This window comes from Danio rerio, chromosome 19 (assembly GCF_049306965.1).
Source record: "Danio rerio strain Tuebingen ecotype United States chromosome 19, GRCz12tu, whole genome shotgun sequence".
Classification (NCBI taxonomy): domain Eukaryota; kingdom Metazoa; phylum Chordata; class Actinopteri; order Cypriniformes; family Danionidae; genus Danio; species Danio rerio.
Window position 1 is genome coordinate 13,337,089 of NC_133194.1, and position 62,503 is coordinate 13,399,591.

Sequence of the window (62,503 nt, forward strand, 5' to 3'; positions counted from 1 at the left end):
CTCTCATTCACAAACACTATGGACAATTTAGCTTAGACCATATGTTTTTGTCCGCATGTCTTTGGACTGTGGAGGAAACCGGAGCATCCGGAGGAAACCCACTCGAACACGGGAAGAACATGCAAACCCCACAAAGAAATGCCAACTGACCCAGCCGAGGCTCGAACCAGCGACCTTCCTGCTGTGAGGTGATCATGCTACCCACTGTGCCACCCTTTATTTTAAGTTTAAAAAGAACTTTCTTTAGAAGTTTCCAGAACGACACAGAAACGATGTTATTTGAGTCTCACTGGTGGCTATATCTAAATTAACTACACATGTTGACTGTTTGTCTGCAACTAGTCATTAATATCTATACCTGTAGTGGACCTCAGCAGATAATTTTACTAAACTAACAAGGTACAAGACAAAATCTTTTTTTTGTGACATATTTTGTGAAATAACATATTGTGTGAAACCCTTGTTATCACATTTCCACATTTCCCGTAAAAATGTAGAACTCACTCCACATGTTAAACTCATGTAAGGTTTGGTTTCAAAACATACCTCAGTATTCTCAGTTTAAGTTATTATTTGTAAAAATGTTCATTCTTTTCCAGTATTTCTTTTTAATAATTTATTATTATTATTATTATTTTTTATAATTTTCCAGGTAAACAATTATGAATCTAAATAGGTAATATCAGGTTTTTCATTTCCAATCTGCACATTTCAATATATTATTCATATCTGTAGCACACATGGGATGAAATTACATTTCTGCTAACATGACCACATACAGTTTTAAACCGGTTGAACTGGTTTATTTGTATTCAGTTATTATTTTGTCTCAGGAACTGCATATACAGTTATAGCTTATATACTAAATAAAAAAATGGGCAGCTTAATTTAACGGTCAGTTCTCATCATTAACTACTGACTTATTACCTGCTTATTTAGATATTAACAGTTTATTTATGAATGTATTATCTTATTCTACATTCCTTACCCTACTTAATATATCTAAAACCAACTACTTCTAACTATTAATAACAATAAGCACCAAATTAATACTTTATTGAACTAAAAGTCTTAAGCAAGAACTATACCTTAAAATAAAATGTGACCAAAAACTGACATATAGTGTGTTCCTACTTATTTTGCATATTGTCGAAGGGCTTCCTAAATTTATGAGTATAAACGTGTACTATGCATCAGCATTAATATAATAATAACTATAAAAAAAAGGTTAATTATAAAGTTTGTCTAATGCAATATTACTCATCACGTCATGTTTGGTATAGTGTTGCCAACTCTCAGGTATTGTTGTGTTTTCAGGTTGTATGAGTAGTTTCTTATTTCTCTTGTTTTGTCATCATGTGATGTCACTGCAGTCTACATGTTCACACCTGACACTTGGAACAAAACAAGATTTTCCAGGCCTATAAAGTGTGGGAAATGTCACTCAGATTTTTTTTAAATTCTCACTCAAAACTGCACTTAACTCTTTAGGGAACCATTGTTGACCGACTACTATTTGACTTTTGGGCATGTCAGGTCTTGATGATTTGAATTCTTAAGAATCAAAATAGGATGTGTGTTATTAATCAGCATGTGTGTTATTATACCCAACAGGAACTGTATAATGTAGTGTATTGTGTTTTCACTTTCATTCACAACAGCAAATTGAACATCTGGAGCATCTCCATCTTTTCCAGGAGAGTCTTTATTGTAGTCTAGCTGAACAATGTTAATGCAGGTATTTATGATTTATAAATAAACTAGACTAAGTAGCCTAATGTCAACATGGTGGCTCAGTGGTTAGCACTGTCACCTCACAGCAAGAAGCTCTCTGGTTTGAGTCCCAGCGGGGTCAGATTGCGTTTCTGTGTGGTTTGCATGTTCTCTCCGTGTTTGCATGGGTTTTCTCTGGGTGCTCCGGTTTCCCCCACAAGTCTAAAGACATGCGGTATAGGTGAATTAAATTAACTAAATGGGATAAGTTGGTGGTTCATTCCACTGTGGTGATCTAAGCCGAAGAAAAATGAATGAATGAATGAATGAAGTAGATTAATCTTAAATAAATGCACCACAGTTTACATTTGTAGTCATGTACAACAAGATTTTAGAAACGGACAAACAAAAACAACGTGTGTTAAGATCACACAAAGGTTTTCTCCAACCTGCCCTTCTCTGCTACAAAACTATGGCCATAGGTGAGGTGGGTCTTCTAACCTGTCTTCTGCCACGCCAGCCAATCAGCGAGCGTCCTTTCCGCAAATCGGCCAATCAGAGAACAGACCCGCCCCTCCTAGAACGCAAATATTTTACAAAGTAAAAAGCGATCAAAGTTTACCTATACGTATAAACGCAAGCAATAAGAACATTATAAGTAGATTTAACTTCTTATAAAGATTTCAAACATATTTTTGAAGCTCAATATAAACTATTAATAACTCCGGGAAGGACGGGACAGGGGTGCTCAGGTGTTTCCTACCTGCTCCTTCCAGCCCTTGAGAAATAATCAGGCAGAGAAAAGTCGATTTACCTGTAGCCCGGGTTCTGGCATCCCTCACTCGCGCTCTGTCTTCTGTTACCTGCACCGACTTGAAAGTCCAGTTTCACAAGGAAGAACCGCGGAGGAAGAGAAATATGTCACAGGAGACAGACAGGTAAGAGTCAGGACTGCGACACAATCTTCCATTACCTCAACACAACTATCGGAACGTCACCGACAGGCATTCTGCATTTTTTACTCGTATAAAAGTTAAAGAGGATCTCTGAACTCTCACTTGTGTGTTTGATAGGCGAACTACGATTACGGCGTGCAACATTGTACAGATTTTGATTGGGATATTGTTAATTTTATTGACAAATCCCACAGCAGACGGAAAGAATATTTTGCGGTCAAAACGCCATTTTTCGCGGAGGAAAAAACTCGATTATAAAGCACCTGGAGTTCAGTCCTGTTTATTTACTGTTTAAAACGGCGATTTATTCACTTCGTGCGATATAAATATTTATATAGGCTATACACATATATAAATAAACATGTTATAGTGTATTGTTCGATTGTTTTGTTTAGTATACTGAAGATGTAGTAGCGTCACAGTATTGCAGTGTTTTTATTAGTTTGTCTTATTTTTTTGTTAAAGTCGTTTGTTTTTTACTGTTCAGATTGTCATTCATAATAACAACCCGTTTATTTGTGTTTGTTGTCACTAACACATTTTTTTGTGTATAAAATAGTAAAAGTATTCAACAGTAAATAGAGTGAATCGAAATGCAGGTCTTGCATCTTCGCTGGATCCAGAGGGATTTTTTATGTCAGGGCGCGACAATTACATTGAAACATTTTTTAGCTGTTCTTATTATTTCAACCAGCTGTAGGTAAAGCTTGAAACTGTTAATTTTGGGCAGAGAGAGTGATTTTGATACATTTAATAATTTCCCTTTTGTCTAAACATAAGAAACTATTTTGCTATTTTAAAGCCTCAACAGGATTTACAAAATGCTGCTTGTTCAAACTACTTTCTTAAAATGAGTTGAAGCAACACAATACTTAATTTAATTTTGAGACAAACATAATTGTTTTATGCTCAATCTAATTAAATTTGTAACAATTAATTTAACTTAATTGATTTGTGTTGGGACAAAATGAAGCAATTGTGTTGAATCCTGCATTTTTACAATGTGTTTATTAAAAACTGTCATACCTAATAAAAATTTTTATGTCATCACTTTTTAATTGAAGAACATATAATAAAGATTCATTTCTCATTTCATTTGTATTCTATGCTACATACCATATTTTCCAGTGAAATACCCTACAGGAGCAGCTGCTCTATATACATAAAGCTAATCTGTGTGTTTACTAATCAATGACTATTGTGCTATAGGACACTACTTGGGCCACTGCTTAGAGTAGACACTTCAATTGTTTTAGAACTTCAGTAAAGTAAAATGAATCCAATGCTAAAAAATAAATTGGGTAGTTGAATTTTGCCTTTAATTGCTTTTGATATACTGTATATGAGCAATTCATGCAAATGTCAACCTTGCCATGAAAAAGTTAAGTATTCACCAAAATATGGAAACCGTTTCTGGGTATTTTGTGCTAGCAAGTGTTTAACAGTACTTTAAAAACACTCATAAATGTATCTGTCAATATTTTCAAACTATTCTATTTTATTTACCAAAGTCAAACAAGTGGCAATTTCACCTCTGTCACATCCATAATAGAAAGATGTCACATCCATAATGACACTTTTTCCTCATAAATGTGAAAATATTAAATAAAATAAAACCAATCTTTTTTGTTTTATAGAGAGCCGACTCTCATCCTTTTGATTATCATTGTTTCTTTTGGGTTGTGCATTTTAATTCACAGAATTTCTACAAAGCATGTTGTACACTGTAAACCTGCAGACTTTTGTCACATCCCTAACGCATGTTTATTTTCCTTATTTTAAGTACAAAACATGTTTACAGATTGATATTTGTCTGATCCCTTAACTCTGTGGTCAGTTGTTCTGGAAAATAAAAACAAATGTTTCAATATAATGTTAACAAATACTTTCTATGCTAATTTATGTTTTGAGTTTTTACTGCAAATGTCACATCCGTAACGCTGGAATTGCTCCTACTTAAATCAAATTATAAATATAAACACAAGTAAACATGCTGTAATTTATGTATTAAATAAACATGATAAATATGACTATTTAGATTTTGAAAATATTAGAAACTAGTGAATAAATAAAGCATGCAAATGCCCTTCTCATTCACTAACCTAGTGGAGAAAGATGAATAATTGAGCAATGACAGACATATAAAAGCAGAATTTCAGTCGAGTTTATATCTGAATGCCATGTATTTTACACAGGTGCTTGGAATGTGTCTTCAACAATGAAAAAAAGATGTAATAATAACAATTGATTATAAATCTGTAGAGCTGGCATAGGTATGGGTAAATAACTTAATAGTTTAAAATGTTGATCATAATAGACTATTAGACTGTTGTTCGAACTTTTGAACGGGACCGTAATAAAATAAAATAAAAATCATCAGCAAGTTTCAATCAGCAACAGAGTATCACTTTTTTAGTTAATATTAAAATCTATTAATTAATACACACATAACCTCTTATGATAAAAATATAACCTTCAAACTCTCAATTTGTAATTTTAGTGCTTTTTTCTTGTAAATAGTTTTTCTCTTTTACATAATCTTTAAGAATGTATGCACACAAATATATACAATAGATATGATATCAAGTTTTAAATGAGACTAAGCCGGGATGCTTCCTGGTTTCATGTGTTTCGCTTCAGCCGTAATGGTCTGACAGGCATTAAAATGCAGAAGGACTTTTTAGTCTCTGCTATCAGTATTTTTATTTGGTTAGATGCGCCTTGCCTTTGGTACACCGTCCATCACAAAAGGCGCAGTGTGCCTGTTTGTTTTCATCAGTATGCAAAATAGAGCTTTTACATGAAGCTTTATCTGCTTGATCATGTCTGAGTTTCTGTGTGCTAATATACTGTTTTATGTCCTTGTGTGCGCGTCCCAGTAAGAGGCTGGTTGTAGTGGTGCCCAATGAGCCGTCTTTCCACCAGCGGCGGCCCTACACGAGCGAGGATGAGGCCTGGAGGTCTTACCTGGAGAATCCACTTACTGCGGCCACAAAGGCTATGATGAGCATCAATGGAGATGAAGACAGTGCTGCCGCCCTGGGGCTCCTTTATGAGTACTACAAGGTCAGCTGAGTTTTTGTTTCACGTGAATATTTATACACACTCATATTCAAAATCCTTACTTTCTTCTGTGGAATGCAAAAGAAGATATTTAGTAGAATGTTCATGCTGTTCTTTTTCATAGAGAGAGAGTCCCGTTTGCAATATCAATATCCCATGTACTCAAAAACACCATTCACTCAAAACAAAGACCTATTTCAATATCACATAAAAATATAAATATAATAATATATGTATATACAGTTGAAGTCAGATATGTTAGCCCCCCTTTTAATTCTTTTTCTTTTTAAAATATTTCCCAAATGATGTTTAACAGAGCAAGATTTTCACAGTATGTCTGATAATATTTTTTCTTCTGGAGAAAGTCTTATTTGTTTTATTTCGGCTAGAATAAAAGCAGTTTAAAATTTTTTAAAAACCATTTTCAGGACAAAATTATTAGCCCCTTTAAGCTCATTTTACAATACCTTGGCTAATTCCCCTAACCTGCCTAGTTAAACAAATTACCCTAGTTGAGCCTTTAAATGTCACTTTAGGCTGTATAGAAGTGTCTTGATATATAAAATATCTAGTCAAATATTATTTACTGTCATCATGGCAAAGATAAAATAAATCAGTTATTAGAGATGAGTTATTAAAACTATCATGTTTAGAAATGTGTCGAAAAAATCTGCTTTACGTTAAACAGAAATTGGGGAAAAATAAACATGGGGGCTAATAATTCAGGGGGGGGCAAATAATTCTGACTTCAACTGTATATATACATTTTGATTACAGAGGATTAAAGTTATTTAGGCTAGCACACTGTCCATTATTTACTCACCCTCATGTTGTTTCAAACCCAAAACAGAAGTCATTCATCGTTGGGACACAAAGAAAGATGTTTTTAATAAAACATGAGAGATTTCCCATGAGCCATAATGAAGAGATAAAAATAAATCCATTGTATTTCCATTAAATTTGTTTATATGATGACGAGATAAGAATTAGCCTCTTATATATACAAGCCACACTGGTCAAGTGAATATACTTGAGTTTCAATTTCAATGTAAACATTGTAAATAATGTTCTTTGATCAATGCTTAAATCTGAATAGAAGCCTAAGTAAACCTGTTCGTCATTTAAAGTGAACATATCTCTTAGAAGGCATGGATAAAGAACTCTTTAGCTCAGGGCTGATCAACCCTGTTCCTGGAGATCTACCTTCCTGTAGAGGTCAGCTCCAACCTTGATCAAACAAACCTGAACCAATTAATTAGGACCTGAACAGAACTTGATATTTACAGGCATCGAGCGAAAAAAAAGAAAAAGACAGCTGGGAAACATGACCTGCTTTGTATTTTTGTAGGAAACACAGTTTAGATCTTTGAATGTCTAAATGTGTCAGAATTATCGAAACAAAACCAACTTAGCTCCACTCCTTTAGCGCCCCTCACAGAGCTTGATCCACACTGGCAATTCTCCCCTTGGGTTTTAGGGTGGTGGAATTTTTTTCCCTTTTCAAAACCTGTCCAAACTTTTAGGATACCGCGTATCAGATTTGCACAATCTATATGGACATTTGCACAACACTTTGGCCTGTTTTCCTCGCTCGAAAGCTTGACAGAGCTCCTGCGCGTAGCTACGGTTGCTAAGCCACCATTGGTGGGTGTCGGTTTTTGGGTATGGCTTAGCGAAGGGTCAATTGTTATATATCTATCATCATTATATCCAATGTACTGTATGTATATCAATCTTACACATTTAAGCAATACAACTTGTATCATTGAATTGTACTTGTACTACAGCCAGCCATATTTGAAGCATTTTCACATTTTTAGCTGACAATATTAGTTACTGATTTCTAGAAACATTTTAAATGCATATGTACCTAAACTATGTAATAATTATTTTAAGATCATTAACTTGAGCAATATTTCAGTTCATTTGACATTTTTTTTGTGTCCAGAAGGTTACTGAATCATCCGGTTCTTTCTTAGAAATATTTTGATTTTAAATGTGAGATTTGAAGGCTAAGCATTTTTTGTGAATTAGTGTCCCAATGTTTTAAGGGGTGGATTTGGGGTCAAATATAAATGAATAAAACTAAGGACATTTAGATCAGCTTACATCTTTAAGAAGTAGCCCATATGTGTTATCTGCATTATACACTATTTAAACTATACACTTAGTGTAACATCAGGTAGGGATGCCTAAATGAAAAAGCATCTGCAGTAAAAAAGAGAAAGAAATATAAACAGAATGATTTGCAATGAATGCAGACAAAATGAAAATACAAGCTTTTGCTTTACACACCAGCTTTAAAGGTGAGCAAAAGTGGTTTCTTAAAGCAATAGTTCACCCAAAAGTTGAATTATTTTAAAGAATGTTAGAAACCAGTAACCATTGACTTCTATAGTAAGAATAACAAGTACTATGGAAGTCAATGGTTATCTTTTTTTCATTTCAAACAAACATTTTTTTAAGTAACTTCTTTTATGTTCGACAGTAAAAGAAACTCAAACAGGTTTTCTGACTAGTAAAAGATTAGTAAATGAATATAATTTTCTGTTTTGGGTGAACTAACCCTTTTTAAGACAAAAAAAAAAGGAGAGCTATCATTCTACATCGCACCATCTCAATGTGATTACTGTTGTTAAACTTGACTTCATTCACCTCCATTGCTTTTTCAATGACATCTGAATTTCTAATCTTACAGATGAGATGTAAGTGCATATATTCAATTCAAATCAGTTTTATTTCCAGATAAAAACGAGACCTGAAACTGATGAGAGAATATCAGAATCCATGTGTTTTTTTTCCGTAAATGTTAGTGGGTCATATAAGATCTGTGCCACATGAAAGATACAAATTGCAATTGGTTTACTTGAACTGTAATGTTATAATGATGCTATAGATGTTCAGCATTCTTTGATTTTTCAGCTTTGAGCTTTTGACCTATGAACAAAAACATAATTAGATCATAATTATGTCACTTTACCTCATTATCCAAAACATACGAGCGCATTAAAAGGACAGTTCACCCAAAAATGAAAATTCCTACTCATCCTCAACTTGGTCTAAACCAGTTTGAGTTGCATTCATTTATTGTACACAAAAGAAGGTATTTTGAAAAATGTTGGAAACCAGTAACCATTGACTTCTATAATATATATTTTTTTCTACTGAATGTCAATGGCTACCAGTTACCAACATTCTTAAGAAAATCTTATTTTTAGTTCAACAGGAAAAAAAATCATAAACCACTTGGATCTGATTAAATATTGAGTACATTTCTATTTTAGGTGAACAATCTCTTTAAAGATATGGTGAAATAATGCTTCATCTTATTATGGAAGTTACAGATTAAAAGTCACTCCGGAAGCAATGAGATTATCACTATGGAGTGATAAACACTGAATAATCAGTGCTTCTGTACATCAATGTTTTATCTTGTACAGGTGCCCAAAGATAAGAGAGTACCTATCAGCAAAGTGGTTGAAATGTCAGACGAACCGGAAAAGAGGTCGGTGATAAATATGTTTAATAAATGCTTTTGTTATTACTAAAAAAATGCACAGAATAACACTTCAATAATTTTTCAGAAGCACACCAGTGGGAAACAGCAGCCAAATGGAGCCGGAGACGGTGGATAATCATGTCCAAGTCCTGAAATCAGTGCCTGTTAATCTGTCACTCAACACGGATCACCAGGACAATAAACGGGAACAGTACAGCGTGCCGGCTGGAGAGAGCGGGACGGCTGCTGTGGTAAAAGCTGAAGCGCACACTGCTGTCTTTATGACTTCAGGGGGACACTACAGGACAGAAGGGGAGGAGCAGATGCGGGTCATCTGTGAACAGACCCACTCATTCGACACCTCCACCATAAATCACAGTGCATATGGAAAAGATGACCATCGCAGTAGTCCAGAAAGCACATATGAAGATGACAGCAATGAAGTGAGAACGAATTCATATCTGAAGTCTATAAAAGTTTGCCATAAAATGTATTTATTTATTTGTTTATTTATTTTTGCAGAAGTACCGCTCGTCTTCGATTGGACCTGATGACTTCATTTTTGACCAGTCACATATGTTGTAAGTGTTATAACTAGTGTATTATATAAAATAATATTCTTTTATTATTATAATGATTTATCTCTCACACACCTAAAAAAAACATGCTCTAATGTTGTTCAACAGAGACACATTTCAATACACACTAGAGGCCAGCAAGTCATTGCGGCAAAAGCAGGGCGAGGGGCCTATGACTTATCTGAACAAGGGCCAGTTCTATGCTATTACACTAAGTGAGACAAGTGCTAATAAACGCCTTCGACATCCCATCAGCAAAGTGAGGGTGAGTGGCTACATACTACTTCTATTTATTTATTTAAGCAACCTGACATGGTAAGTTTTGTTTGTGAGTTTTAATTAACTTTCATATCATTATATTAAGTATACTAATTTATTAAAAGCTCTAAATCGCGTCAAGTTTAATTCAAAATGACCTTTATTGTCATTACGGTACATGTGTGGGCATAAAGTGGAAGGAAATGTTGTGTCTTGCTGGACCACGGTTTTGCATAAATAAACACAATAGTAAATATAAACACAACACTGGATGTAAGCTGTAACTAACATTCTGGAGCGGTAATTATTTTTTACTTTTTTCTTTTTTTTATTAAATGAATACTTCAGTTTACAAGGATAAAATATATTATTTAAAAATAAATGTGTAAATGAGATTAATAATGTTACAAAAGAGTTCTATATGAATTAAATGGAGTTCTTTTGAAATGCATATTTATTAAACAATCCTGAGCAAAATTGGCAAGTTTCTAAAATGCTTTAGCACGTATTATTTTTAGCTGTGATAACTAATGATGACTGTTGTTGAAAATGTAGGTTTGCCTTTAAATATTTTTTTCTATTTTAAAAAATATATATTTTTCTATTTTATAGGAAAATCTAAGGGAAATGAACTTATAAAAACAATTCACAATGTTACTTAATTATATCAAACCCAGTCATGGTTGTTGAGTATGTGCAGGGTTCCCACGGGTCATGGAATTTTTGGAATATCATGGCATTTTAATAGGATTATTTCAGACACTGAAAGTCAAGGAATTTTCTTTTTTATCTTTGTCATGTAATCTATGGTTTTAAAGGGCACCTATGATGAAAATCATCTTTTGTAAGCTGTTTGGGCAGAACTAGGTATAGTGTGTCCAAAGTCATATTGGGGTGATCTAAATACAATAAGTCTCTTTTTTTAAATTTTCTGACGTTAAATTAGGATCCAAATCCCTCCTGTTTTTAGGCCCACCGCATAGGACATAGGAGTGCAGTTTTCCCGCCCACCAATTTGATTGACAGCCACATATTTACATATCTCCATAGTAACGAGTATAATCATATCAACAAGACAGGACGTGTGCAAAACAACTGGGATTAAAAGATCTTTTGAGCTCTCTGTGCTCGTTAATCATCATCAAATGTAATTAAGAATGAGTTTTACAAGTTTAAAACAGTGATTGTTTGTAATAAAGTAAGTTAAAGACGGTAAAATTACTATAATTCATCACCACAGCCGCATGTTAGTACAATTATAAAAGACAACGCTTCAATCCTGGTTTGTGGACGTTAAATCAGGTTTATTTTTGTACATCAACATAACAAATATTCATATTGCAGTGGATATTAACGTGTATCCTGTCACATTTGTTGTGCAATAACAGTGCAAAGTTAAACTCGCTCGCTGTGTGTGTCTGCTATGTGTGTGTGTCTGTATGTGTGTGCGTGAACTTTGTAATGACTTTGTGTGTGACTCATCGTTGCAGAAAGGCTTGAATTAACTCCACAACAAATACATCAAATAATCATTGGGAAAGTTCTTACTGTAGTATTTCTCACAAACATTACAAGAGATCTGCTTCCTTCTTGTCTGTCACTGTGCTTTTTATCTAACGGAGCCAGAGATTGAAAACGCACAAGTTTTGCTACAGTTATGCCATCCGTCCACACTACGCTGGAGTTTTCGAGTGCCAAAAACCGAGCATTTTGGAAACGCTGGAGAGGCCGCTTTCATTCTAAAACGCTGCTGCTCCGTCTCAGTGTGGATGAGGGAAAACGGAGACATCTGAAAACGGCGGGGCTGCCAAGATTCGCTAGCTGATTGGGGCTTTTGTCTCATTGCGTAACCTTCCCTTATTCGTCAAGCCCCTATCACATGACTATAACACATGGCTTCAACTCTACCGGAAGACAACAGACCAGCCTTCACTGTAAACAACAACATGGACACAGAAATGGGAGCACTGTTTGCACTATTGTCTGTTTTAGGCGCCATTGTGCAGTTAAACTCTGCCTTTTTTACTACAGCAGGGGCATATACTCGCTAGAACGGGCATGCCCAGAGTGTGCGAATGGTTGCGTGATATACGTTTTTGGTGGCGTAGTGTGGACAGAGATATGTTCAGAAACGCTAGGTGAAACGCTAGGGTTGACGCAGATCGTTTTTGATCTAAAACGTCGTTTTCAAGCTAAAACGCACTAGTGTAAACGGGGCCTGAGGTGCACTCTGATGGGGCATGTGGGAATGGTGGGCGGGGAGACCTAGCTTTAAAGGCACAGGCAACAAAAACAGCTACAACATGCTTGGAGCTGAAAATTCCAATGTACACAAAGGTATAATAAATAATATGATGGGTGTTTTGAGCTGAAACTTTACAAACACATTCTGGAGACATAAAATACTTATCTTAAATCTTGAAAAAGGGGTAAAATAGGTTCCCTTTAAAATCACCACTTTAAAGACTGGTTGTTAAAAAGAAGATGACAGAAAAGCTGAATGTAAAGTTTGTAATACTACTATTTAGCTATCAAATATGGTAGACGTGCAGTTGCTATTAATATGACTTTAAATACAGACAGAAATGGAATGTAACAACAAAAAAGGAGCTACAAGCACAAACTTTGGCATGGTAGCATATGAATATGTTTTGCATTCTTGTAGTGTATAGTGGTAATAGTTTAACAGCATGCTAGTCTGCTCTTGTCTTGATAACTTGGAACAGGCATGATGTAATAGAGTGGATTGTGATGACATTTGATAACCTTCGTTTCTATAATTTTTTCTATCAGAGTGTCGTCATGGTTGTATTCAGTGAGGATAAGAATCGAGATGAGCAACTTAAATACTGGAAGTATTGGCACTCCCGCCAGCACACGGCGAAGCAGAGGGTTCTGGACATTGGTGAGGCTTTCTCTACATTACTGAGATCAGTGTTTATTCGTAAACTTAGGCCAACCATTCTCTACTAGGCATGGGCCGGTATACGATTCTGACGGTGTGGTAACCTCTGATAAAAATTTTGCAGTATTGGGAATACTGCTATAAAATCTATTCTTTTTAAATGTCTGGAAACTAAATGTAAACTAAAACTTCTCCCCTTTCAAACACAAGATATTTTATTTTAAGAAACAATAAAAATATATTGGTACAGTAAACATGTCAAGCTAAATAATTCAAATGAATCGTTGACTTCTGCTGTCTTCATTTGTTTTAAAAACTGATTTTTTTATTACAATTTAAAACTACATTTTTGGATTTTTTTTTGCTGGAGATACTGTTGTCTAAAAAGCATAAAATGGTAATATCGTACACATACCTTAGGATCGGTGGTCACACTTTACAACAAGGTTCAGTAGTTAATGTTAAGTAATGCATTTTCTAACATGAACAAACAATTAACTAATACATTTACTACAGTATTTATTTATGTTCATAAACGTTAGTTAATGAAAACACAGTAGTTCATTGTTAGTTCATGTTAACTCATGTTGCATTAACTAATGTTAACATGCATGGACTTGAATGTTAATAATACATTAGTAAATGTTCAATTATGATTAATAAATGCTGTACAAGTGTTGTTCATGATTAGTTCATGTTAGTAAATGAATTAACTAATGAACCCTATTGTAAAGTGTTACCGGAAAGGTATTGCAAAACATTTTGCTGGTTTTAAAACTTTGACCTTTTCAAACAGCGGTATACCTTGAAAACGGTTATTATTCCATGCCTATTCTCTACTCACACAAGCTCACACACTTAAACATTTAGTAGAAAACAACAGAGGTGTGTTAGAGTAGGGTTAAAAAATGAAATCTAGAGAAAGGTATCTCTCCAGGAGATGGGTTGGCTACACCTGGTTTAAGCCTCATGCAGTCTAGGACATATATCATTAATGCGAGACATTTTTCAACATTCACTCCCATGCTATTTTTGCACAGAATAAGTTGCCCACCTTGTGATTTTTCATTTTGTATGTGTAGCGTAAGCTTTGCCACTTCTCTTTAACCTCCTCCACTACAGTGCACACACACCTGGTTAAAGGTTTGAGGAAAAATTAGGTCAAATGAAACTCACCATCGATTTCTATTTGATCTGCAATTCCTGTGTGATCAGCTAGAGATTTTGTGCTTCAACTTCAAGGTGTCTTTAACTTTAGCAGCTGAAGACACACGAATTAAGATGCCAGTCACATTGGTCAGCCAGTTTTTAACATAAAAAACCATCAAACCAAAATAAAAAAGCCTCTGGTGTTTTTTAAAAAATCTTTTATTATGTTTTTATGCCTGCTGTTTTGCGGGTCAGTGTGCACACTCATAATGACACCCTTCGATTAGTAATTAGGTGTTAAACATCAGCGATAACTGCATGAAATTGTCTTGGTGTGCACCAGCCTAACAGACGCTAACAGACAGCCTAATAGACACTCTTTTAACTAATTAACAGACAACCTAACTGACTAATAGACACTCTATGCCAGTGGTTTCTAACACTGGTCCTAGAATGTCTCCACATTTGAGTTTGTTGTCCATATTTAAAAAAAAAAAAAACATTTGGAGTTTTTATTAGTGAAGTATTTCTCAATTCTGTTCTTTCAGAATTTCATAAATTTATTTCAAGTCTTGAAGTTTCTACTAATGAGCTGAAAATATAAACAAGTTGTGCTTGATTATGTACCATAAACAGAGGTGTTGAGTTCTTCTGGATGGCCAACAATTGAGTTATGCCCCAGCATACCTAACTGTGGGATCTTGTAGTCTTTGGTCAGCTGGTTCAGTTAATAAGGATTGGTGTAAAACTTTGCAGTACACTAGTAAAACTTCAGAAGGCACTGAATTGAACTGAATAGAAAAGGAAGCTACTGTCACTTATACCTATTTGCAACAATCAGCAAATGACATGAAAGGAGGGCTGCATTATAAGTCGAAATGAAATCACAAAAAAAGCTGCTATTCTCATGCACATCTTGTCAGAGAAACATGGCTCTGCGATCAGTTTAGTAGTGAATCTCTGCCAAAGGACAGAAGGTGTTCTCACCTGGAAACTGCAAATACTCAGCAAAGAACAAATTAAACAGAGAATTTGATAGCCATTATTGATTAAATGTGATTATTAAATACACAACTGCAGAATCATCTTACAGTATTGTTTATTTCAGACACTTGACAAAGGTTATGAAGTAAGTTTTGAGTAAAAACATTGTTAACTGGTATTTCTATGAATTGACTGATGCTGAGTTCACACTATGATTTTAGCGCTGATTTTTTGCTCACTTCTGCATCTAAAGCCAGAGGCAAATCAGTGCTTGTTCACGTTAGCAACAATCATACAGTGTGAATTATCAGAGAGATTATTAGAATTATCCGAGAGAATCGCTGACGTGTCGATTTAAAATCATGCAGTTTGAAATGAGCTCTGCCTTAAAAAACACATCATCGATGACCAACATCAATAAGAGAGCAGAATACAGGTCAGTGCAGAGTTCAGGGAGGTGTTATAAACTTCAATGTCAGAATAAATAACAGTGTGTCTGCACGGTTTAAAAATGTCTTAAAATGCCTTAAATCTCAAAATCTAAATTTTAGGCCTTAAAAAGAGTTAAATTTACTGACATATTCTGCTGTTTAAAGAGAGCTTAATTTTCCTTTGTTTATGTGTAGCTAATCAATCTGGCTAACACCCATATAATCATCAACAATCCATCTCCATAAAACTTTTAACTTTTTATTTAGAGGTAATTTTTTACTCTATTTATCATAATGGTTTAATTATTTTCTTTACAAAAATGTTTGTTTAAAAGTTCTCCATGTATTTACTGCTGAGGACACCGAGCTGGACAGATTGTTGTGCATAGATTATTATTGTAGTTTTTTTAAACTTTTAAAACATTTGTTCTTTTTTTTTTTTTTTTAAAGAAAGTTTGTTGGGAAAAAAAGTGTATGGATTCACGTAGAGTTTGCTTGTTTTTACACAATATTTAAAATATTTTGCTAAGAAACATCTAAAATAGTTTATTTTTATTATTAATTTTTATTAATTGTAATATATTTTTTGACAGGGCAAATCAAATTTTTTCCATTTGGGCCGTTTGAAAAATTCCTCAGCCCTTTATGAGTTTAAAATTTGATTAATAATGCTCTTAAAAATGTTTTGAAAAGTCTTAAATTTAACTTTCATTTGCAGAAACCCTGAAATAAGTTTTACATTGGCATTAAACAGAAACAAAGGAACATTTGCTTGATCAGCTGCAGCAGCAGCAGATTACAAATTATTTATTGACCTTTACCTATTTTTTCTCTTTTTACACTGCTCCTCCAAAAATATTTCCTCCTTCAAAATCTTTTCATTTTTGTCCTTTTGCTTTAAATCATAATGAAACCCCAGACCATTAGAATAGCGAACTATTCATTCATTCATTCTTTTTCTTTTCGGCTTAGTCCCTTTATTAATCTGAGGTCACCACAGCAGAATGAACTCCAACTTTTCAGCACATTTTTACACAGCGGATGCCCTTCCAGCTGCAACCCATCTCTGGGAAGCATCTATACACACTCATTCAAACTGATACACTACGGACAATTTAGCCTACCCAATTTACCAGTACCGCCTGGCTTTGGACTGCGGGGGAAACCGGAGCACTCAGAGGAAACCCACATGAACACAGGGAGAACATGCAAACTCCACACAGAAACGCCAACTGACTCAGATGAGGCTCGAATCAGCGACCTTCTTGCTGTGAGGCGACAGCACTACCTACTGCGCCACTGCGTCACCCAATAGCGAATTATTTAAAATATTACTGCACCATTTCCAGTCTCAAACATGATTTTTTTCACTTCTCTTATTTGTTTGTAAGCCAGTGTTATCAGTGATTGCTTAGTGTAGTTGTGGAGTGTGTATCCTCTTGTCACAGATCCATTGTGCAGTATGAACGCAGCAGCAACTGAACACTACCCAAGATAGTCATGCAGTGTGAAAACAATGGCGATACGACAATGATGAAAATCATGCAGTGTGATCTCGGCCTGAGAAGCAATGCAAACAGCTGTCGAATCCCAGAATGATTATCTTCCATTTTCAAGTCAAGTCATTTCACCAATATACAGTGCAGTGCACGGTGAAAAGAAACCATGATCCTCCAGGACCACGGTGCTACATCAAACAACATGAATTGAAAACATAACACAGGACTACAAACTACTATACAAATGTAGAGGAATGTAATAAAATAAGATAAGATTAAAAAAAATAGGCAGCACGGTGGCGCAGTGGGTAGCACAATCACCTCACAGCAAGAAGGATGCTGTGTTTGTGTGGGTTTCCTCCAGGTGCTTTGGTTTCCCCCACAAGTCTAAAAACATGTGGTATAGGTGAATTGGGTAAGCTAAATTTACCGTAGTGTATGTGTGTTTCCCAGTGATGGGTTGCAGCTGAAAGGGCATCTGCTGCATAAAACATATGCTGGATAAGTTGGCAGTTTGTTCTGCTGTGGCAACCCCAGATTAATAAAAGGACTAAGCCGAAAAGAAAATGAATGAATGAATGAATAAACCAAAATAAAAATTAATAACAATGAGTACAGTTTGTGCAACAGTGAGTACAAATATGACAGGACAGACACGGCAGGACAAGAAACAGTTCCGCCAACCAGTACATTACGGATGTTGTGCAAATATTAGAGCAGATATAAATACTGTACATGTAAACATTTGTCATTGAGGTAGAAAATGTTGTACAGAGCAGTGTAAAAATAGCAGTTGCAAATATTCCTGTTGTTGTCCATTATTTTTTTTTTGTCTGTGTGTGTGTGTGTGTATCTTGATGTTTAGATGTGATTTGAACATTGTGTATCTGCAATGTTTTGTGTAGGTTGTCAGTGAACTATAACTCTGTGTAGTGAACGCCGGTCCATCTAATAATACACTTTATAACAATACATTTTATTTATAATGCGCTACATCAACAGAGAAATCAAACATGCAATAAAATACAAGTATACATTAAAAAAAGTTAAAAACATTATATATATAAAAAGTAAAAAAAAAAAAAATATATATATATATATATATAAACATATATACAATATTCGTGCAAATGTGATATTAGAATCGAGAAGCAGCACGACTGACAAAAATAACCATGTTCGCACGAGCAAAAGAATGGTGAATACAGAATGAGAGCATGATCACTCGCGCTAACAGCTGATGTGATGCGCGCGACTGTTAAAAAGCTCCCGTTTATAACTGTGTCAAGAGGAAGCGCAACGTGTGCGATTGGTTCCCTTTGAAATAGACAGGCCAAAGAGCGAGCGATGGTCGTGCACCCACAGTCCTGCTGCTTTCAAGAGCTCATTATTAAAAAAATACACATATTCCTTTGTAAGCAGCAGCGGTCACTGCTTTCATTTTAATTATTCTTAGATGAGATTGTTAACAGGCCTAACATTAACCGTGTGCATGGAATGTTTCACCTGCTTTCTTTTGCTTACAGTTATTTTTGTTAATATGGTTTAATTATCTTTTCTTTTTTTTTTTTACAATAACATTGCTTTAATGGGAGATTATGTGTAGTTAACTGCCCCCGTTTATGTGTAGTTAACTGCTGATCTGGGACTTTTAGCCAGGACAGATTACTGTGCATCTTTCAGATACTTGACAATAATTATTTTTTTTTAAATTTAATGTTTTTTTTTAGAGAAAAGTTTTGTTAAATTAAAAAGTGCACCTATAAAGCTATATTTTCCTTGTTTTTATACATTATTACACATAAAAATTGTGGCAAAAAATACTAATTTGGTGCGCTCAGAGATAAATTTGGTAAATCCTTAATTTTGAGCCCTGAAAAGTCGGGGAAAAAAAACCGCATTGCATTGTGACACAACCCATTTGCTCATGCACACTGAGCAAGCTAATACACAACACACACAAGATGTTAAATGCATGAGACACAATACATAACACAATATCTAAATCAAGCCATTTAGCATGTCAAAGTCAAATTTAAGCAAAAATATATTTTTCCAACAAGAAAAGTGTGGCTTGTGAAAATGGCGAGTGGCTAGTAATGTTGGAAATCTACTAGCCACAGTGGCTAGTGATCAAAAATGTCAATGTCAAGCCCTGTATATATATATATATATATATATATATATATATATATATATATATATATATATATATATATATATATATATATGTATATACATCTTCTTAAAACTAGCTGGTGTGGAAGCATTTCTTACAGGGTAAGGGAGAGCATTCCATAACCTAGCTGCAGCAACAGAGAAAGCTCTCTCCCCCATTGATTTTAGTCTACAGGGTGGTTGTTGAAGAGTGAGAGTATCGGGAGACCGCAGGGAGCAATAAGGTGTATACTGAGAGACTTTTTTACAGATATAGGAAGGAACGGTACCACGTAGAGCTTTATATGCAAGTGTGTATATCTAAGTGCAGATGCTGGTGATTTAATACTGATTACACATCTGGCTTTACTGACAAAATGTGAATAAAATCACCTTCGAACAATTGTGCAGAGAAAGTACACATTTCTGAATGCAGTGATGTGTAAGATTGAGTTTGCATAGCTGGAAGCATTTATGCGCTTGTGTTTGTGTAGATTATGTATCAAATTTTCCCAAAAATCATTAACTACATTACTACTCAACACTCTTTGGTCTGAAATGGCTCTATGACCAATGTAATTCTTGGCTTCGGAGTTGTTGGTTCTGCATCCATCAGTAGTTTGAAGATTGACAGTGCTTTACAACCCAGAAGCCCTCAGGGCTCTTGGGAGATTGGTTCCTCTTGGTTTCCCTTTGCTTGATTTTAGATGGTTTGTTTAATAAATGGCTATACACAACTTGGGCAACAAAGTCTGCATTGAGATTTTTAACAGACACATACATACACTCACCGGCCACTTTTTTAGGTACACCTTACTAGTAACAAGTTGGACCCCCTTTTACCTTCAGAACTGCCTTAATTCTTTGTGGCATAGATTCAGCAAGGTACTGGAAATATTCCTGAGATTTTGGTCAATATTGACGTGAGAGCATCACACAGTTGCTGCAGATTAGTCAGCTGCACATCCATGATGTGAATCTCCCATTCCACCACATCCCTAAGGTGCTCCATTGGATTAAGGTCTGGTGACTGTGGAGGCCATTTAAGTACAGGGAGGTCATTGTCATGTTTAAGTAGTCATTTTAGTAAATTAAAAATGAGATTGTTCTAAAAAGTAAAAAGAAAACTGCTGTACTTAAATGTAAAGTATTGACATATAGTAGGCTATTCATCGAGGAAATGTTCCTTGGAACTCATAAATATAGGCTATATGTCATCATATTCATATATATACAAAATCTCCCATTCCACCACATTCCTAAGGTGCTCCATTGGATTAAGATCTGGTGACTGTGGAGGCCATTTAAGTACAGTGAGGTCATTGTCATGTTCAAGCAGTCTGAGATGATTCACACTTTATGATATGGCACGTTATCCTGCTAGAAGTAGCCATCAGAAAATAGTTACACTGTGGTCATAAAGAGACGGACATGGTCAGCAACAATACTCAGGTAGGCTGAGTTGACTTGATGCTCAATTGGTACTAATGGGCCCAAAGTGTGCCAAGAAAATTTCCCACACCATTACACTACCACAACCACCAGCTTGAACTAGATACAAGACAGGCTGAATCCATGCTTTCACGATGCTCGGTTGGAACTGCAGCAGATTGTCTTGACCTTGTCTTCATGCCTAAATGCATTGAGTAGCTGCCTTGTGATCGGCTGATTACAAACTTGTATTAACGAGCACCTAATAAAGTAGCCGGTGAGTGTATTTCTTTACTCTTTTGACATTTGGACAGATTGCCTTCAATCTTAAACTATAGAGTTAATTAGTTATTAATTATTTAATAGTCATTTATCAGGCTTTTTTAATCCGCAGCTGCAAACTTTAAGATATTTCAACTGATTTAACCTGGGGTTAAAAAAGGGTGCGATAATGTTTGAAGATCCCAGCTCAGATTTGATCTCATGACCATGACCTGGCGTGGGGCAGCTATGAATACAAACAATTCTCATCTTATTCTCCGTCTTGTCACACCTTAAGAGAACAGTCATCTTGAGCCTGTTGCTTCTTGTCTTCTCCTCATCTCCAGTAATCAGACGCTCTGCAATGTCCTTTGTCAAGCTTTGGCCCCAAGACTTTCAAAGCCCGGGAGCACCCTGAGGGAATACTTCAGTCGTGATGGCAGCCATGTTTGTTTTAAAGGAAGACTCCACTCTTTTGGAAAATGCTTATTTTACAAGTACCCCAGAGATGAAACCATTTTTAAACCATTCAGCCGAACTCCAGGTCTAGCAGGAACACTTTTATCTTAGCTTAGCATAAAACATTGAATTGGATTAGACCAGTGGTTCTCAAACTTTTTTCACCAAGTACCATCTCAGAAAAAAATTGTCTAAATGAAAAATGGTCTAAAAGTTCCACCATAATAATAACCAGTATTAAAATACAGCAGCGTATCATGCCTAATTAAGCAGCTACAGCACTACACAGTTAAAAAACATTATTTAAACATTTAAACATTATAAATAGTTTGATCATTAACACTGTAATGTGTTTACAGGTAAAAAAAATTAAATAATAATAATGTTTGAAATAAAATGTGCTTTTAACAAGTAAATTAAAAATGAGATTGTTCTAAAAAGTAAAAAGGAAATTGCTGTACTTAAATGTAAAGTATTGACATATAGTAGGCTATTCATCGAGGAAATGTTCCTTAGAACTCATAAATATAGGCTATATGTCATCATATTCATAAATTTGAAATACATGTTTTATGTTTTTGTATATCGTTGAAATCTAAACATTAACTTGTAGGGATGTAACGGTATTGTAAATACCGTCATACCGCAATATTAAATTTTTTCGATATTACCGAAGTCGCATGACTCGGTAAAACTATAGGTCTTCTGAGAAAATTTGCTCAGGCGAATGAAGCGAACGGGAGGTAGCTGAAACTTCATTTCCCATCAGCCCCGGCGTGGCCATAATCCTTTGCGGTCTGTTGTCGCTACAGATCCAGTAATGCGGAAATGGAGTGTGCTGCTAGTAGCGGAGATGAAAAAAAGATGGAAATGATCGAACCTAAAGCGGGTGTTGTCGTCGCGCGCGTGCTGAATAGCGGTGCTGTCGCGCGCGTTCTGATCAGCTGTGTTGTGGCGCGCGTATTGTAAAGCGCCGAGGGGGGGTTGAGCGCGCATACTCAAGAGAGGTGTTATCGCGCGCCTACTGAAGGGCTGGACTGGACGGAGGTTGTGTCGCGTCGCGGGGGCACTTTTGATCGTTTTGGAAGGGCATTTTCTATCCAAGACTAAAAAGGGCATGTACACTGCACAGGTTGAGCCCTATGTGTGCACATGCCTGCAAGTTGGGGAATACGACTAATAACAATCATGGGGACTGCAGAAACACAGCACACTGTTCAGATTGATGCAGACATTGACTTGTACCGCAAAGAGATCTCTATCTCACTCATGGTTTGTCCTCTCAAGTGGGGGAAAGACAATGCACAACGTTACCCCACTGCTGTCAACATGGGCCAAGTCATATCTCTCTTGTCCCAGAAACCTCAGTCCCAAATGAGAGGGTTTTTTTCTGTTGCAGGGGACATTGTAAATACCCAGAGATACCAGCTTTTACCAGATTATAGTTATATGATAATTTTCCTTTAAACCCATCTCTATCTAAGTGAGTGATTAAATGTTAAATGTGATGAGTTTTTAACAATACTAAATTGAAACTTTATTTTTTTTACATGGTTTAATAATTTTTTGTTATTAAAATTGAAGTTCCTGTTTCAAAGCTAACAGATAGATGGCTAATTTGTATGTCATTGACACTTTTGGCACTTTTTTGGAGTATTTTCAAAAGTTTTTTTTTTCCTGTAAATGATTCAATAAATACCGTACCGTGACATTTATACCGAGGTATTACCGTACCGTGAAATTCTGATACCGTTACATCCCTATTAACTTGTATTTTAAATACATCAATTGGATTTACATATCTAAATTAGAAATTAGATCTGCTTACTGCTTGTTATAGCCTCTGTGTCAGAAAAGCAAGTCATTAAACCATAGATCAAATGATAGAATACATAACAAACATGAGAAATTAAAAATAAAATAAAAGGTTTAGCCTATTAAAATCGATTTACTGATCACATCGGTGTTATCAAACGTGTCAAAGGGTTAAAAGTATGTTCATTTTTTTACTTCAATTATTCAAGAATTACTCTGTGTACCACTTTAAGGAAGCCTAAAGGGGTGTCCCCCCCAAAATTTCAAAAAAGACATTTAGTAGTTTTTCTATGTAAAACGACTATACTGTAGTTAAATCATGTCCTAAAACCAACAGACAATGAATTTTTTTTTAAAGTGTTTTATGCCAAGCTAGGCTAAAAGTGCTCGCCCCAGACTTGGAGATCGGCTGAATAAATTCAAAAATTGTAAAACTCAACCATGTAACTCTAGGGGAGTTACGAAATAAACCCTTTTCCAAAAAAGCAGGGTGTTTTTTAAACCTAGCAGTCTTAGATGGGGCTAAGTGAAAGAAATTTTGGGGGAGACACGGTGAACTTTACGTTACAAGAGGGAAAGTGGTGGATTGGTAGATGGTATACAGCAGTATGCTGAAGCCAAGTAGGGGAGACAGTGACTGAAACCTGACACCTGCACAGTTGGGATTTGAATAGCAGTTGAGGCGGGATTGTTCCTCAGGCTTGGGGCCATGTTACCAGAGCTGAGATTTGAATGGGGCTATTTAATGGGGGGAAACTCACTTCCAGACATAAACGGGTGTGCATGGAAAACTTTGCAAAGGTGATCCATTGGGAAGGGTTTTGCCCTAATCCTTAAGTTGTCCCCAAGTAAGACAGGTGTTAGGTTTGCCTAACATGAAGATGAACGCCCCAGTAATGAAAGCTTATTAAATTACAAAGATCCTCGTAACTTAAGTAAGGATTTCTAATTAGCAAAGGAAATCAGCACTATTATGACCACTTACACTTAGGGTTATTTATTTATTTATTTATTTTTTACCAGATTTTGAGCACGTCAATCTGTCTTTGGGTAGATATTTCAATTTCTAAAAATTTTTTGTTGAATTGCTGAATGCCTCCTTAATTATAAGTCGCTTTTGACACAAGCGTTTGCCAAATTACTAAATGTAAAAGTAAATAAGAAAGTCCATACTGTGCATACAACAACTTTTCTACGACGAGTACGTGTACATTATTAAACAATGCTTAAGTTTTTAGTGCAAATTAGTGCTATTATTTGTTTTTCATGGAAAATGAAAGAAGTATTTAAAGAGATAATTCACCCCTTTACTTATTAACCGGTTTGAGCTTCTTTCTGTTGCTGTACACAAAACATATTTTGAAGAAAGCTGGAAACCTTTAGCTATTTACTCTCAGAGTGTTTATTTATTGTTTGCTATGAAGATAAAAGATTACAGGTTTTCAGCTTTCTTAAAAATATACACTACCGGTCAAAAGTTTGGGCTTATTTTTTTAAATGTTTTTTTAAGAAAAATATTATGTTCTTCTATGTGGCAATTATTAATTATAAAAAAATGTAGATCTCTTAAAATTATTATAAAAATTTAAATAACTGCTTTCTTATTGTATATGTGGTTGCATTTCGGAAAAGATCATGTGATTCAGAAGACTGGAGTAATAAAGCTGAAAATTCATCTTTAATATCAGTGGATTAATTTGTTAAATAAATGATAAACTTCTTTTGAACAGTAATTTAATAGTGCAATATAACATTTCAAAATTTTACAAGTTGTACTGTATTTTTGATTAAATAAATACAGCCTTCGTGAGCAGGAGAAGTTTATTATAAAACATAAAAAAAATCCTACTGACTCCAAACTTTTGACTGGTAGTGTGTATTTTAAGTGCATACAGTGACAGAATTAAGTTAACCCATAAAAGTTTGTAGGCCCTTTAGAGTGAATAGATAAATTCATACATTTATAATACATTTTTATTTTTGGGTGAACTATCGGTTTAAGGAGTACCAGTCAAGAATGTAAAGTTAACTTCTGTAGCTAAGCTAGCATAGACAGGCTGACTCCAGCCAAATCTATAAAGTAATGACGTGTAGACTAAATCACAGACGTGTTTAAAGCGTGAGTGGTCATAAATAGCCTATCAAGCGGCTACTAAAAAAGCAAATGTTTGTTTGCATAAACAGATAAGAATTATCTAATGTGGACAGGTGCTGTTTTATATACACTTAGCTTATCAAATGCTTGCTGTGCCATTGTTTGAATGTTGCCATTGTCCAACATTTATCAGAGCATTGGTGTACCCAGATTATACACTCGGACCCTGTTTACACCTCATATTAAGATACATTTTTTGTTGATTGAATCACAAGTAGACACATTCCAGTTTACACTTTGCTTTTAGTCTCTTGTGTTCACTTTTACTCATTTCTGAGAGGAGGGTTTAATAGGTGCATGCATGGTCTTTCTGATGCCTTGTGCAAACAAACTCTGGGTTGCAGAGTAAGTTTTGGGTTGACAAAACCAGACAAATCCAACCTAGTTAAGATCAGGATACGTGGTTTTACAGTACTTTATAAAAACATTCCATGTTAACGTGTGGTTTAACTCAGAGCTTGTGATTAACTGTAGACCACATGTTGGAACAAAACACATGAGATTTTGATTGGTCAGTTTGATTAATTTCTAGTGAGAGAGTCAGTGATTCACCTTTCTGTTGATTAAGAGAATTAAAACTTTATCAGAAACATAATGAATTTAAATGCATATACCAGGCAGAAATAAGCACTGCTGATGCAGCAAAAGTTTAAGAGGGCAACTTAAAGAAAACATTGTTATAGGACACCTTTGTCAACTTATTTTAAAAATGTAGGTTCACAAACAGCTCAAAAGGTGTAAATGTTCACAAACAGTTTAAACGATGTAAATATTTAAAAGTACATTTTAATGAAAAGCGTTACTGTCATTAATTGACAGATCAGAACAATTGTAATATGTAATATTTAATATAATATAAATAATTATAACTGACCTAATATAAATATATACAGTTGTAGTCAGAATTATTAGCCCCTTTTGATTTTTTTTCTTTTTTAAATATTTCCCAAATGATGTTTGACAGAGCAAGGAAATTTTCACAGTATGTCTGATAATATTTTTTCTTCTAGGAAAAGTCTTATTTGTTTTATTTCGGCTAGAATAAAATGCAGTTTTGAATTTTTTAAAAACTATTTTTGGGACAAAATTATTAGCCCCTTTAAGCTATTTTTTTTCAATAGTCTACAGAACAAACCATCGTTATAGAACAACTTGCCTAATTACCCTAACTTGCCTAGTTCACCTTATTAACATAGTTAAGCCTTTAAATGTCACTTTAAGCTGTATAGAAGTGTCTTAAAAAATATCAAGTAAAATATTATTTACTGTCATCATGGCAAAGATAAAATAAATCAGGTATTAGAAATAGGTTTTTAAAACTATTATGCTTAGAAATGTGCTGAAACAATCTTCCCTCCATTAAACTGAAATTGGGAAAAACAATATACAGGGGCGCTAATAGTTCAGGGGGGCTAATAATTTTGACTTCAACTGTATTAGAAAATAAATAATTATTACATAAATAAAAGACAATTTTTACACATCATTGCTTTTAGTGTAAATGGCTCTAATCTGTAGCAAAAAAAAAATTGGGGGGAACTGGGAGTGGTATGTATGTTACTTTTATCACAGCTGATTCATCTAGGTTAGTTTTTGGATCTCAAACCAGCAAAAAAATTCTGGGGTGCAATTCTGAAAACCATCATTTCCCAACTAAGGTCAAAAGTTTTGTCGTTACAAACATAGTTTGTTGATTTGGCGTTTCCCAAATCCATTGTTTCAATGAACATTCGCAAACCGCATTGCAAATTTGTATGCTTGCAACTAAACCTCTCAAGCTGTAGTTAGAAGCATATTTCATGACTATTTTCTAGACAGTTATCCTCCCTATCCGTTTGAAAGTTCCAACATTTAAACTTGAAATGATTTTAAAAAGTGTTAAAGCCATCTCTCTTACATGTAATTCGCTTTTAAAGTATATTTACAGTTCAGCTTTAGCGATCTTCATATTGACAACTGCGTTCCCTTTGCAGTGCATTTCGGAAAAATTTATGCCATTTTGAACACAGACGTTGCTCATGACGAAAGCTGTAGGTGACCCATGTTTTAAAAGTGGAACGTTATGTCTCGCAAATTTTACGTTACGCAAACGCTAATGCTTTTAATTTATAATAGCCTATTTACAAGGAAACGTATAACCTGAAATCTGTAGCTTACTGTATATGACATGGGCCTATTGGTTAGAATAGGAAGTTGTAAAATTAGACTTTTCAAAAAGCTACAAAATGAAATAATAATAAAAAATCCTACATAATATTAGTAATAATGAATTAATAATAATAACAACAAATACTACTACTACTACTACTACTAATATTTGTTATTATTAAGTAGGATTTTTTCATTTCTTAATAAATAGCCTACTTTAAATTATAACCATTAATAATTTATATGAATTATATATGAGATTAAAATGTGTGTTGGCTTTCTGTAAATGGTTTCATGTTTTAGAATAGAATCTGGAATATTCTCAATAATATTTGTGAAGAAAACATGTATAGGCCATATGTGCCATTTACATACAGTTGAAGTCAGAATTATTAGCCCCGCTGAATTATTAGCCCCCCTGTTTATTTTTTTCCCCAATTTCTGTTTAACGTAGAGACGATTTTTTCAACACATTTCTAAACACAATAGTTTTAATAGCTCATTTCTAATAACTGATTTATTTTATCTTTGCCATGATGACAGTAAATAATATTTGACTAAATATTTTTCAAGACACTTTAATACAGCTTAAAGTGACATTTAAAGGCTTAACTAGGTTAATTAGGTTAACTAGGCAGGTTAGGGTAATTAGGTAAGTTATTGTATAACAATGGCTTGTTCTGTATACTATGAAATAGAATTATAGCTTAAAGGGGCTAATAATTTTGTCCTTGAAATGATTTATAAAAATTTTAAAACTGCTTTTATTCTAGCCAAAATAAAACAAATAAGACTTTCTCCAGAAGAAAAAATATTATCAGACATTCTGTGTAAATTTACTTGCTCTGTTAAACATAATTTGGGAACTATCTAAAAAAGAAAAAAAAATCAAAGGGGGGCTAATAATTCTGACTTCAACAGTATATTTAAATTAATATGGAAAATGAGTGCATGTTTTTACCAAAACTAGCCTAATATTGTATTTTTTATGTGTGTGCATGAAAAACAATATAATTTGCACAAAAAAGGTTTTTTTATCTACAGAACTTGTTACTCCACCCTGTTTAGAGCGTCATTGTGAACGTTTTATAGCACCACTAACGTGCATCAAACGATAGATCTGCGACTCTGAGAAATTACGGTTTTGGGAAACACTCATCACTACAACGTTCTTTTTCCAAACACTGCAGCGTATTATGGTAGTTCAGTCGCAAGTTACCTTGTTGTTTAGGAAACGCACTTCTGATCTGTATCATTGTGATTCTTCTTAAGCTTGAAAACCCAAGAGTCAAACTTACCTTGTTAAAACTCAAACAAACCTTTTTGCAACAGCATTCTGATATTTTGATCTATTGCGAAATAACCATGCATGATTTACATACGGTAGGAACATAAAAGGAGACAATGGCAAACAACTTTCGTTTCTAATCTGGAGCCACACTGAATACTGTGGGCTTGTGCTAGAATCAGAACTGGCAAGAGAATTTTGTGCTTTTAAAATTTTTTTCATACAATTTTAGATTTCATAATTCAAATTCCCACTGAATAACATGTTTTATTAACAATCTGTCATGTTAAAGAATTTGGTCAGTAGGTGGAGAGTATAGGGGGCTTTTATTAGCTGTCAAGTGCAACGCTGTAACCTAGTAAACCTGGTATCCAAAACACAACATATCCGGGTTGTATGTGTGTATCTCCAGCCAGGATTAGAACTGACTTTTCCTGTTTCTCCAACAGCTGACTACAAGGAGAGCTTCAACACAATTGGAAATATTGAAGAAATTGCATACAACGCTGTGTCTTTCACCTGGGACCTGAACGAGGAGGCCAAGGTAAGCCACCCAGCACCAATACTGTGTATTCACTGAAGGTTCGGCGGTGGAATGGCAAATTTACAATAAACGCCTTCTCCACTGTATGTGTGTTTTGGGTTTATGGACATCCTGGTGGCATTTATGGTTGTCATGGATGATGAAAAGGCAGGTGTAGTTGTTTAACTCAACCAAAGGTTCAGTTTTCAGTCCCACTACATTAGCGCATTTATTTTTTTCCACAAACTCTTATTCAAACGCACAACCACCATTGTATGTGACACACAGGGTGGAGTGTTGCGACATCTGATATGTGTATTTTACACGCAATTGTCTCTCTCCTATTGTTGAACACTCCTCAAAAGTCCTGTATAGCATCTTCACCCTGGTGCATCTCCCCCCCAGTCCTGCGTATTAATTTAAACCTCTGTTTTCCCCTGAAATGAGTCTCGGGTTTCAGCTGTACGCTACTCAGAGCAGCAATGGGTTCAGGTTTGTGTACATGGCCAAATGCATACAAACGGTGTCCAGATCCTCCCAGCCTCACAGGTAGAGTCCTGCCCTCCTATTGTGGCTCTTCTGTTGCAATACAAGCTCAGTTCAAACACTCGCCTCTGAAGCATAGTCAACTAAAACTCTATGCAAACATTTGCTTTTTATCGGGCCAACTCACACTGGTAAAACCTATTAATGTGGAATATACTGCAGCCGCCCTTGGTTGGATATTTAAATGGATTCTTTTTTTTTTTTTTTTTTTGAGGCAGAGTCCGTGTAAAAGCATGCAGTGGGGTGTAAAACGCTCTCAGTTTGATCTGATAAGCATCTCATACTCTGACCTAACATACTCTCAACTTTTATTACAAGTCCCTTCAAAGTTCTCATCACGGCAGACTGGAATAGAGGAAGCCATAAACTCCATTGATCTGTGAGGTGGAAATTATGTCCTCGTTGGAGTGTGGAAAGACTCGGTCTCTTTTACAAGTAGTTCAACCATGGAGCAAACCCTTTTGACTTTTTTGCCTATAAAACATTACGAATGTTGGGGTTGGCAGGATCATTTTGTGTGGAAAAAGTCTCTTATGCTCAATAAGATGATACATTTTTGATAGAATATTTTAAATGAAATTTTGGTACAAAGGAATTTTGGGCAGAATGTTATTGGAAAAACCATCGATACAATATTTAGTTTTTTATTTTTTACCCAATTTCTGTTTTACGGAGAGAAGATTTTTTTCAACACATTTCTAAACGTAATAGTTTTAATAACTCATTTCTAATAACTGATTTTTTTTTTATCTTTGCCATGATGACAGTACATAATATTTGACTAGATATTTTTCAAGACACTTCTATTCAGCTTGAAGTGACATTTAAAGGCTTAACTGGGATAATTAGGTTAACTAGGCAGGATAGGGAAATTAGGCAAGTTATTGTATAATGATGGTTTGTTCTGTAGACTATCGGAAAAAAATATAACTTGAAGGGGCTAATAATATTGACCTTAAAATGAGTTTTAAAAAATTAAAAACTGCTTTTATTCTAGCCGTAATAAAACAAATAAGACTTTGTCCAGAAGAAAAAATATTATAAGACATACTGTGTAAATTTACTTGCTCTGTTAAACATCATTTGGGAAATATTTAAAAAAGAAAAGAAAATTCAAAGGTTCGCTAATAATTCTGACTTCATTTGTATATTGCAATATAAATACAATTCCACCATGTTACATGAATAGCTCTATTTGGAAAAGAAACCAATTTTGATTGGGATGATTTTAATGGTGAGAGTATCTGCATAAAATAATATATAACAAGCATAGAAAATACAGTAGTGCAAAGATACAAATGAAATAAACAATGCTTGAAGGTTTTCTTGAAAGTATAATGGTATTCGGGTAAAGAAATTGAATAATCAAATGTGAAATAACACTTTAGTCTTCATCATTTTAACAATACAATTAAATTAATTGTCACGGAGTTGTAGTCCATGAAATTGCGAATCTGTAGTCCATTAGCGCTTGTGAGTGTTTTCCAGCGATCTAAAGTGCTTTAGATTGCTGGAAAACACTCACAAGCGCTAATGGACTACAGATTCGCAATTTCATGGACTACAACTCCATACATGCACTCCGCTCATGCACACATGTTCCTAATCCTGAATGATTGCACACACGCCACTGGAGGATTGTCAAGGACTGATTACACACACTATTTAAGCTTCACGCACAAACACCTCGGGACTTAGCCTTGCTATATTGTAATGTTTTCATGTCTGAGTATTTTCCTGTCTAGTCTTCCGTGTTCCGAGCCTCGCCTTTGTTCTTCCGTGTATTGATCCTTAGCCTGCTTGACTACGATTTTGTATAACCTTTATTGTACTGTTTGCAACCTGCTATGATCTCTGCCTCTATGACAATCCTGCTGAATAAATGCTGCATTTGGATCTGCTATTACGGTGTTCATCATCGTCAATCCACAAATGTTACATTAATATTCGTTAAAGCTACAAACTTTTTAAATTACTTAAAAATTCTCAAACAGGCATTTAGACACATGTAAATAATACGCTTTCACTCTACTATAGATAAACTGTGCAAGAACCTCACAAAACCCAGTGTCTGACCTGTGGTGCCTGATGGTCTACTAATCCTGACTGGACAGATTTTGCGATGTGACTATTGTGGATGTGCACATTGCAATATCACTGCTGAATCGATATATTGTCCAGCCCTAAATAAATTATGATAAAATCATTCTAATATGTCAGTTCAGTGGTAAAGAATCATGGCTATTGATTAAGCATACAACATTTTCCACATCGATAGTTATTTACATTATATGCCTTCTATGCTGTTGTTGTCTATTAGAAGGAATGCTTCATTAGAGCTGCCATTTTCCTACAGGGTAGCTGTAACGAGGAGACTGACACGGAGGGATCCATTATGCAGTATTTATTAGTCAAGCTTTTACTAAAACACACAATATGCACTAAAGTGCAAACACACATCAACAATAGTCTGAGAAGTATTAAGACTGGCGGTGAATAGACACAGAGGGGTTTACCAGGCATTGGTCGAGGGCAGGCTGCGAGTATCAGAGTCCGTATATCAGGCGTGGGTCGTGGGCAGGCAGCGAGTATCAAAGTCCGTATATCAGGCGTGGGTCGTGGGCAGGCATTGAGTATCAGAGTCCGTGTATCAGGCGTGGGTCGTGGGCAGGCAGTGAGTATCAGAGTCCGTGTATCAGGCGTGGGTCGTGGGCAGGCAGAAGGCGAAGCAGAGTCAGAAACAGGCTGGAGTAATGCACGAGGAATCAGGCAGGGAATAACGCTCAGAAATGCTGGCTGGGGCTAAACAAGACTTTGCACTGAACCAGTGTTTGAGTGCGGCTTAAATAGGGTACGTGGGTCGTTATCTAAATTCAGGACAGGTGTGTGCACAATCAGCGTAAGTGGATGATGTAATGCTAGAAGTCCGGAGATGGCGGCCTCTGCTGGCCAGCGAGGGGAGTGACTGGGACCGAGTCGGTGACAGTAGCGCTCCTTTAAAATGAATGTGGGACCCAGGTATAGTGTAGGACTGGCTATCTGGAGATATATATACACATATATACATCTATCTACAATCGGGAGTTTTCCCATTGGTCAATATGCAAATATTTATTTTAATTACATCCATTTTCTACATCGATGGATATGTGACCGCGCGTGCATTGCCGACAAAGAGAGTGTGTGTTTGTGTGCATGTAAATGTATTATCCTCCCTCCCTGTTAAATTTGAACTAATCCATGTCTTGAGTCACATCTCCTGTCCTGCTTTTACTTCTAATTCCAAACGAGGGAGCGATCAGTTTGTGAATGACTCATGAGGAACATCGATATCACTTTTCACCTAAGCTTATCACTCATCATCTAAGCTTTTCGCTCATCACTAAAAAAGCGGTTTGATATACCGGTCACACTTTACAATAAGGTTCATTAGTTAATGTTAATTAATGCATTTTCTAACATTAACAAGCAAGGAACAATACGTTTACTACCGTATTTGTTCATGCTAGTTAACAATAGTTAATGAAAATACAGTAGTTCATTGTTAGTTCATGTTAACTCATGGTGCATTAACTAATGTTAACAAGCATGGACTTGGATGTTAATAATGCATTAGTAAATGTTCAATTATGATTAATAAATGCTGTACATGTGTTGTTCATGATTACTTCATGTTAGTAAATGCATTAACTAATGAACCTTATTGTAAATTGTTACTGATATCCCCGTGTCTCAATGTGCACATCCACCTTACTGATCGAAATGGTATAACATTTGTAATATTCAATAATTTAGGATGGACAGTATGCACATTGAGGTGCAGGCATTGCTATGTTACCAGGCAGCCTTATAAATTACTTCAAAAACAAGTCTGTACTTCACTTAGCCGACAATAATAATAAAAGTGTTTAGCACTGCACTACTTTCTAGCACTACATCTTCTTGTCATATTTCATTTACATTGTTTGCTGATTTTATTTAACAAAACTAGCATAAGGCTAGAATTTAGAGCAAGTTGGTGCTACTTTGCCGTATGGTCTCTGCAGAAAGTGACTGTTTAAGCATCAATAATGTTACTTGTTTTGCACAAAAGTTTGTAACATACAAAAACATAAAAAAACGAAATCTTCCCTATGAAATGTTCTGCCTTTATACTTTGTCTTCTTTGTTTGCTCGTTACTACACCCATACACCACTAAATTCAGATTTCCTTTAGTCTTGACTACTGCGGTTGAATGACATTTGTCCTGGGAGCACTGTGCAAATGTGGCAGCACTATTGACGCATGATAAGGGTCCCTATGGGGTATCTAGCGTATATATCTACGTTCCAAATCCACCATTGGCCAATGACTTTTAAACGTACTGGCTGTATATATTTTTGCAAGCCATTATTATTAACATATAAGCCATTTGTATGTTCATTCTTCATTAAAAATCCACAGAATAAATTAGATTTTATGTAACATAAAAAGATGTCTGATACATTTTGTTTTCTCAAATCAAAATGTAAACTACTGCTTCAAGACACTTAAAACACAGTTATCACAAGATGCTAAAACTCTAAAAAATACTTGCTGCCTGAAATATTTTAATTTGATGAACTTACATCAGTCAAGCTGACTCCAGAAGTAACATATTAGTATTAATTAATTGGTTAAATTTAGAAAAACTTAACTGATTAACTTAGTTAAATTAACTTAGTTAGTTAAATTAACAAAAATATCTGTTGTTAGGCTTTTTGTCATATTTTTGCAGTGCACATGAAAAGATGTGTGTTGAATATTATGTAACACTTTTATGTAATTACTTTTTAGTTGCAAGTTGCTATGTTCACTAATCCATATTGTGTTCTGATGCATTAGAGTAGGTTAGAGTAATCAGAAAGATGCCAGCAAACTGGTGACTATCATTGATTTGCATTGCATACTCATCAGTGCCACATTTTCTCACATTTTCTGCTGCTTGGAAGTTTTTCCTATGCCATCTAAGTGTGCAGTGTCAGTTTTTAGGTCAGTTTTCTTTCATTAGCATGCTTCACTTAACGATAGCCTCTTTCTTGTCCTCTGGCATTGGTAATGGCTGATTATATGAAACTGTTAATAACTAACCACGTAAATATTTAGCGGGCAAGACTGTTTCCAAGGAGGCAGAGGCTAAAAAGAATTTTTGCAAATGCAATTGTAAATAATCAAAGATTGCATTTGAGATCAAATTGAATCTTCCTTAAATATAAACTGATATTTCAAGTGGAGAAAGAAGTTTTCTGTGCAGAAAAACGCCTTAGTTTTTAATGTGAAGTCTGAAGGTTGTTTCTGTACAATCAGTGGTACAGATAGACGTGTCGAGGCAGGTACCTGTTTTGCGTGTGTAGGTGGCGGGTGGGTGAAAAACAAGCAGCACTTTCAACGGTCAGGACTGTAGGTCAAACCGGAACAAGCCGAAAATATGAATATGGCAGTTCTTATACAGAAGTCTGGTAAATGTGCATAAAGATGCACAGCGATAAACCTGCTTTGCATATCATAACAGCACTGTTGTTAATTGCAGTTTCTTTGTTTCTATTTGAAGAGACCGTTCACCAAAATGAAAATTCTGTCATTTGCTCATTCTCCACTCGTTCCAAACCTGTTTAAATTTCTTTATTCTGTTGAACAAAAGCAAATATGTACTGAAGTATGTTAAAAAGAAATAAACAGCCATTGATGTTGGTAGTATTTTTTTTCGTTCCTACTATGGATGTCAATGGCTTCTTTTTTTCCAACATTCTTCAAAATATTGTTTTGGTTCAACAGATGAAAAAATTCATAAATGTTTTTGAGATTACAAAAAAATTATATAAATAAAAGAATGAAATAGATATCAGATAGATCATAGATTTGAAAATGGACATTATTTTGTATAACTTCAAATTAGTAATGGATACGCTTGACAGCTATACTCTACCCTACTTTTTTAACATTTGGATTCACATGGATTTTTCAAATCACACAATTTTTGTCATCAGTTACAAAAGTCACTATGCCAGATTTAGTGATTTTGTCTTGATTAAATCTTGACTTGTCGTGAGTAAAAATGTGCCAGACTACACATTGCTTCATGATCCTTCATCCTGTGACTTCTATGACGAGCGTTATTTCCCAAAGCTGTTGCTATAACAATATTTCTTATCTTAATTGAATATTTTAAACAGTATTTCAATCTCAATAAACACTGATGCTTGCTGGCAAATAATCTTCATTATGTCCTTGTTATGACATTTATAGTATCAAACATGTATTTGCTTTTTATTATTAAGATGTTTTCCTTTATATCTAAATGTAGCCTATATTTTCCAGCCATGGCTTGCTAATTAAACACTCCCTCACCTTAACTTGCCACGAGTGAGAGAGAAAATGAAAGCACATCAACACCATGGAAAAATCAAATGCTCAAGAAAAATGACTTATTAATGACTAATTAAAATGACGTATTAATGACGTATTAAAATGACGTATTAATGACGTATTAAAATGACGTATAAATGACATATTAATGATGTATTAAAATGACGTATTAATGACGTATTAAAATGACGTATTAATGACATATTAAAATGACGTATAAATGACGTATTAATGATGTATTAAAATGACGTATTAATGACGTATTAAAATGACGTATTTATGACGTATTAAAATGACGTATAAATTACGTATTAATGATGTATTAAAATGACGTATTAATGACGTATTAAAAATATTTGCAAATATATGACAGAGGTATGTGATACATCAATAACATTGAAGCAATAATTAAATAAGCGAAACAAATCATCACCGCACAGAGTAGCCAAGTGGATGGGCACAAACCAAAAAAATATTTGAATATTTTTCTTGGAAAAAAAATCTTTTTGAAACAAATTTCATTTGGTATAATTTGTATATTAATTTTAATGTATTTTTTGTTGGTCAGCTATTTATTAGATAAAGAAAAATAACGAATAACATCTGAGGTAAAGTGCTTCAAAACAAGTCCACTATTTGCTTCAGCACCAAAACACAAACTGGTTTGTTAAATAAAATAAAATCTAGCCTAAATGAAATTAAAGTCAAATATTCGCAGTTTCAGAGAAACTTATATTAAACTGTTTTCATTGTTAATGACAAAATCATCCATTGCCAGTGAGTTTTAATTTAATTAGTTTACTCAGGTAATTTGAATAAGCATGTCAGGCTTTTACAAAGTATTAGTAGTACTGAAGTGTTTCCAGATTACCTCTGAAGAACAAACTCAGTTGAAAGGCTGAGAGAGCTCAGAAACTCGTTGTGAGAATGGAGATGTCTGCATATTTGTGCCAGTCGTTCAAATAAAATTGGTTAAAACACTTTAATGTTTTATTGAGAGAAGTTAAAGTTTGCATAACAAATGATTGATATTATCCACCTGAGACCCACCCATAAGTGAATATGCAGCCTTTTTTTTTGATTACCTGACCCAAGAATTAATGGCAGCACCCACAGATATAACTGAGAAATTATGTGCTTCTATTGCCCAGTGTCACCCACATTACGAAGCTCGTCTTATAGATTGGGGAAAAGATTACACATGCTAGACTTTCTGAGATGGTGTCACGAGGCATCGCTGGCATGGTTATTGGTTGTCATGAACTATGTCACATTACACAAAAAGAAATGGTTAAACCCTGTGTCATTACATCCATTTGTCATTTATGACTGCCCACGACACCCTACGTCAAGGAAATTGTGCCGAAATCGTGACAAAATCATGTGATCTGACCTGGGCTTAACACACACTTTTTGTAAAGCTGCTTTGGAACAATAATTATTGTTAATTAATTATTTTAAAAATGTCAAAGTTCTACACCAATTTAAATGTCAGTGTATAGTGCATGAAAGGACACTATTAATAAAGTAGTCAAATTGCTTATTACACAAGTTTTTTATGGGGAACTGAACTGCTTCTGCTTTCCTTTCTGTTTGTTAGATCTTCATCACGGTGAACTGTCTAAGCACAGATTTCTCCTCTCAGAAGGGGGTGAAAGGTCTTCCTCTGATGATACAGATTGACACCTACAGCTACAACAACCGCAGTAACAAACCCCTGCACAGAGCCTACTGCCAGATCAAGGTCTTCTGTGACAAGGTGAACCCTGACCTCGAACTAGATGACCTTATTTACACTTATTAAGATGCATTTTTGTCAGTCTGAACATAAGTGTAAAACATGGTAAATGTTTGAGCTTTCAACCACTACCAGAGGCAGTTGAAAATGTATTTGATTAGTTTAGTAAACAAACACATATGGAAAATTTTGTTCATTTAGCCACTAAAGACCTACTGACCTAATTTGTAAATATCATAGGAAGTGTTTTTTCATGCACAAGCCAGATTGGATTTAAATTCTACTGTCTGAATTAATAACTTTAGTTAAAAAAAGCTTTCAAAGGCATCACATATATCCTTTCATCAGCACTCATTCTATAACAATATTCAACGTAGTTTTGTAGATATCAGAGCACAAATGAAAGCTGCTGCTTTCTGCACTTTACTCTTTCTTTGCATTAATGTGTACGTTAAATGTGAGACTTTTTATCAATTCTAGATAAAAAAAAACTTGAGAAAGTTCATACACTGCCCTCCCTCAAGTGGTTGGATAAAAAAAGTGGCATTAAAACACCAGGTTTAAATAGGAATGTTTTAATAAGTCATCCAATAAGTCCGTAATGTCATCCACACTTGCAGTTAAGCTGCATAATTAGGGTGACCACATGGTTATTGTTTGTTTGCGGGACAGCAGATGCAATTTTCTGAGACAATGCAGAAAATGTGGAAGAGATTGAATTATTTTGAAACGGCTTAAATAATAATTTGCATAACATTCTTTTAACATGGTATCCGGAGTCTTAAAAAGTCTTAAAATGTCTTAAATTTTAAAAACAAAATTTTAGTTTCTAAAGATTTTGTGTCTTAAATCATTTTTCAACAGGTCTTAATTTTCCTCTGCCCAAGTAAAGCTACACAATCAGGCCAACATTCATCCAATCACCAACAATCTATCCTAATCCATCCTTCTTAAAAATATTTAAGTTTCTATTTAAGTTTTTCATTGCAAAGAGATACAATTTACAATAGCTGTTCGAATTATTTTACAGCAATCCCTCCAAATAACTCTCTAAATCCCAGGGAAAGAAATCTAAAAACAGTTACACAGTTTGTCATTATAATAACAGAGCAATATATCCTTTTATGTTATATTCCATTCATACAAAACTCTTTACAAAAGCAAGGGAAAGTAGACATTATATTTATAAATAGGCATGAAACTTTAGGATTTATTACAGAAAAATCATTCGGTTGAACAAAAGTCATACTCAATCAATTTGAGCCAAAAACCAACAAATATTTACTTTTGATTATTTATGTAATTCCCTCTACAATAAATATACTTTTACCAATGTTAAACTTGTCATTTTTTTTTGTCAAACAGAAATATTATGTTGAAAAGAGAGAATACAACTAGAGTTTTCATGTTTTGACACATTAAAGTATGTTGCTAAGAAATAATTGCATTTGTTGACAAGACAAAAAAAAATAAAAAATCCATTGGCCTAACCGGGCCATTAGAAATAATCTTTTGAGTTTAGCCCTTTATAAGTCTAAAATGTAATTCGTAATGGACTTAAAAGGGTCTTAAAAAGTCTTATATTTGACTTGATGAAATTTGCCGAAACCCTCTTTAAATCACCAATAAGTTTGTTACAGTATTTGTGACAAGCACTAAACTCTAAATTAATTTGATACTTAATAGTTACTAGTCGGTATAATTGCCTTGGATTTAGTGCATCTTGATCTTTTACCAACATTACAATATTATGTACAAAATGATCTACAATATCTCAGTAGTTTAACAATACTGAACTTTTTTTGTTGCCTTTGGAAGCTTTAAGCAGGATGTTTGTGTGCAGTCAATGATTTTTCTCTCTGTTGATAGAATATGGTGGCTGCATATTCTATCTATAGCTTTTTAATGTGATATATGTGTAGTTTGAAGGCAGAGAAATGCATATATAATTTAAACGTAATGTGCGGTAATGTGTTTTGGAGGACTATTTGTGATCTGATCACTGCAAACACATTCATACCTAATAAAACTGCTTTTCGTTGCATTGTACTTGTACATGTGTAATGACAATAAAGTTGAATCTAATCTAAAACCTGGCTGTATTCCAGTGTAAGGGTGTGTATGTGGAAACAGTCATGGAGAACTGTTATGATAGAAACAATAATGCAGTTCCCTTGAGATATTTCCATTGGCTGTTGGATTATTTTGGAGAAATAAGATATATAAGGAACTGTAACGTCCATTTTGTTCACATAATCAAATGATTAAAAAAAATGGTTTTAAATATATTCCAAAAATGAGATAACTTCTTGAATTTGTGTTAAACACAGACCTTATTTTGTCAGTTCAATCAAAATCCCATTCACAAAATCCATTAACTTGAGGACAGTGAAACCAAATGAAACTCATTTTGGCCTGGAAAAACATGTCATTCCTCAGCACTCCATATGCTTCATCACCTATATAATACACAGTGCAGTAATCTACAGCTTTACTGGGTCAGGTGAATTCATTTAGACGTCATTGTGTGCTCTTGGTCTGAATCTCCATGACTCTAGCGCCACCTTGTGGTCATTACAGACATGCTAGTGTTTCTAATTTCTCTTTTCTGTATGCCTTTCTGTCATTCTGTGGCTCAGGGAGCGGAGAGGAAGATCAGAGATGAGGAGAGGAAACAAAACCGCAAGAAGACAAAAGGTGTGAAGCACATTTCCTGTTCATAAACATAAGCTTTAAAGAACACACAATGTGATTTCCTGTTTTGACATATTTCCAATTAAATGATCGGCTATCATTTGAAATAATCAAGCAGCTTATATTTTACATGTTTGCGGGAGTTAGTAACATGATTGGGTAGAAGCTTTTGTATTTCTGGATGAGTCACCATAATTATTATCACTATGTTCAACTGACATCATATCTTCAGGAAAGAAAGGACGCAATTGGACAATTATGGTCTGAAAAGTATGTGACAAAATAAGTGTAATCAAGAGGCTTTAGTTACATCACAGCTGTACTTTATCAATTTGTGGCTATTAGTAACATACGATTGGACTGAAGCTTGTGGGGTGCAGGATGAGTCACCATTGTTATCATTAATTTGTCCAACTGACATCTTCTTATCAGGAAAGAAAGGAGACAATTTGGACAATTACAGACCCCAAAAATACGTAACAAAAGTTTAATTAAGAGGCTTCAGTTAGTTTGGATGGAAAAATCTGATGAGATTCTTTAGTCATAAACAGTCAGGATTACGAATGGGTATAGAAAGTCTGGGCTTTTGTTGGAGACAATGTGGAACCTCAATGGCTAATCATTATCACATTTTTTTGAGTTCGCCCCAAAATACAGATTTTTTTGGTGTGAAATAGCTATTGAAATTAAAAAGATAACTGGAGAAGAATTGGATTATTCATTCATTTCATCATATCTTGAAATGAGAGAATTTGTTCGAGCCTATGAGAAATAATAACACAACTGGAAATTAATTGTAAAGGAGATACACTTTATGGAGACACTCATGTTTAACTTAAGACTTGACACAAAAAAGTGTGACACCTTGGGAAAAAGTATGACATTGCTAGGGCGACACGGTGGCTCAGTGGGTAGTGCTGTCACCTTACAGCTAGAGGGTTGCTGGTTCAAGCCCCAGCTGGGTCAGTTGGCATTTCTGTATGGAGATTGAATGTTCTCCCTGTATTGGGTTTTCTCCGGGTGTTCTGGTATCTACCTGCCGAAACCCTCTTTAAATCACCAATAAGTTTGTTACAGTATTTGTTACAAGCACTAAACTCTAAATTAATTTGATACTTAATAGTTACTAGTAGGTGTAATTGCCTTGGATTTAGTGCATCTTGACATGCTACCAACACTACAATATTATGTACAATATTATCTACAATATCTCAGTAGTTTAACAATACTAAACTTTTTTTGTTGCCTTTGGAAGCTTTAAGCAGGATGTTTGTGTGCAGTCAATGATTTTCCCTCTGGTGGCTGCAAGAATGGATATTTGAAAAAACAACAGTGTACAATATACAGCTTTTTGATTTGATATATGTGTAGTTTTAAGGCAGAGAAATGCATATATAATTTAAACGTAATGTGCCGTAATGTGTTTTGGAGGACTATTTGTGATCTGATCACTGAACACATTCATACCTGATCAAACCTGGCTGTATTCCAGTGTAAGGGTGTGTATGTGGAAACAGTCATGAAAAGACAAAGACATGTACTGTCGATGAATTGGGTAAGCTAAATTGTCCGTAGGTTATGTGTATATGTCCTAGTCCTTCAGGTTGTGGGTTTGAGCATAGGGCTAATAATTCATCTTATAAAAACTAGTTACTCGCAGCTAAACATCAACTTCCATATAAATGGCCCTGGGAATAAGTATGTAAGTATGGCATTTCAAATAATATACATCAAATGTATTTTGATTTGATACTGTAATCAAACCCTATGACATAGGTGTCCAAACTCAGGCCACAAAAAAAGAAACAAAGCGGTTATGTTTATTCATTTCGCAATATATGTATCGCGGCCCAAGATTTGATGTAGCTAAAGTCTCTTTATTATTTAAGAAAGAGAAGATGAAAAGAAGGAATAAAGAAACATAAAGGGAACAAAGCGATTTATTAGAGGGCAGGGGTGTTCAAACTCGGTCCATGAGGGTCGGTGTCCTGGAGAGTTTAGCTCCAACCTTAATCAAGCACACCTGAAGCAGCTAATCAAGCTCTTACTAGATAGACTAGAAGCTTCCTGACAGGTGTGTTGAAGCAAGTTGGAGCTAAACTCAGGATACTGGCCCTCCAGGACCAAGTTTGGACACCCCTGCCCTCTGATAAATTGCTTTGTTCCCTTTTTTGTTTCTTTATTCCTTCTTTTTTTTCCTTTTGGGCCGCAATACATATATTGCGAAATGAATATCATTTGACCAGATGATTTGAATTATTATTTGGAAAGATTTTATTAATTTAGATTATTGATCTAATATTGTGATATTTTATTTTTCTGCGATAAATATTGCGATATAAATACAGTTTCAGACGATAATTTGAATAGCTTTGTTTGACGGTTTTCTGGGGAGTCTACCAGTTTTATGTTGAGAAATTAAATAATCACAATGCAACAAAAGCTTTTCTTACTTTATTTTGTCTTGTTTCTAGTCTGAATATCAAAAACATTCTGAGAGCAAGTAAAAATATTGTTTCGTTTTAAAAAAAATAAAGTGTTTTTTTTTTGTTTTTTTTTTGCTTGTTTTAAGGAAATTATCTGCCAGTGGGTTAAGCGTAATATTCTTTTTCAAGTTTTTGCTCTGAAATGTAGATGTTTGGACTAGAAACAAGACAAATACTCTAGAAATGTTTTTTTTTTTTTGGCATAAATCATTCATTCATTCATTTTCTTTTCGGCTTAGTCCCTTTATTAATCTGGGGTCACGACAGTGGAATGAACCATCAACTTTTGCAGCACATGTTTTAAGCAGCGGATGTCGTTCAAGATGCAAGCCATAACTGGGAAACATCCATACACACTCATTCACACACATACACTAAAGACAATTTAGCCTACCCAATTTACCTGTACCGCATGTCTTTGGACTGTGGGGGAAACTGGAGCACCCAGAGGAAACCCACATGAACACGGGGAGAACATGCAAACTCCACACAGAAACGCCAACTGACCCAGTCGTGGCTCAAGCCAGCGACCTTTTTGTTGTGAGGTGGTCGTGCTACTCACTGCGCCACAGTGCAGCCTGCAGAAATCATATAAAGTCTATATAAATAGAGTGATTAAATACATTTCTGTAGCTTCTGGGCAATTATAATTCAGACTGGACATTGCATATCTTTGCGATGTGACTATTGCGGATACACACGTTGTGCAAATTCTACTAATTTAGATCGACTTACATGATCAAGTCTTTTTTTGTGCAGTGTGTCTGCATGAATTGTGAAAAATTATTCATTCATTCATTTTCTTGTTGGCTTAGTCCCTTTATTAACCCGGGGTCGCCACAGTGGAATGAACTCATCCAGCACGTTTTTACACAGCAGATGCCCTTCCAGCCGCAACCCATACCTGGGAAACATTCACACAATGGACAATTTAGCCTACCCAATTCACTGTAGGGGAAACCGGAGAACCCGGAGGAAACCCACACGAACGCAGGGAGAACATGCAAACTCCTCACAGAAATGCCATCTGAGGTTTGAACCAGCGACTTTCTTGTTGTGAGGCAACAGCACTACCTACTGCGCCACTGCGTAGCCTGTGAAAGAAAATAAATAAATAAATAAATAAATAGATAAATAAATAAATAAATAAATAAATAAATAAATAAATAAATAAACTACTTCATGTTTTACATTATTCAAGTACAGAAATGAAACAATTAAATGTTAAATAACGTGGCCATCATGCATATATATTAAAAATGATCATATTTAATTACTTTTTTTTTATAATTTTTTTTTTGGTTTTCACCTTTATTGGATAAAAAAATAGAGAGAATAGACAGGAAAACATGGGGAGCAGAGAGAGGGGAAGGATCGGCATAGGACCACGATGCGGAATCGAACTCGGGTCGCCGTGAGCACCAGAGTGCATGTGTTAATGCCCTAACCACAACACCACTGGCGCTGACAATATTAAATCATTTTTGATCTTTAATAAATAATCCAATCCTGCGATATGACTATTACAGACACACACATTGCGATTTTGAAACTCAAACGATATATTATTCAGCCCTAATCACAGCTAAGCTTTACTAGTTTGTGGCAGTTGGTAACATATGATTGGACAGAAGATTGTGTAGTTCAGGATGAGTCACCACTGTTATTATCAATATGATTAATTGACATTGTCCCATCAGGAAAGGATGGAGGCAGCGGGACCGTTACTGTCCCGAAAAAATGTGACAGCACCCTCTTCAAAACGATGACTGATTTGGATGCCCAGCCAGTTCTCTTTATCCCGGATGTGCACTTTGGGAACCTACAGAGGGCAGGCCAGGTATAAGTCATTCTGAAACCCACACTCAATGACCAGATCACACCTTTTGTATATATGTGTGTGTGTGTGTGTGTGTGTGTGTGTGTGTGTGTGTGTGTGTGTGTGTGTGTGTGTAAAAAACCTCTGCTATTTTGCAGATGCTTAAGAAATGCTCTCAGAGTTTACTTCCTGAAGTCTAAAAAGGCTCATTAAAGAACTGTCATGAAGACCTTGGCAGTTCATTGTGTGTGTAATGAGACTGAGACTTATTAGAGAGCCACTGACCTTTCAAAACCTGACATGAAAGGTCACTGTTAGCCTCCTCATGAAGCGTGTGATTGTGTGTATCTTGGATACTTTGGTGACATTTGTTTAGTAGGAAGGATGTGTGCTGGGCTGGTCATTGTAGTGTCTGTTTAAAGGCTTCTTCTCAGTGTTACAGAGAGTATAAATGTTCACAGGAGATTCATTTGAAATCCATGTGCATCTTTTTGCAGGTATTTGCATTCAATACAGAGGAAATTGAATGTGAGGGGTGAGTTTCATGTTTTTCTTTTAGTATTTATGGTTTAAAAAAGAAAATGTTCTTAAATCACCATGAACATCGTAATAATCATGCTAAATTTTCATTATTGAAAATAGCTGGGTTCCCATTTTTCCTAAGTTCACAAAAAATGGGGAAAATGTGAATTAGGTGTCAAGTTAGAGTGGTTTACTGTAGTATTGGTAACCTAGTAGCCAACAGCAAACAAGGCAAGCATAATCGAGATATTTGGTTCACCATGCGGGTGTAATGTTCAAAGTTAGTTACCCTGTCATTACAAGTCTATAATAATATTTATAAATACAGTGGTCCCTCATTATTCGCGGGAGTTATGTTCTAAAAATAACTTGCAATAGGTGAAATCCACATCAGCTTTAATTTCTACAATTATTATAGCTTTTCACTTAACACTTTTCTCAGACAGACATTAACATTTTCACATGTTTCTCTCGTTTAAACACTCATGTAACTTCTACCTTCCTTAAGCATGTCCAGAAGTCCAACTTTTTTGTGCAATGGCTAGGATTTTCTTCTGCCTTTTGGGTGCTACCGTGGGTGCCTTTGACGGTGCAGAAGGTATTGTTGATATTATGGGGTTTTTTGGGGAGAAAACTTGCAAACACACAGTGCAGCACTTCAGAGTCACACTGCTAGGGCTCTATCATAGCTCAATGCGGCACAAGGCGTGACGCAATTGTTGTTTGCTAGTTTCAGCTCGGCGCAAGAGTCGTTTTGACGGTTTGCACCACGCTGTTAAAATAGCAAATGCATTTGCGCTCATATGTGCGCCCATAGGCGTTCTGTTCTAAGAAAGGAGGTGTGTTAAGGCGCATTGCTGGTGCGTTGCTATTTTGAGGAACTTTAATAGACAGCACAATAGACCAGATCAAAGCCGCTTTTTGTGCGCCTCGCTTAAACGTTGCTTAATACACACATGATGTACAGCAATACGCAAATATCTTTACAAATGAAAAATATTTAAAGGATTAAAATATTACAAAAATTATTATTTTCTAGTCTACATAAATATAAAAACCACTTCCTCCATGCCTTCTTCATCTCGGGGGGCTTTTTTAGTTTATTCATGACAATTTGCTTTTGTATAATTGTATTATTAGGAGTATTATTTATTATATGCAAATTTATATTTGTTTTATTTAAAACAAGCTTAGATATGCCCACCTGTCTGGTTTTAGACCATATGGGGCACAGCATGTGTATTTGGATATAACTTAGTTTTTTGACCACACTTCGTTATTATTGTTCATTTATTCGTTTGCTGGAAATTAGAACTGAATTTAGAAATAGTTTTGAAACAAATCTTTGTGCTTAACAAAATAAATTAATTATGTATAGGCTAATGGATGTCTGTGTGTACAACACGTTTCCCTATCCGCAAGAGTGAAAGTGAAATTGAAGAATTAGGATGCTCATCTCTCATTCTCACGCTGTACATGCTCCGTTTAACTGTTTTCTCGCTAGTGAAGTGTTCAGTTTTTCCACTTACAAAGTCTGCTATGTAAACAGCAAATGCTCTATGGTGCGATGCAACTGACTTTTAAAGGAAATGCGAGACTCTGATTGGTTTATTCTCAAAACACACCTATAACTCATTAAGAGAATAAGCTCAACCCTGTTAGACCATGCGCCACACGCAAAGCAGATTTTTCCATCCTTAAAATAGCAAAAGTGGATTCGGACATAACCTTAATGCTTTTGCTCCCTGCACTTTGCACTGGCTCGACAAATAGAGCCCCTAATGTTGGGATTTATGTAAACCTGGCAAGCTGAACGCATTTTGTACTGTACAGGAGACATGCCATGGAGGTCAGGACGCAGAACACAATGGACTGTAAAAAAAAGTCCAATTGCACAAAAGCAATCCGCGAGACTGCAAAAGGTGAACCACATTATGGCGAGGGACCTCTGTAAATATTTTTGCAAATTTACAAGGAATTCTATTTGAAAGTTTGTGTTCTCATCACTTGTTTTTCATGAGGATACTTCGTAATGTGCATCAGCACAGCAACGGAAACTCAGCTAATAAGTGGTGCTAAAAAACTTTTTATCTTTATGTTACATTGCATTTTGTCCAACTGAAAATGCAAACTTTCAAAAACTAGTATACAGTTGCAAGTTTTAGAAAATTCTACTATCAAAACTATTAAATTATAAACTATTAACTATGGCATTGTTTTGTTTAAAACTAAAACTGGGATGCCATATTTATTTTTGTTTGTTTGTTTTTTGTTTTACATTTTTAAACCCCAACTACTGGCCCGGCATTTGGAATGCAGCACTTATTAGATTTTTCCAATTATTGTGAATGGGAATCATCTTGATTATGCTCACATGTACAGTGCTCAGCATATATAAGTACACCCCACCCAAATCTCTCTTTTAAATTCATATTTTTAATAGGAAGTTATACAATATTATATGTGTGCATATATAAATCTGGAGCTTATCTAACAAAATAACGTACGATAACGGTCCAAAAACTAGTGCACCCAAACGTATATGTTATAGAAAAATATTAAAAATGAATTTAAAAAGAGGAAAAATCAAGGGAAGCAAAAACATTGAAAAATTTTGTTGAAATTTTGTAGGTTGTATCTTTTTCAATATTTAGCTAGAATTTAATTGTATAATTTTTCAATTTTTAAAATATGTTTAGTGACTAAAATATTATTTTAATAAAAATATCTGTTTAATAAATCTGTTTTGTTTAAATGCACCAAAAATACATTGCCCATATACACTGTGAAATGGATACAAATAATCATTTTCAAAATAGGGTGTACTCAGTTATGCTGAGCACTGTCTACTTAAAACTTGAAAAAATGAAAAGGCACAAACAATTTGAAACAAATGGCTATTCATTTCCTAGAATTCATGATTGCATCAAAAAATTGTGTTCAGGTGATTGGCATGAGATGGACTGAGGAGGAAATCTGCTCATCTGATTGCTCAGAGAGAATCATGATGTCACTTTGTTTGTTTGTGTTAGGAGTGTGCTGGTGAAGAGGATGTTCCGGTCATCTGAGGAAGACTTCTGCCCACCGCCACATAAACAGCTCAGAGAAGACACACAGAAGAGAGGTCAGGCCACAACACACACACACACATACACACATTTACTGTGCTAATGTGTGGCTTTCAAACCAATCTTGATGGAAAATAAAACTATTTTACAATGTCAGTTTTGAGTGAATCAGTTAGGTATTAATTATTATTGTTAGGAAATTAAAAATGGTTCTTATATTTATGATTTTTGCTATTTTATAGTTTTAAAGAAACTGTGAAACCATTTTGTTCTTTAGAATTCTTTGTTTAGAAGAGAGTTCAAAATAACAGCATTTATTATTATATATATTTTGTTAAAGTATAAATGTCTTTGTTTCAACTTTAGTAAACTATTTAGACAGAACTGTGTGTAGGTATAGTGTGTCCACAGTCATGTTGGATGAAAATAAGTCTCTTTTTTTAAATTGCCTGTCATTAAAATAGGATCCAAATCCCTTCTATTTTGAGACCCACCACAGCGTGATGTAGGAGTGCGGTTTCAACACCCAAAAAAATTATTGACAGCCATGCGCTTACATGTCACCGTAGTAACAAGTATAATCATATCAACAAGACAAGATATGCGCAAAGCAACTAGGATTAAAAGATCAGTTGATGAGTGATCATCAATCATCATCACACGTGATCAAGAATGGGTTTTACAAGTTTAAAATCTTTTTAAAACAGTGCATGTTTGTAATAAATTACAGCAATTTTACCATCTTTACTTTATTACCACAGCCGCATGTCAGTACAATTATAAAAGAAGACGCTTCTATCCTGGTTTTGGACGTTAAATTGTTTATTTTGTACATTAACATAACGAATAGCTATACAGCAGTGGATATTGTCATGTATGTGTCATCTGCTGTGCAAAGTTTAACAGTGCAGAGTTTAACGTGTGCGCTGTGTGTGTCCGCTGTGTGTGTGCATGAACTTCGCAGAACTCATCCCAGAAAGGCTTGATTTAACTTCACAACAAATACATCAAATAATCATTGGGAAATTTCTTACTGTAGTATTTCTCACAGACTTTACGTGGGATCTGCTTCCTTCATGTCTGCTGTTTATCTGACCGAGACGGAGACACACTGACAGGCATATGGGAACGGTGGGTGGGGAGAGCTAGCACTAAAGGCACAGGCAACATAAACAGCTACAAAGTGGTCAGAGCAGTAAATTTCAATATTCTGAAAGGTATAATTAATTATCTGATTGGTGTTTGAGCTGAAACTTTTCAGACACTCTTTAGAGACACAGAAAAAAAAACTGTATCTTAAATCTTGAAAATGGGGTAAAATAGGTGCCATTTAACAACTAAATGTCCTTTATGATCGTTAATACATTTTGAATGATACTGCATTACAATTCCCACATAATATGAAGCAGACCAATATTTTTCAACACATATTAATAATAAGAAAGTTTTTTGGGACACTGAAGACTGGAATAATAACTGAATTAAACTAGATCATTAAATTTAATAAGAAACATTCAACATTCAATAAGAAAATAGGCATTTTAAATTCTTATATTATTTAACAATTTTACATTTTAAATGTATTTTTATTTTAAAAATGCCACATTGAGGGACAAATTAGGATAAAATAGCCTTTTAAAAGCTTCAAAAGTACTGATATTTACAGGTATGATTTTTAGTAAATAAATAAAGTGTCACCCTTAACTTTACTCATAAACATATCTATTCAAATTCAATTAAATGAAATTCAAATGAATTAGCCACCAACTGACCAAAATGCTAAATAGTTTGTATGGACTGCCATATGAAATTGTGTTGGTATTTTTTGCTGTACTTGTATGTCAAGCTCAGTGGAACTATGATTCAATTGAACAAATGTGTGTCTGTTTTGCAGTGCTGTTGTACGTGAGGAAGGAGTCAGACGAGGTGTTTGATGCTCTGATGTTGCGGTCGCCCACTGTCAGAGGACTCATGGATGCAGTGAGTATCTGCTGATGTTGGGAGTGCTCTACTCTAAAATACTTAAGCATTGCAGAGGTTCTCAACTTTGCTGGCGTTAAGGGCCAAATGTCCATCACATGATATACAGGGGGCCACTTATATAAATTTGAACGTTTTTTATTTATTTCAAGAAGATTTTAGAGACAAAGCAAATATTGCATTTCAAAGGAATATGAAAAAACTATAACTATGTTAATTTATCTTAATAAGCACATAGCATTACTGATATTTACAATAACAATTACTTGTCTTACAGTTTAACATGCAGTTAAAGGAATAATACACTTATATAAATAATGTGAATGGAATGAAAACAAATAAAATACAATTGAATAATAATATAAATAATATTATTCATTTGTTTAAAAAAATACATTTAAATCAAGTACAATTATTGAAATTAAAAAGGTAATTAAAATTAAATTTCTACACAAAATCAAGGACACAAAATTTTATCTGTCAGACCCATATTGAAATGATTTCATTGTGTTTTTTTTACTAATGAAACACCTGAATCTGCATACCTTTCACAAGTTCTTTAAGGGTGCTTTCACATCTAGGCGTTTGTTTTGAAACCCTGTCTCGTTTACGAAGTTAGCGCGGTTCGTGTGACATATGCGAAACCCGAAATCCTCTTTGATCTACACCAAATCTATCGTTCCGAGACTGCCTGAAAGAAATGATCTTGGCTCGATGTCCGTGGGTGTCAAAATAAAGTGCAACTTTTCGCTATTAATGTCTTATTGCTCATCATTATAAATTAAAATAACAATGTATCTGTCTGTGGCACTTAACCCTGTATTTGTTACGAAAATAAACCCTGAAACTCTGACCAATGTAAGGAGAGTTTACTCACACGTGACTTGTTTTACCTAATTTGGTCCATTTAGTAGTGTGAAAGGGAACCGCACCAAGAACAAAAATAAACATTGTAACAATTTTAATCCAAAGAAAATTGATCTACAGGGGTGAAAGCACCCTAAGATTTGCTTGTTGTTCACTTGTAGCTGCTCTCAGTCTGTCAGATTTTGGTCAGTTAGATGGTGCTTTAACTTTATAATCGCCGAGGCTGAGAAGGAGCTCTCGCAAACAAAGGTAGATCAGAAGAAGGTCAGGAATTTCTGAGCACACTGAATTAGTGCAGGATATGTGTCTTTTGGAATAGAAGATCCAAAAAGGGTCAGCGCTTTGTTCCTTGTGCCTTCTGTCGAGAACGGTTTTGTGCTGGTCATCAAGTACAGCTCTTTTGACACCTAACTGGAGATCGCTGACTGACACTGATGCAAGGGCGTAGGTTTGCACCTGACATTGGTGGGGACTGGGGACGAGTAGCCAAGGGGGGTCAGCATGCGTGTAGCCAAGGGGGGTCAGGTGGTTTGAAAGACCAACAGTTGGATTATTATTATTATGTTTGAATTTATCTTATTATTCAAATGGATAAATTCTCACTGAGGAAGGTTGAATGCGCCGGCCAGTTTGTTATTTGCCTAGGCTTCAGTTTTTAATTTAAATCAAGTTTTAACAGATTTCCCAAAGAAAATTATGATAAAAAATTGTCTTTTAAAAATAAGTATATTTACATATTTGAAGAGTTTAGATGCAAAAACCTCTAAATGCCATTTAATATTTTCTTCTAAAATTAGCATTTTTCTCCAACTCCTGTGTGTGGACTCTTTTATAGTGACAAATACGTTCTTTTCATTGCCGTTAAAGTGAAATAGCTGAACATAAATATACAAGGCTGAGAAAAATGCTCATTTTACATGGCATTTAGAGGTTTTGGCATCTGTACTGTACTTCATTTCTTTTTTCTAAGAATTTAAAGTCCTAATTTCTAGTTCAAAGTATTTTTATTATTTATAAAACTGTAATAAAATTTACAGTTTAAATGTGTAAATAAAGCAATTTGACAAATGGTAGGAACTAGTTTTGATAGATCAAAAAGTGTAGTTGTAATAACTATTCAACAAGATTATCCAGCAAAAATTTGTTCTTAATATGTCACTAAAATGTATTATTTATACCTCAATTAAACAGAAAATCAGGTGAAAAACTGCAAAAAGGTTCAGTTTTTCAGAAAACAAATAACCCCTTTCAATAAGCTGGCTACAGGCCTGAAAGTGTTATGTTAAAAAATTGTTTATTAACTGATAAAGAGAGAGTTTAATAAAGACTTTCGTTCATTTTTTGTACAAATTAAACATGTATTATTAAAAGATGGAGCACAGGCTGTAGTTTTTCTGACAAATTGTTTCAACCAAAATTGGGGATGTTACTCTAAGAGATTAGGAGAACTGACAGGGTCATATACGTTTACATGTAGGTGTTTATTCTGCAGTTAGTTTTCAGGGAATATTGTTTACAGACTAGTCTGCTTTAACGTTAGACTCAACGTAAAAGCGGTGAAAACACTAGCATAACGGCATTATCATCTTGGACTCATTCAGTAGCGAACTTGAGTTTATGTGACTTACACTTTTCGTTGGCAAAAGCTCTTTATGTTAACCTCTTCTTGCTATCTCCATCCTCACTTGTGTGTCTGTCATACACCTCACACACATCGGGAAATTCCACCCGCGCAGTTGTTTTGGCGCTGTTTGTATCTGAAACTATGATCTGAAAGCAGCCACTCACATGACAGCAGGGAAAGGCACAACCAATCACAATGTTCACATGTGTTTGGGGGCGGTGCGACTGGAGGAGAGAACGTGATTTAACCCTTTCGGCATGTCTAGGTTTATACTGACAGCGCGATGTTTTTAAATGAATTAAATTATTGGTGGGGACATTTTGGTAGTTTGTGGATATTGGTGGGGACATGTCCCCACCGTCCACCCTAAATCTACGCCCCTGCACTGATGTATAAAGAATGTCACAATTAAACAGATTTTCAGTATATGCCAGCACAGGTTTCATGGCCTTGATGTCTGCGAACACTGCTGTAAAAGTTCAGTGAGGTATGGGCAGTAGGCTATGGGTGACAATGATCATGCAACGAACTGCAGAACAGGAAAGTGTGTTAAGTGGTTTTCCTTCAGTTGTTGAACAAATAGATCCAGTTTTGTTTCAAATGCCGAGACATTGTTGAACATCATCAGAAGAATGTTTTGCCTATCTCAAAGTTTGGGATTAAGTGCATTTAGGTGGGATGTTATATCTGTCAAAAATGCAGCATTGTCAGTGAACGTGTCTTTATTCAGAGTGACAGTAAAGTATGCTGGCTCTTCTCATGTAAAAACATGCGCACAGCAGAAAGTAGTCGCATGAAACTGCATAACACCTTTTCGCGACTAAGCCATCTGACCTCTGTATGCTTTGCCAAGTCACCGGATGCACCCTCACACTATCTACAAGCGATCGGAACTGTCTGTGTTTCAGTGCATGTGCAAGTTTTGTGTTGTTGATGTCGATTTTAAAACAATTTCCTCTAAAATAATCATTAATAATCATAATAAACTCATCAAGATCAACTTTGCAACTAATCTACTTTTTAAAAAACAATTACACACACACACACACACACACACACACACACAAACAAATATATATATATATATAATTTCATAGTTGATACTTTTTTTGCTATGCCTATTTTGTATTTTGTAGTATCACACTCGTAGCAGTGTGAAATGTATATAGTCACTGGTGGGGCCTGCATGAATATGACTGTGAATATGACAATAAACACTATAAATCTTACATTTTTAAAGCCGAATCAAAACTTACAACAGATTTTGACCTAATGTAAATAATTATTCACATCTATGTGATCAAATCTTATTGAATCCGGAAAAAAAAACATTTAGATAAATAAAATCTATATTTATCTATAATAAAAAGGTTTAAAATCAAATCTTTTTAATGTGAGGCTCTGATATGATTGATTTCAACATTAAATTTAACCCAAATAATCAAGCCCAATAATAAAAATGTCAACAGATTTTGATTTGTCGTAAATAGTCAAATCATTTTGGTGTTCTGATACATGATTAAATTGTGGTTTGTTTTTCATATCGACAGATTTCTGAGAAGTATGGTGTTCCCATTGACAGAATGGCTAAGATTTACAAAAAGAGCAAGAAAGGGTAAGTGACAGATGGTAAATGTATACAGCTGAAGACAAAATTATTAGCCCACCTGTTGTCATGGTCACCAGCTGGAGTATCCACACAAACACACAAGTAGCAAGGTCTTGTTTAGTTGTTACTGACATTTCTTGTTCACTGTTCCTGCCTGGTTTGTTTGTTTGCTTGTTTGTTTTGGACTGGCTGGATTTGTAATTGTTTGCTGCCTGCTTCCATACTTGCCTTTATTTTGGATTTCTCTTTGTGGATTAATCCTGTCATTTCCACCCTGATTTTGAAGGTTCTTTTTCAAGCTCCATTATGTACCATGTAAAATTGTAATTCTTTTATGAAGTTAAACAAAGGATCAAAAGCTTTTTACAGTATTCACTATTATATTTTTCTGCTCGAGAAAGTCTGTTTGAAAGAATAGTTTGGCTGGAAAAATAATTGCAAAAACAAAATTAGTAATATTACTAGTCCCTTAAGAAATTATATGTTTTTTTCCGAATGACTACAGAACGAAGCACTGTCGTCCAATAATTTAATTTAATCATTTACCACAATATATATATATTTTTTGCGGTAACAAATGGAACAGTATTTAGAACTATATGAGACGTGGCGCAACCACAATCTTTAAAATCTCTCCTTAAGTGATCGTACATCTATACCAGCTCTGCTACTCAACCCTCCAGTTTATTCATGTTGCTACCTTTGGGCTCTATTTGAACAACTCAAGCACAAAGTCTAAAGCGGATGGTGCTATTTATTGGATGGAAAAAGGGTTGGGCTTATTCTCTTAATGAGTTATAAGTATGTTTTGATGTGCATTAAACCAATTAGAGTCTCATCTCCCATTCCCTTTAAGAGACTTGCAAAGTGTCTCATTTGCTATTTACATGGCAGAAAATAAAAGTTTAAGAATAAGCCTTGACCATGGATTAAGGAAACAGTGAACGCACTTCAATGAAGACATCCATGTATTTAATGTGCCTTAACACACTTCCATTTCAGACCTGCATGCCCATGAATACACAAAGTGACACATATACATTTGCTGTTTAAATAACATGGCACAAAAGGTGAAAATGACGCCTGCGCCGTTATGAAAATAGCCTGGCATCGTATTGCGCTGGGTGTACACTACCTGACAAAGACCTTTTGTCAATTTCAGTAGAAATTAGTCAAGTTTGATGAAGGAAAAATCATGGTTTGGGGTTACATTTTGGGTATGGGGGCATGTGAGAGATCAGCAACATCAACAGCCTGAGGTATCAAGACATTTGTGCTGCCCATTGCATTACAAACTACACAAGATGGCAAATTCTTCAGCAGGATATCACTCCTTCGCGTACTTCAGCCTCCACATCAAAGTTCTTGCACGCAAAGAAGGTCAAGGTGCTCCAGGATTGACCAGCCCGGTCACCAGAATTGATCTTTATTGAGCATGTCTGGGTTAAGATGAAGGAGGCATTGAAGATGAATCCAAAGAATCTTGATGAACTCTAAAGCAGGTCGCACACCAGAAGCGCAGCGCCATGTATTTTAGAATTCTAAACATGGGTTTCTATCAGGATACACACACCGGCGCCGCAAGTCGGCGGCTGTCGGCGGCGCCCGGCGACGGCTCAGGACGCAGTTCATTTTTCAGCCGCGCCACAGAGCGCCATCTGATTAGTTTCATGTAAAATATCATTCGAATGTGCGCGTCTGGTGTGTGATACTTTAAACTGTCATGTACGCGCCGTGTCGCGGCGCCGATCGACGCTTCTGGTGTGCGACCTGCTTAAGAGTCTTGCTAGAATGGTTTATTTGCCATTCCAGATGACTTTATTCATAAGTTATTTGAGTCATTGCAGAAATGCAAGGATGCAGTCCTTCAAGCTCATGGGAGTCATACACAATATTCATTCCTTGTCCACTGCACCATGACTTCATATTCTATGCTGTACATTATTTCTGTTGACAAAACTTTTATCTAAGCAACGTCAGGCCTTAATGTCCTATTTAAACAATTTAAAATCAAGGCATGATCAGATTTTATTTTGGTAAAATAAGCATAATCTTAAAGCCTTTGCCTTTAATATTAGCCAGAAGGTGAATTTCCAGGACACATCCACAAATTGCGTAATCGTCACAGACCAGTGGTTGCTCAAAGGTGTTTAGACGCAAAAAGAACTCCCCAAAAAGTTTGCTTTGGTGAGCTGTTACGAACTGGAAACTACAAACGAACTTCAGTTTGGCTAGATTTTGTATAAAATTACATCATTTCAGTTCTTTTTTCGATTTGGTTTGAAGTACACTACCTGATAAAAGTCTTGTCACCTATCCAAGTTTTAGGAGTAACAAATAATAACTCGACTTCCAGTTGATCATTTGATATCAGAAGTGGCTCTGATACATCTTCAATGTCTCCTCCATAATCTGACCCCAAACATGCTCAATAACATTCATGTCTGTTGACTTGGCTGACCAATCCTGGAGCAATCCTTCTTTGCTTTCAGGAATTTTCATGTGGTAGCTGATGTATGAGGAGGAGTGCTATTCTGCTGAAGAAGTTGCCCTCTCCTGTGGTTTGTAATGTAATGGGCAGCACAAATGCCTAGCTGTTGATGTTGCCATCCACTCTACAGATGTCTTGCACACCCTCATACTGAATGTACCCCAAACCTTGATTTTTCCTTCACCAAACTTGACTGATTTCTATGAGAATCTTGAGTCCATGCGGGTTCCAAAAGGTTTCCGCAGTATTTGTGATGATTGAGATGCAGTTCAACAGATTATTCATCAGAAAAATCAACCTTCTGCCACTTTTCCAATTGATCAACTAGAAGTCAAGTTATTATTAGTTGCTAATACAACTAGGATCGACTACAAGACTTTTGTCAGGTAGTGTATACCAGGGTCATAAGTATGTTGTGAAAATCTTCTCTCTGTTAAACAGCACTTGTAAAATACTGGAAATGAACATGTTAGCATTTTTCTTCAACTGTATTGACAATGAAAAAACTCATGCCATCTTTATTGCAGGATTCTGGTGAACATGGACGACAACATCATCGAGCACTACTCAAACGAGGACACGTTTATCCTGAATATCGAGAGCTACGCAGACGCATACAAAATCACTTTAACGGAAATATGAGCACGGTTACAAAACCCTTCTGTCGTTCAGTCTGCTTAAGCTAAAAGACTCTAATCTGGTCAGATTCAATATCAACTGTCCATCGATTGAATTGACATCAGCAAAAAACGGACTTACCTCATTTTTAAGAGACCTCAAGTATGATTCGAAACAGTCACCACTAGAAGATTCCCTGCATGCCAAAAATGTCCACGGTTTTACTCTTCTACTGTTTCGAAAGTAAAACACGCCGGATTCCTCATCGACCATTCATAGGAATTCATGTATAGATATACTTACATCTCATTGGTTTTGATGACATAATCTTGCTTGAATTTCACTGGGATATTCCAACGGATTTCATTTAAGAGAAAAGGGTAACACTTTAGAATAACCATCCATTATAACTAGTTAATAGACCATTAATAAACTGTTAGTTAAAAGGTTGTAAATGACTTGTTAAATAAAAGTTAATAGTTTGTTAATTATTTATAACTGTGCCTTATAAATAACTAATCAATAACTTACGAGCTGTTAGTTAACAAGTTGTAAATGACTTGTTAACTGTATTTTAATGATTTATAACTATACCTAATAAATTATTAAGAGATCCTAAACAAGCTGTTAGTAAATTGCTTACTAAAGACTTGTGAAGTATCCGTTAATAGTATATATATGTTATTGGGACGTTATTCTAAAGTTGCAAATATTCATTTATTAACTGTTAGTAAATGAAGAATAGTTGCAACTAGAATAATGTCTCAATAACATACTTAAGCTATTAACTAACACTTAACTAATATATTAACTCACACTTTACAGATCAGTTGTTCATCGTTTGTTTACCATCTACTAATACCAGTGAAACTTTGTAGAGGAGCAAATGGATGGAACAAGTTCAAGCCACAGAAATTTGATGTGATACCTAAAATATAAAATGTTTGTATCTTAACCTTGTTCCACTCATAGGCTTTTCTGTGTGCTGTATTTTACCAAAGTAACTCCACAGATGAAATGTTAAACATTGTGTTTAATGTATAGAAACACATACTGAGCCATCACTTGGCAGAACAGAAGTATACAAGAATACAAACCCATGAGGTGCTAAACATGAAAACAAAAGAAATAACAAAAATATTTTATTAAAGTTCTACACAGTTTCACTGGTGTTATTAGATGGTTAACAACTGATCTGTAAAGTGTGACTTATTATATTAGTTAAATGTTAGTTAATAGCTTAAGTATGTTATTGAGACGTTATTCTAGTTGCAACTATTCCTCATTTACTAACAGTTAATAAATGAAGAATATTTGCAACTTTAGAATAACGTCCCAATAACATATATAAACTGTTAACTGATACTTAACAAGTCTTTAGTAAGTAATTTACTAACAGCTTGTTTAGGATCTCTTAATAATTTATTAGGTATAGTTATAAATCATTAAAATACAGTTAACAAGTCATTTACAACTTGTTAACTAACAGCTCATAAGTTATCTCTCAGCCATCTATAAGACACAGTTATAAAAAATTAACAAACTATTAACTTTTATTTAACAAGTCATTTGCAACCCATTAACTAACAGTTTATTAATGGCCTATTAAGTAGTTATAACTGATGGTTATTATAAAGTGTTACCGAGAAAAGAAATACAAGGCATCTTCATCATATCGAACATATTGAACAGTAGCAAGTGTCCATTTAAATTATAATTCACTGTATTATAATAATATGGTGTATTAATAATAATATAGTGTAAATTATAATATACTTTTATGCAGCCAAAAATAGGATTTGGGGAGTCTGTTGATCTGTGAAAGTGTCCAATACTGTAAATGTCGTTTTTTTTAACTTGTTTATTAAGTTGTCGTTAATATTATTGTTGTTTTTAGCTTGGTAGGATCTGGTTTATGTTCTGACTGACATATTTTCTGGTCTGCAAGTTGTTTTTATGTGACCTGTGCCATTTCAATTTTTCGTATATAGTGCAAAACAGGAAATATGCATGAATAACGGCATGTTATGAACTGTACAGCACTGCATTATCAGAATTGATTATTTTTTATTTCAAAGAAAGTTGAATTAGTGTGGCTCAGATGCATTTCAGCTATGATGTGTGCACACAGTTTTAATGTGAAGTTTTTGTGGTTCCAGTGGTTTCAAATGCAAACGATTTCATGACATTTCGGAGGTTTCTATACATATTCTATACATATGTAAACACTAACCAGCCAAAGTTTTTCCAGAAAGAGGAGATTTTGCTTTTGTCATTATTTTATATCATTTTTAAATAACCATGCAGTCTTACAGTCTAATTCATTTCTAGTGCTTGTGTATAGTGTGACATATTAGCTACAGTATAGTCCAAATGATATGTTTTAAATAATAATAATGTTATTGTCATGTAAAAGGGCACTTCGGAAAATAATGATTTGTGTGTAAATAAATGCTTTTTTATTACGTGATTTTGTAATTTTTCCTTTAAGTTGGCCACTTTTAACTTTGGGTTAATGACATTTTAAACAGTTTTCTACTCCGCACATCTGAGCCTGTATTAATAAAACATTTCATCTTGCTACTCAGAGTTTCACTAAATAGCAGTAAAGGTTTTTAGCTAGAAGTTTACTCTTAACATTGTTCAAAAAGATGCTGAGACAAATGTTTACTAAGGAATAGAGAGAAGTCTTAAAGGGCTCCAATTTTGATCTTTTAACAAGATGTAAAATAAGTGTTTTGTGTCTCCAAAATGTGCCTTTGAAGTTTCATGTCAAAATACCCATCAGATTATTTATTTTACCCTGTTGAAAATGTCAATGTTTAGCTCAGAGGGAATTGTAGCTGTTTTTGCGCCTGTTCCTTAAATTGTAAAAAACAAAACCAAAAAAAATGTGTTTTCAAACAAATGAAGACAGCACAAGTGAATGATTCCTTTGAATTATTTAGCCTGACATGTTTACTGCTCCAAAATATTATAAATATTTTTTGAAAATGAACAAAAAGATAAATTAATAAATATATATACACTTGAAGTCAGAATAATTAGCCCCCCTTTGATTTTTTTTTTCTTTTTAAAATATTTCCCAAATGATGTTCAACAGAGCAAGGAAATTTTCACACCATGTCTGATAATATTGTTTCTTCTGGAGAAAGCCTTACTTGTTTTATTTTGGCTAGAATAAAAGCAGTTAAAAAAATTTTTTAAGTCTAAATTATTAGCCCTTTAATAGTCTACAGATCAAACCATCATTATCCCAGTTAAGCCTTTAAATGTTTAATACTTTAAGCTGTACAGAAGTGTCTTGAAAATATCTAGTAAAATATTATTTACTGACATCATGGTAAAGATAAAATAAATCAGTTGTTAGAGATGAGTTATTAAAACTATTATGTTTAGAAATGTGTTGAAGAAATCTTTCTCTGTTAAACAGAAATCGGAGAAAAAAAATAAACAGGGGGCTAATAATTCAGGGGGGTGAATATTTCTGACTTCAACTGTATAAATATTGTTTTCAAAAGGGGGAAAAAGTTTTATTGTTATTTTTTACCCAGACATTTAAAAAGAATATATTTTAGAGCACCGTCAGAATCTTATACCGGCCCATGCCAATCCACCCACCTAAAGTAAGTTCTCCCTGCCCGCTCTTGGGACATTTCTCTTCAGAGAAGGATAACAAAGATATCAGGATAATCCAAGCAAAATAGAAAGGACTCAAGACACAATGAAACAGAAACCCAATCACAAATACCACAGTGAGATGAATAAGCCAAATACAAATGCCATTACTACGTTCACGCTCATGTGCACACACATAAATGTGCTTTTGCTGTTTTTGCTCATCTGCTCATGGCAAATGATGAGGATGCCCACAAGTACATATGCTGCAGTATAGAGATCCATTATGATATAATAAACCTGCCACAACGTCCACAATCTGGGACTCTTGTGTGATTGAAGTGTCTGTTTATGGGAGAGTGTCGCTACAGTGCAGTGTACTCTGTATATTTAGGACACGGGAACCTGATTCTCATTGATCTTGCACTTGTGTATCGGAGGCCAGCTAGTGTGTGCTGTGCTGGTAAACCTCACTCGTCTGACCTCTAAAGGTCTAGAGGCCATGTTCTTTAGCCTCCATGCGGGAGGTCGCCAGTTCGATCCCAGCTTGGAGCTGGTTGGGTGGCGTAGGACTGGCAGGGTTACATTGGTGCCGTGACCCGGATGGGAGTGAGGTTTAGGGGGGTGAGTGTAACAGAGGCTAGTGTGTGCTGTGCACGTAAACCTCACTCCTCTGACCTCTAAAGGTGCTCTAGCGACAGACGCTAGAGGCTATGGTCTTTAGCCTCCTTGTTAGAGCAACCGACTCCCATGCGGAAGGTCGCCGGTTCAAATACCAGCTCGGAGCGGGTTGTGTGGCGTAGGACCAGCGGGGTTATACTTGCACCGCATATAAAGAGGAAAATATATATGAAAATATCTTGGGGCAGTTTGTAGATGCCCTGTCATTAAGTATGGGTAAACACCAAAGACTGTAAAAGATATGGATGTAGTATCTGTGATGTCACCCATAGATTTCTGCCTTAAATGAAGCGACAAGTAAGCATTGCCAACCGTCTCCATTTCTCGATTCATCTAACACATCCAAGTGATGCGATTTCGCAGGTCAGAGTTCACCTAGCTTGAACTTTGCACCACAGTGACCTTCTAAACTTAATGCATGACCTTGTGTTTCCGGTCTGAATTATTCGCGTGCGTATGAAAAGAAGTCTATGGGAAGAAAAGTG

At 35.1% G+C, this 62,503-nt stretch overlaps 1 protein-coding gene across 3 annotated transcripts; it reads left to right on the top strand.

The window, feature by feature from the left end:
• Positions 1 to 2,553: 2,553 nt before the first annotated feature.
• On the top strand, positions 2,554 to 60,189 carry grhl2b (grainyhead-like transcription factor 2b). Of its 3 annotated transcripts, XR_012394448.1 has the most exons (17): positions 2,554 to 2,651; positions 5,549 to 5,735; positions 9,173 to 9,237; positions 9,317 to 9,674; positions 9,754 to 9,812; positions 9,918 to 10,074; positions 12,861 to 12,972; positions 29,199 to 29,293; positions 37,804 to 37,962; positions 40,581 to 40,638; positions 44,822 to 44,961; positions 45,438 to 45,475; positions 48,495 to 48,586; positions 50,425 to 50,510; positions 54,552 to 54,616; positions 57,629 to 58,169; positions 58,269 to 58,835. XR_012394448.1 is itself a non-coding variant. In XM_005159580.6 (16 exons), exons 1-16 carry the CDS (start codon positions 2,632 to 2,634, stop codon positions 57,741 to 57,743), a joined length of 1,806 nt encoding a protein of 601 aa, XP_005159637.1. In that variant the 5' UTR covers positions 2,554 to 2,631; the 3' UTR covers positions 57,744 to 60,189. The 3 variants fall into 3 exon arrangements, 2 of the variants coding, with proteins under 2 accessions (XP_005159637.1, NP_001076541.1); XM_005159580.6 differs by having other exon boundaries at positions 57,629 to 60,189; NM_001083072.1 differs by lacking the exons at positions 2,554 to 2,651; positions 58,269 to 58,835 and having other exon boundaries at positions 57,629 to 57,743.
• The last annotated feature ends 2,314 nt before the right edge of the window (positions 60,190 to 62,503 follow it).

Bases quoted from the DNA above. Each gene is read 5' to 3' on its own strand.
- grhl2b (XM_005159580.6), top strand. From the start codon at position 2,632: ATGTCACAGGAGACAGACAG. The intron at 10,075-12,860 runs GTGAGTGGCTAC...TTTTTCTATCAG, and splicing joins ATCCCATCAGCAAAGTGAGG to AGTGTCGTCATGGTTGTATT. The intron at 54,617-57,628 runs GTAAGTGACAGA...TCTTTATTGCAG, and splicing joins TACAAAAAGAGCAAGAAAGG to GATTCTGGTGAACATGGACG.